Source organism: Apodemus sylvaticus, chromosome 1 (assembly GCF_947179515.1).
Source record: "Apodemus sylvaticus chromosome 1, mApoSyl1.1, whole genome shotgun sequence".
NCBI lineage: Eukaryota > Metazoa > Chordata > Mammalia > Rodentia > Muridae > Apodemus > Apodemus sylvaticus.
The window spans coordinates 170,610,011-170,678,406 of record NC_067472.1 but is presented as its reverse complement, the minus strand read 5'-3'; the positions used below and the strand labels follow the sequence as shown (position 1 = coordinate 170,678,406).

At 50.9% G+C, this 68,396-nt stretch overlaps 5 protein-coding genes and 4 non-coding genes across 16 annotated transcripts; 8 read left to right on the top strand and 1 right to left on the bottom strand.

Moving 5' to 3' along the window:
• The first annotated feature begins 24,851 nt into the window (after positions 1-24,851).
• Klk15 (kallikrein related peptidase 15) lies at positions 24,852-31,465 on the top strand. The gene is made up of 5 exons (XM_052178871.1): positions 24,852-24,891; positions 28,624-28,774; positions 29,461-29,744; positions 29,863-29,999; positions 31,239-31,465. The coding sequence occupies exons 1-5, from the start codon at positions 24,852-24,854 to the stop codon at positions 31,389-31,391; spliced, it is 765 nt and encodes a 254-aa protein (XP_052034831.1). The 3' UTR covers positions 31,392-31,465.
• Positions 31,466-34,040: 2,575 nt separating this feature from the next.
• On the top strand, positions 34,041-37,753 carry LOC127670164 (kallikrein-1-like). The gene is made up of 5 exons (XM_052164490.1): positions 34,041-34,158; positions 35,590-35,749; positions 36,611-36,897; positions 37,036-37,172; positions 37,549-37,753. The coding sequence occupies exons 1-5, from the start codon at positions 34,113-34,115 to the stop codon at positions 37,702-37,704; spliced, it is 786 nt and encodes a 261-aa protein (XP_052020450.1). The 5' UTR covers positions 34,041-34,112; the 3' UTR covers positions 37,705-37,753.
• A 6,647-nt stretch (positions 37,754-44,400) lies between these two features.
• On the top strand, positions 44,401-50,543 carry LOC127682520 (uncharacterized). Of its 2 annotated transcripts, XM_052178843.1 has the most exons (5): positions 44,401-45,131; positions 45,461-45,729; positions 46,756-46,902; positions 50,067-50,198; positions 50,476-50,543. In XM_052178843.1, exons 1-5 carry the CDS (start codon positions 44,401-44,403, stop codon positions 50,541-50,543), a joined length of 1,347 nt encoding a protein of 448 aa, XP_052034803.1. The 2 variants fall into 2 exon arrangements, with proteins under 2 accessions (XP_052034803.1, XP_052034812.1); XM_052178852.1 differs by lacking the exon at positions 50,067-50,198.
• A 3,860-nt stretch (positions 50,544-54,403) lies between these two features.
• Positions 54,404-60,073, top strand: LOC127670123 (Friend virus susceptibility protein 1-like). 7 transcript variants are annotated; one of them, XM_052164441.1, is made up of 7 exons: positions 54,404-54,477; positions 54,881-55,058; positions 55,865-55,908; positions 57,315-57,368; positions 57,797-57,833; positions 58,089-58,120; positions 58,391-60,073. In XM_052164441.1, the coding sequence occupies exon 7, from the start codon at positions 58,451-58,453 to the stop codon at positions 59,303-59,305; it is 855 nt and encodes a 284-aa protein (XP_052020401.1). In that variant the 5' UTR covers positions 54,404-54,477; positions 54,881-55,058; positions 55,865-55,908; positions 57,315-57,368; positions 57,797-57,833; positions 58,089-58,120; positions 58,391-58,450; the 3' UTR covers positions 59,306-60,073. The 7 variants fall into 7 exon arrangements, with proteins under 7 accessions (XP_052020401.1, XP_052020430.1, XP_052020422.1 ...); XM_052164456.1 differs by having other exon boundaries at positions 54,426-54,477; positions 54,894-55,058; XM_052164455.1 differs by having other exon boundaries at positions 54,468-54,557.
• LOC127676601 (small nucleolar RNA SNORD88) lies at positions 55,705-55,795 on the top strand. The gene has a single exon (XR_007976057.1). It is a non-coding gene; the product is annotated as a small nucleolar RNA SNORD88 (small nucleolar RNA).
• LOC127676600 (small nucleolar RNA SNORD88) lies at positions 57,630-57,719 on the top strand. Its single transcript, XR_007976056.1, has one exon. It is a non-coding gene; the product is annotated as a small nucleolar RNA SNORD88 (small nucleolar RNA).
• On the top strand, positions 57,917-58,006 carry LOC127676598 (small nucleolar RNA SNORD88). Its single transcript, XR_007976054.1, has one exon. It is a non-coding gene; the product is annotated as a small nucleolar RNA SNORD88 (small nucleolar RNA).
• LOC127676602 (small nucleolar RNA SNORD88) lies at positions 58,226-58,318 on the top strand. The gene has a single exon (XR_007976058.1). It is a non-coding gene; the product is annotated as a small nucleolar RNA SNORD88 (small nucleolar RNA).
• Positions 60,074-60,894: 821 nt separating the features above from the next.
• On the bottom strand, positions 60,895-64,926 carry Acp4 (acid phosphatase 4). The gene is made up of 11 exons (XM_052164431.1): positions 64,816-64,926; positions 64,634-64,738; positions 64,470-64,556; positions 63,570-63,716; positions 62,920-63,018; positions 62,748-62,843; positions 62,001-62,133; positions 61,835-61,917; positions 61,351-61,478; positions 61,086-61,264; positions 60,895-61,007 (listed from the first exon to the last, which is right to left on the bottom strand). Exons 1-11 carry the CDS (start codon positions 64,924-64,926, stop codon positions 60,895-60,897), a joined length of 1,281 nt encoding a protein of 426 aa, XP_052020391.1.
• Between the last annotated feature and the right edge of the window lie 3,470 nt (positions 64,927-68,396).

The following is a 68,396-nucleotide window of genomic DNA, read 5'->3' as shown; positions in this document are numbered from 1 at the left end:
AACTGTGCCCTAGTCCCCCATCCTCGCCAATCCCCATCCTCTATGCTCAACCTGCTCAGTATTTGAAGTGTTCAGAGGAACTCAAACCAGCACATCCTGATGATCAATGGACCCCACGCTTGTCACCAAGAGTCCCTCTCAGGACTGCAGTAGAGTCCCTGTTCCCACTTCCTCCTCCACCAGGGCTTCCACACCCTTATTCCTTGTGCTCCAGAGGAAACACACTTGAACCTGGCACTAGGGGACATTGAAATGGCATTGACTGAAGCTTGGGCAGTGGTCCTGGACACCCTCTGGAGAAGGCTATGGGGGTCTGTGTCTGTTTCTGCAAAACAAAAGGTGCTCTAGTAGCTAAGTGCTACTAGATACCTAGTATACCTAGTATCTCAGCATTTGGTAGGCAGGCAGGGCTGCTGTGAGTTGAGGCAAACTTGTGCTACGTTTGAAACCTTGAAACCTTGTCTCAAAAGGGGAAAGCCAAAGGCTATAGTGAAGGCAGGGAAAATCCTAAAGTCTTGGGAACACAGCAGACTTTCCCAGATAGACAGACAGATAGACAGACAGATGGACAGACACACACACACACAGACACACAGACACAGACACACACACACACACACACACACACACACACCTGAAACACGGCCTCTTGGCCTCCAGATCTTCCTTCCAAGGATGCAGTAATGCTCAGGTGCCAGACCCACACCCTCCTCACCAAGCCTGACCTCAGCCTCTTCCTCTTTCAGAATCCAGCCTTCCTGCCCTTCCAGTCCCACCCAGGGGCCTCAGCTCAGCCAAGTCCCAAGATTCTAACCCCGCCTTTCTTCTGGACTCACAACAGGCTGCTGTAGACAGTGTCAGGACCTGGACCTGCAGCCTTGGTTGCCAAGGAGACGAAGAATGTAGTAGCTGACAGGTATTTCATGACACACTGAGGTGCCCTGCAGCAGGGAGAGGCCAGAGCCTCTGTTTTGAGGAGTCAGGAGTGGGCTATGTCTCTTCCAGCCAGGCCATCCCCCTGCCCCTTCCCAGGCTGTCCTTCAAGGATGTTTGTCCAGCAGGCAGCCTCGTGAGATGGCATCTCTGAAGATCAGCTTTGCTTGCTGTCCAAGGAGTGAATGTACTATCCTCCTACACCAACTTCTTTACTGCTTAGGACAACAAATATTGTCTGTGAGGAATTTGTTTTCAGCCTAGGCTAATAAAGATAACATGGCCACAGAAGCAAAGACTGACTGTTCTTCCACAGGACCCTATGTACTCAGGAGTATTGTTTTTATTTGAATGCATGGCGTGTGTGTGTGTGTGTGTGTGTGTGTGTGTGTGTGTGTGTGTGTCTTTGCATGTATTTAAATTTTTATTTTGTTAGGGCCATGGATTCCTTTGGTATGGAAGTGTCTTACCACTGATTCACACTCCCAGGCCCTCACTGGGGTATCTAGGCAGATCTTACCTCTGAACCATATCCCTACCTCTCAAAGGGGAATAGGACTCAAATATTCTTATATTGAGCCATTTTCTCAGCTTTCTGAGTCACTTTTGGGGCAGGGCCTCTCACTAAATTTTGGCTTACCAGGGCTTCTGGGCATAGAAAGTTGGTCTTCACATTTTCCTGGCAGGTGCTTTACCAACTAAGCATCTCCCCGGTCTTAGTCTCTCTCTCTCTCTCCCTCTCTCTCTCTCTCTCTCTCTCTCTCTCTCACACACACACACACACACACACACACACACACACACAAATATACACACGTAAACATCCCTTTTGCTTCTTAACATTCCAGTCAGGTAGCTGCAGGTCAGTCTCATCTCAGCATAGTGTCCTGACAAGATGAGGTCTGCTCACCCATGCATACATACTTAGGACCTCGAGTTAATATATTTGTGCACTTGGGTTTGGTTGACATTTGAGTCTCTGATGCTATGACTATGTGTCTGTCATAAGTTAGATTTGAGGCAGCTTAAAAACAGGAAGCAGAAAAGAGACAGGAGCCTGACCTTCCGATGGGACTCTGCTTATTAGCAATACAGCAAGGGGAGGCCTCTTTCTCATGAGAAATTGAGGGGTCTTCATGGGAAAAACCTGGCTGTGATCCTTTGTATGGATGGAGTGAAGGGCTGAGGACTGAGAAAACATTTGACAATACACAACCCCGCAGCCTCTCCTTCCTGAAGTTGTTTGCCCAAGGTGAGCCGGGCTGTTCCAACAGAAAGTCCTATCTAGGATGACAGAACAAGGTCATATGTCATCTTGTAAAAAATAATCCTAATTTACAGAGAACTCATTCTATCATTCAAAGCCTGAAAGGACTTATAAGTGGATATTAGCCATAAAGGAAAACCAGGCTATAATCCACAGACCCAAAGAAGCTAAGTAACACAGAGGGCCCAAGAGGGGATGTGTGAGTCTCACTGAGAAGGGGAATAGACTAGATATCACGGGTGGATGGATGGAGGGAGGGGGATATGGGAGTGATGGGGATAGGAAGATGAGGGATTGGGGGAGGGAGGGTGGAGGGAGAGAATACTGGGAGTAACAACTGGAATGGCGGCATTATCTCTGGGAGGAGCCAGAAACCTAGGACAATGGAAACTCCCACAAATCTATGTGGGTGACCCCAGATAAGACTCATAGTGATGGGATATATGGAGCCTGAACTGGCCATCTCCTGTAACCAGGCAAGGCTTCCCATGGGGGAATTGGGTCACTAACTCAGCCACAGAACCACCAAACTACAATTTGTCCTGCCTACAGGATGTGCAGGTGTTAAGATGGAGCAGAAATTGAGGGAATGGCCAAGCAATGACTGGTCCAGCTTGAGACCCACGCCATGAGAGGAAGCCTCCTCCTGATACTGCTAATGCTATTTTGCTATGTTTGCAGACAGGAGCCCAGCACAACCATCACCAGAGAGGTTTCACCCAGTAATAGGATGGAAAGAAATGTAAAGACCCACAGCCAAACATTAGGCAGAGCTTGGAGAATTCTGTGGAACAGGAGGGAAGAAGGATTTAAAGAGCCAAAGGGGTCAAGGACACCACAAGAAAACCTACAGCATCAACTAACCTGGGCCCCTAAGGGCTCACAGAAACCGAACTGCCAAACAGAAAACATTTGTGGGTCTGACCTAGGCCTTCTACACATATGTAACAGTTGTGTAGCTCAGTCTTCATGTGGGACTCCAAACAGCAGGAGCAGAGGCTGTCTCCTGAGGCTGTTGCCTACCTTTGGGACCCTTTCCCTCTGCTGAGATGTCTTGTCTAGCCTCAGTAGGAGAAGATGCATCTAGTCCCACTGGCATGCCAAGGCTGGTTGATATCCATGGGAAGCCTCTCATTTTCTGAAGAGAAAGGGAGAAGGAGTGGGGGGGAGGGGAAGTGAGGATAAGGACTGGGAGAGGGAGGGGCTGCGGTCAGGATGTAAAGTAAATAATTAAAAACCAAAGCCCTAAAAGGGTATAAAACAGAAGGTAGCAGGTACTGATCCTTTCCTAGGGTTTTCCTCCTGAGAAGGGGTCAACAGGAGGGGGTAGTTCAGGGTCTGTTGAAGAAGGGGGGCAGTTGTCTGGTGAGGAGAATTTTAACTCAATCAGTGACGATGGATCATATGACTACCATCATGCCTTCCTGCAAAGACTTCTGAAAAATAAACTGTTAGAAGGCTGTAAGCAGACTGTTTGGTTACAGAGTAGACCTGAGAAACTGCCCAGGACGGTGGAGCAGAGGCAAGGGAGACAGAGTGGGCCAACAAGAGGATGCTACCGTTGAGCTGAGTCAGGACGGTGGTGAGTAACCCCGCTACCAGGAGTGCTACACCACGTGAGCTAGCAGAAGCGAAAGAGCTCCACAGAGCGTCTGAATACTCATTTAAAGACTCATAGCTGGTCTGGGGCGAAAGGGAGGGAGGTCCCTCACGGCCAAAGTTTCCCCACGGTGTCTGAGAGGTCTTTACAGAAGAATCAGGAACAGATGGAGAGCAAGGGCCATTGGGGGAGCTTATGTAGAACATTTTACCTTGATATAAAGCAAAGATCGTAAGAAAAACATTTCAGAGACAGGGCAAAAACATAAATACGGGGATAACAAGGAGGAAATAAGTGACTAAAGGAGGAGCCAGAGAGGGAGGAACCCATACATAGGAGGCTTGTGGTTGAGGTTCTTCTGGTCCTTGTGTCTTTGGACCCCATCTCAGACCAGCTAGGAGCTATTGGTGTGGAAGCAACAGTATCTGTGGAGGAGGAGGAGGAGGAGGAGGAGGAGGAGGAGGAGGAGGAGAAGGAGGGGGAGGAGAGGACAGGGGAGGAGGAGGACACCTAGAACCTTCTAGGCTGCACGCTTTGTACCTCTTCATCTGGTCGTTCATCAGTGTCCATCAACTCATGACAGTGACAAGAGTGTCCCCAAGCACTCTGAGCTTCTGTGACAAGTTACTGACGCCAGAGTGGGCAGCCACAGGACTTCATGGAAATCTTTCAGAAGGCCAGGACACACCCAAGGGCTGTGATTGACATCTAAAATGGGCTGTTTTAAGTCTTGGGGGTCAGGGCACTCAACCTGTGATTTCTGATACTAACTCCAGACACAAAGAGTCATCGCTGTGTTGAAGGTGAAGTCACTTGGCTGGTGTGTAATGGAGGATTGCTCAGCATGTGGGGAAGTGAGTCTTATACATTTGGTGTCAGAAACGTTGCACTGCTGGGCAGTGGTGGCGCACGCCTGTAATCCCAGCACTCTGGGAGGCAGAGGCAGGCGGATTTCTGAGTTCGAGGCCAGCCTGGTCTACAGAGTGAGTTCCAGGACAGCCAGAGCTACACAGAGAAACCCTGTCTCAGAAAAAAAGAAATGTTGCACTGACGATGTCAGAGTAGGAGAAACATTTTGGTGTTTGTTAGTTCTTATAGTAATGGTCACAAAAAGGTATCTCCAACCTCGTATAGCACATGGTCATAGCATCAGGGTCTGTAGATCTCAGTCAATCACAAGAACACAAATACAGCAGCCCAAGCTCTTAAGAATACAATCACAATGGGGAGGGGGGAACCGGGAAAGGGGAAAGCACTTGGAATGTAAACAAAGAATATAGAAAAAAAACGAATACAATCACAGCTAAGGAGACTCTCCACTCTTGTTGTCAGGGACAGTGTGCTAGAGTCAGGTCTATCTGCGACTACCAGTGGGATTGTCAAGGATCACAGAAGAGATGCTCATGTGTGTGTGTGAACACGAAGAGTTACATGCCAAAGCCAGCCTCGACAGGGCAGGTACACTGAGGAGGGGCATGGGGAGTAAAACTTAATTCTCTGGGGCCAGCGAAAAGAGTCAAAACACACACACGCACACACACACACACACACACACATGGTGGATGAAGAAGGCTTCAACAAGCTCCAACAACTTTATTTTTTCCCCTATAGCTTCTGTATCCCAGCAAAATCTTCCAAGCAATATAAAAATTACAATGTGGCTACAGTCTGTTTTTCAAGTGAATGATAATAAGTATACATAAAAAGCAACTTGTTCCCAATATCGTTTCATAAATAAACATTTTTCATATTATAGGTAAAAAACAAATTATTCTCAAGAATCCACATACACTTGTGTCTAAGCACTTGCTATCAATTAACAAAGTGTAAGTGAGCAAGATATTTTTCTCAGCCAATTTTTTTTACTGGCAAGCTGCAATTTCTGATTACAAGAAGAGATCAATCATTTTTTAATTTATATCCTTATATTTTATTATTATAAGGTTTTTTGTTTTGTTTTGTTTTGTTGAGACAGAGTTTCTCTGTGTAGCCCTAGCTGTCCTGGAACTCACTCTGTAGACCAGGCTGGCCTCGAACTCAGAAATCCACCTACCTCTGCCTCCCAAGTGCTGGGATTAAATGCGTGCGCCACCACTGCTGGGCTATTATAAGGTAAATTTCTTTAAAAGTAATCTTACAAAAAAAAAATCTTAAAAGAATCACAAATTGAAACTTTTATACTAAAAAACAATCAGCCGTTTTTACTTTAACTCCTCGGGGTGCACATCTACTCATGAACTAGTCTGTATTAAATCATATCGGGAAGCTGAGAGCAAAAATGGATGCAAGAAGTTGATCATCATCTTGACCAGTAGCCCAGCTTTGGCAAGAGAGGCTCACCAGCTGGTACCAGCAGGACTGACCTTGTTCTTGCTTCCTGACCTCAAACACCCCTCACTCTATGACCAAGAGTGTGCTTTTCTAAACTTTACATTATTCCCCAAGATTTTCTATGTCAAAGCCACTAGCAAAACCATCTTTAATCTAACTATACCAATAGCTATCTACATTTCTAAATTCTTTCTAAGTTTTTTCTAAGGATGATCGTTTGCCGCTGCTGGTGTCTGCTTTTCTCTCTTGGGGGAGACAGACCCCATGCACACTGAGGCTGGACCAGAGAAGCTTAGCCAGGTACGGGTGGGTGCAGGGTGTTGGCCGGCAGTAAGTGTGGTGAGTGTGTGGCAAAGAACACACACGCGCGCGCGCACACACACACACACACACACACACGCACACGCACATGCATGCGCACACGCACACGCACACACGTTATGCAACTTGGGAGGTGGCCAGGGTCACTGGGACAAGGTTTGTGTGGCTGTGCACCATTGGCCAGGACAGGGATGTTGGAAGATGCTTCATCTGCTACTCGGGGACTGTAGAGTGTGTTTGGTTGTCTTATAATGTTGGACAGGGAGTGAAGTCTGAGAACTGCCAGGGTAATAACATCTTGCTAGGGCTGATGGTGGGGCAGCCAGTTTCATGGCACCAGGTTGGGAGGCAGGGGAGGTGGGGGAGCCAACTCTGCCACCTTCATCTGAGGTATCTGGGGTCAAAGCTCTCCTCTACCCTTCCTCCATAAACCTGGGCCATGACAGTCCCACAGTGTCTGATCATTAATGTGCTCCAGCAGCAATGCTTAAAAAAGATCACTCACTATCGTAAGTGCCAACGACACTGCCCAGTGAGGGCCTGGAAGCCCCCTTAGAGGAATATGGTGACCACGAAGGAGACAAGCGGAGTGGAACTCCACAACAGCATGAAGTTCTCATGATACGCAGTCCTGGGGCTCCGTCTCTCGGAGGCAAGCCATCACGATTGTGCTCACCGCTGGGCCGCACTCCATGAGATCGAAAGCTGTTTTGCAGTTCCTCTTGCACAGTGCCCAACACTTCTGCGGCAGGGGAGATGCTTCGTTGGTAAAGTGCCTGCTATTGCTGTGACAAAACACCAGGACAGAAAAGCAAGCTGGAGGAGTGGTAGTGTTCCGGAAGCTTCTTGATGCTTCTGTGGACTCTGCTGATTGGCAGAGCCTTGTGGTTTCTTCTGGATCAAACTGGCCTTGCTGATTCATAAATGGTGTTTGCAAGTGGATCCAGCTACAGTCGCTGACTCATGTGAACTGGACTGCTGATATCCTGACAACACAGATTGGATTTGCTCCAAAGAACTATTGCTAAACAGGTCCATAGCCTCCTTTGCCCTATTAACCTTTCTTTTCCACGACCTCTGGTGGGTGGTGGGCTAGAAGGGAGGTTAAAGCATTTAAGTACACTTATTAAAGTAGGTTTTAAAAAAATATAAGTCTAGGCTAGGCAGTGGTGGCGCACATCTGTAATCCCAGCACTCTGGGAGGCAGAGGACGGTGGATTTCTGAGTTCGAGGCCAGCCTGGTCTACAGAGTGAGTTCCAGGACAGCAGGACAGCCAGGGCTATACAGAGAAACCCTGTCTCAAAAAACCAAATCTAAAAAACAAAACAAAACAAAAACTATATATATATATGTCTACTTGTTTGGCTTATACTTGCACATCACTGTTCATCACTGAAGGAAGTCAGGACAGGAACAGGAAGGAACGTGGAAGCAGAAGATGCGGAGGCCATGAAGGGGCGCTGTTTGCTGGCTTGCTCAGCAAGCCTTCCTATAGAACCCAGGTGCCACCGATCCAGGGATGGCACCACCCCAGCAGGCTAGGCCCTTCCCTATTGATCACTGAATGAGAAAATGCTCTACAGCTGGGTCTCATGGAGGCGTTTCCTCAGTGGAAGGCCCTTTCTCTGATGACTCCAGCTTGTGTTGAAGTTGACACGTAAAACCAGCCAGGACACTCCCAGCCACAAAGACCTGAGATTTAATTCCTACAACTCATGGAAAAATCTGGTGAGGACCAGGCTCAGTGAGAGGCCCTGTAATTGAAAGCTGTGTGGAGGGCTGGGAGATGGCCCAGTTTTAGAACCCCTACTTAGAATCCTTCAGCGATGGGCTGCAGTCCCAGCTCAGTTTTAGAGGCTTTGTCTAACACCCCTTAGTTAGGGATCGAGAGTATGGCTCAGTGGTAGAGCTCCTGCCTAGAATCCCCAAGTAGAGGATTGTGGTGTGGCTCAGTGGTAGAGTGTCTACCTAGAATCCCTCAGAGAGGGCTTGCTGTGTGGCTCAGTGGTTGAACTTCTACTTAGAATCTTCCAATGAGGAGCTAGAGGTGTGACTCAGGGGTAAAGCACCTGCCTTGAGTCCCCAGTGATGGTCTGGGAAGTGTGGCTCAGTGGTAGAATTATTCCCTACACATGAAAACTCCTAGACTCAATTCCTAACCTTGTAAAAATAAAAATATAAACACATGTGTGAACATGCACACACACACACATACACACAAACACACACAAACAAACACACACACACACACACACACGCCATGCATTCAAATAAAAACAATACTCCTGAGTACATAGTGTCCTGTGGAAGAACAATCAGTCTTTGCTTCTGTGGCCTCTCCCTGCTGCAGGGCACCTCAGTGTGTCATGAAATACCTGTCAGCTACTACATTCCTCGTCTCCAGGTCCTGACACTGTCTACAGCAGCCTGTTGTGAGTCCAGAAGAAAGGCAGGGTTAGAATCTTGGGGCTTGGCTGAGCTGAGGCCCCTGGGTGGGACTGGAAGGGCAGGAAGGCTGGATTCTGAAAGAGGAAGAGGCTGAGGTCAGGCTTGGTGAGGAGGGTGTGGGTCTGGCACCTGAGGCTCCTGAGGGGCAGACTGGAGGGACATCATCTCATCAATACAGAGGTGGGAAGATCATAAGGTGTCCAGGATTCTTGCATCCTTGGAAGAAAGATCTGGAAGCCAAGAGGCCACGTTCCAGTTGTGTGCACGTGCGTGTGCATGCGCGTGAGTGTGCGTGTGGGTGCGTGTGCGTGTGTGTGTGTGTGAGTGTGTGTGTGTGTGTGTGTGTGTGTGTGAGCTCCACATCCCTGAGAGGCAGGAATAAATGGTCCAGGTTCTCAGGGAAGAGCATGGGACCTCCAGGTTTCCAGAGATGGAGAAACAGGTTCTGCCCCTTCCATGGTCTCTTCTTCTTCTTCCCAAGCCTCTGCAGGGGTGCTCCAGAGATAGTCCAGGGAGCCATGTGAGAAACCCTAGGGGTGTGGGGGTTATACCATTTCACCCAGAAACCAGACTGTGAGGTCCACAGCCACTGCCTTGACATGTTTCTGTGAGTAGCCCTCACCCCTTTCCCAGGCCACGGTCACACCATGAGCTCACTTGTCTCCATTTCTAGGGACAGCTTATGTCAGACTCCAACCAGATCTTATCTTCCTCTGGTCTCACCCCACGGCCTTCCTCACAGGCGTTTTCCACACTCTCCCCTTTCGTTGCCTCCAAGCAGCTCCTCCAATGTCAGAGCTGGCCTTGCCCAGCCCCTGCTCGCAGTCCTGCCTCTGAGGTGTCTATCCTAGAAAAAGTTCATGGGAATGTGGCCCTGAGATTACCCCCGGAGAAAGTGTCACCTCTGTTCCCCTGCTGCTGAGCTGGGGAACCTGCCTGCTGTTACCCCCTACTGACACGGGAACACTGCCTTTAGTGTCTCTGTATCTGTTTCCCTTTCCCTAGGGCTCAGGGCTATGTCCTCTTTGAGATGCTATCCTGTCATCTTCTGGAAGGCAAACTGCAAAGTTGCTATCAGTAATCTGTTGGTGGTTACGTGTAAGAGATGGATCTCCCCAGAACAGAAGGTGGGATGTTCTCTCCCTCCATCTCTGGGCCTTCTTCCCTCAAGGTGACTCTGGAGACCCACTCATCTGTGATAGGATCCTCCAAGGGATTACATCACGGGGTGGGGACCCCTGCGCCCATCCTAGGAATCCTAACATATTCACCAAAGTATCAGCATGCATGCACTGGATCAAGGCCAGCATGAAGAACAGCCCATGGGGTCCTGTGCCTTGCCTAGTAAACTGACAACCATCATTTCCCGTTCCGCACTCTTCCCCTTTTCTGGGCTCTAGGCATCTGGGGACCCAGGACTCAGCCGGCAGAAGGCAAAACCTCCTGATTCTCCCAACTCGAGTGCTTAGCAAGAAGAAACAAGTGGAGACATTTGGTTCAGCAGGTCTCAGCAGGTTCCATATGCTTCTCCCATCTCAACAGCATGGCAGGTCTGAAACTACTCAAGCAGAAGGGGGATCACCCAGAAGATGGGACACAGTGACAAGTCCTTGGAGCCCCGAGCAAGATCCAGGGCCCATGCAGCTGGGTACATAGTGGGGTAGTGAGAAGATGGCACCCTCCTTTTTCTGGAGACAACAGGATGCGTAAGGAGATTCTGAGCAGAGGAAGGAGGTGACTCCATGTCACAGGGCTGGGGCATGGGAGGGGGACCACAGAGTGTGGAAGCTTATTCACTTTGTGGGTGTTTGTGACAACAAGCCACAATTGACAGAGGGACTCTCAGTCACAGATGTGGTGCTAGGGTGTGTCATGGGTGGAGACCATGACAGGGAGCAGATAGAGATCCAGAGACACACTCCTGGGTGGACTAAGGGGTGGAGACGCAAACCTTACCACTACCACCACCTGCCCAGGGGCTCCCATGGACAGTGGTGTGTGAGCTCAGAGTGCTTCTCCCACAGCAGCTGAGCAAGCCTGCTGTGCAGGGTGTTCCCTGGGCTCTGTACTCAAAGGGGTCACATGACTGACATGCTGCCCATCTCCCGTGTCTACAGGGCACAGCCCAGAACCCCAGATACCCAAATCCACATTCACACTTACAGTCACACTGTCAGCACAAACTGCTACTCATGTCCAGGGTTCCTGTCAACTGAGACCTCTCAGGCAGGGAAGTCTGAGGCCATCAGCATTGTCCCGGGAGGAACTCAAGTTAGGGTTTTCTCATGGAGAACCAAGGCCTCCTGGGAAATCTACTGTTCAGGGGAGAAGGAAGAAAGACTGAGCAAGAGGAGGAGAGAGGAAAAGGAGGGGTGAGGAAAAAGAGGTAAAATGGAGAAGAGGAGAGAGGATAATATGGGAAGAGGGAAAGGAGGGACAGGTGAAAAAAGGAGTGGGGAAAGAAGAAAAGGGGGAGGGGGAGGAAGACATCAGATCTGGTGACATCCTGTGATCTGTTGACCAGGGAGGAGCATGCGGAAGAAAGTACAGATATGGGACAGAGCTGCACTCGCTGGGGACACGGTGGCCACTCCATTGTTTTTATTTTGCACCCTTGTGCAAGAAAGAATCTCACCCTAGGTCCACAGGGTAGAGGGACACCCAGAATTCCATACTGGACCCAGGAGACCATAGAGTGTGTCATAGGGACATAAAGAGACCACAGCTGGGGGCGAAGGGCATGTCTGGGCACAGGGGACCTCAAGGGATTGTGCACAGGATCAGGCTGAGGAGGGGCACAGCTGAGTGAATGCCAGTTCTCCTGGGGAGAATGGAATCATGGTACCAACATCCTGAAGGCTGGCAGGATATGAGGACTTTGTGAGATATTGCTTATGGTTCCACTGACAGAGAAAGCAGCCAGGTTGGGAGCCTTCCTCAGGGTGGGGCCCTGAGGCCTCTTGGTGACAGACTTTGAGACAGAGGCTGCTGTTGAAGATCCTGGGTGTGGCCAGATCAGTCCCTCAGAGTCAGCAGCCTATGACACCAGTGCCTGGGCTTCAGGACCTCAATTACTGGTGAGGAGGACAGGGTCTGAGTCATAGCTGTGGCCTGGGATAGCATGTGGTGTCCTGAGCTACCCCAGGAGCTGAAACTCAGTGAGATTATACCCTAAGAGGAGGCTGAGAAAGAACATGGATTCTCCACTGCGCCGTCCAACTGGGCCTGTGAGTCACACTGACAGAAGAAAGTCCCTCAGGAGAAACTGCCTGTTCTAGAGGCTTTAGGAACAGGGTGAAGCCTGCCTAGAGTACAAATCAGGACACAGTACTCATCCTGAAGACTCTCTCTCTCTCTCTCTCTCTCTCTCTCTCTCTCTCTCTCTCTCTCTCTCTCTCTCTCTCGGTAATAAAGCCTCATCTTCTACACATTTGTGTGCCTCAAATGAGTTCTTTTTAATGGAGATACAGGAGCTGGGGAGCCAGGAGAAATCCAGCAGGAGGTCTTGGTGACTGTACCATAGGTGTGTGAAGGGTTGTTTGATGACTAAAAATATTTAAGTTGGATTCCACCTTGAGTTAGAATGTCCTAATAAGGGCCCGGAGAGGTGGCTCAGTAGTTAAGAGCACTAGTTACTCTTCAGAGGACCTATTTTTAATTCCCAGCAACTACATGGCAGCTCACAACTATCTGTAATTCCAGTTCCAGGGAATCTGACACACATGCAGAAAAAATACCAATGAACATAAAAAAAAATAAATCATTAAATATGATTTTAAAAAGAAATGTCCTAATAAATATACTGAAGGAGATAAGACAAAATATTAACAATATTGAACATGAAAACATAAAGCAAGGCCAGAAAAAAACCTAGGTAGGAAATTGTTAATATACTTAAAAAAGAAAATTTTCAAAATGTGAGGATCTAGGCTAGGTCGACAATTCAGTCAATAAAATGCTCACTGTGAAAGGCCAATGTCCTAAGTTTGAGTCCTCAGCACCCACATAAAAGCCAGGTAAGGCAATGCCTATCTGCTGGGGAGACAGATTCCTGGAGCTTGTCAGCCAACCAGTCTAGCTGAAAAAGGAGAAGAAGGGGGACTCCTGGGCATATGTCCAGAGGATTCCCCGGCATGCAGTAAGGACACATGCTCCACTATGTTCATGGCAGCCTTATTTATAGTAGCCAGAAGCTGGAAAGAACCCAGATGTCCCTCAATGGAGGAATGAATTCAGAAAATGTGGTATATTTACACAATGGAATACTACTCAGCTATTAAAAACAATGAATTCATGAAATTCTTAGGCAAATGGTTGGAACTGGAAAATATCATACTAACTGAGGTAACTCATTCACAAAAGAACACACATGGAATGCAGTCACAGATAAGTAGATATTAGCCCAGAAGCTCTGAATACCCAAGACACAACTCACATGTCAAATCATTCCAAAAAAGAAGGAAGGAGAGGGCCGTGGTCCTAGAAAGGCTTGATGCAGCATTGGAGGGGGAGTGCCAGGGCAGAGAAGTGGGAGGGGGTTGATCGGGGAGTGGGCCGAGAGAATAGGGCTTATGAGACTTATGGGGGGAGCCGGAAAAGGGAAAATCATTTGGAATGTAAACAAAGAATATAGAAAATAATAAAAAAAAAGAAAAGAAAAAAAGAAAGCAGAGGAAAGGAGGAGGGAGAGGCAGAAAAGAGGGAAGAAATGAAAAGAGAAATACCACACAGTTAGTTACTTGCAGTGGACAGGGTAAGATGACAAATGTCTGATTTCAGGTCAGAAGGCTCCTCAGGCACTCCATGCGTGAGTTGACAGCATCCCTGGAAAATACTTGACGTGTTACACTGACCAAGCACAGACTGTCAGCATCCATTACAGCTCTACACTCAACAGAAACATATTTTCATAAACATCCCTGTGACAAGCGTCATACCTGCAGCAAACCGGAATCCTCCAGAATGATTGTCCCATGAGAACAACACAGTCAAAGTTTCAGTCTTCCCAGCAATGACTACAGTGTGTGTGGAATCAGGACTATAAACCATCCAAGTCAGAGCAGCCTAAACATGGAGAGAGACAGAGACTAGGAGGAAGGGGGAAACAGAAGCTGAGAAGCCATACAAGGTGTCCAGAGTCACAGGAAGACAGGAAGGCAGTCTCCAGGGAAGATGAACATCATGGCGTCTGGGGATGGGGCTTTGTGCTGGTCCTACCACGATCCCACTGAACACAGATTAGCCTCTCTGATCCTCTCTGCCTAGCCCCTTGTCTCCATCAATGTCCACCATCCAAGGTTGCCCTGGGTCACAGTCTCTGAGATTCAATCCTGTGAGTGAGTCTCAGCCTCCACCTGACTCTTGTCTTACCTCCATCTTCACCAGCTTTCGCCTTTCAACCCCAAGAGCTCCTGGAATCTGATCTAGCAGGTTGATAAATGAGTATTGGGTCTGCAATTCTAAATCTCTAAAATGGACTTTTATGGGAGTGGGGAGCAGACAATAGTAGGACCCTTGACTCACTTTTATCTAGTTCTGTGGATGGATGAATAGATAGATAGATAGATAGATAGATAGATAGATGATAGAGAGATAGATAGATAGATAGAGAGAGAGATAGAGAGATAGATAGAGAGATAGATAGATAGATGATAGATAGATAGATAGATAGATAGATAGATAGATAAATGATAGATAGATAGATAGATAGATAGATAGATAGATAGATGATAGATAGATGATAGATAGATAGATAGATGATAGATAGATAGATAGATAGATTGATAGATAGATAAATAGATAGATAGATAGATAGATAGATAGATTGATAGATAGATAGAGGTTACTAACCCAACCCTATGAATCTCCAGTGAATATATCATCGCCCCTGATGAAAATAATCACTGTTTACAGTGGAGATCCTATATTTCAGGCATTATCATTCACACACAAATACAGAACTTCCCTGTACTCTTAAAAACAATGGTCATCTCACAGATTAAGTAGAGCAGTGTGGTCAAAGAAATTCTTCAAGGACTGAGAAATGACATGTTGAATGCCAGGGGTTCAGACTAGGCATGTACTTGATGTGCCACAGACCCACATGCTGAGTATGAGTCGTTCTGTCACTTACCCACAATGCCCCTTGGTGAAGATTTGGAATTGCAGACTCAGCCGCAGAGATACAACATATAAGGACACATTAGATCAGATTCCAGGCAACTCCCACATATAGAGTTGGGGACTCAGTACATGTCAGCATCTCCCCCCATCCCTCATGCAAATATTTTGAGACCACCTCTTTGTATGTCCAGTCCCTGTGTGCAAATACATGCTTATGGAGCATGAAATACATAAAGTCATACCAGAAACTGAATTAGATCTAATTTTACATCCAAAGATGCCTCAACCTGGCATATTAATTTATGTGCAAAAACATACAGGTTGTCACTGAAGTGACACTGTGAGGCACAGCTGACAGTGTCACCCACAGTGGTCCCCTAGCTGTGCAATGGATCCACAACTGATACGGTCACACCCATGCTGTCCTAGCAAGGGTTACTATTGCTGTGATGGAAGACCACCGCCACAAGCAAATGCAGAGAAGGAGGGTTCCCTCTCTCAGATGACTCTAGCTTCTGTCAAGGTGACAGAAAACTCACCAGCACAGAAGGAGGGGCAGAAGCCATAAATGCCTGTAGGACAGACCATGGAGAGGGGAAGTGCTAAGGAGGGCCCTGCTCTCATGGATGGTAACACAGTTCTGAGGACGGTCACCCCTTCCTCCTATGTCCTATGCCCAGTCTAGAAAGCAACCTCGTGGACCTTGGCAGCTTGAACCCCACACACCTCAAACATGTCTCCCTACTGAATGCTCTCTGGAACTGCTGTTCCTGCAGTAGGAAGGCAGGCTCAGCATCCTGGAGTACTGGGGCTCAGAGCAGGAAGCCCTCGCCACTGGAGAAGCATTGGAGAAGACAAGAAAGAGCCCACGGTCCTAGACCCTGGGGAGGCAGGTGCTTCTACCCAGCCTACACCCTCAAATGCTCGTCACATTTTGGACCAAGATTACGCCTCTTTCAGCGACCCTGGGATGCAGACTCCAGCAGCTCTCCTCCTTTAGACAAAGGAGTCCAGACCTCAGCCCTCAATCACTCAGCTGCGGAGCCCCAGACCTAGGATCCTCTCCCTCAATCCCAGGAGTCCACACACAAGCCCTTATCCCTTGGACACAGAGACCTAGACCCTAGCTCTCCTTCTGAGAACCACGGGCCTAGACTTCAGCCTCTTACTTCAGGGACAGGACAATTTCTGACTCTTGTCCCTCAGACACAGGGTCAAGCCAGCTCCCTAATACCTCAGATAGAGGAAAAGAATTCTGCGTACCTGACTTGGTGCCACCTAGTGGCAAATCCCTCTAAGCACAAAACCGACTTTATTTCCACTTTCCACAAAACAATAGACTGGGCAGTGAAGACTTGGGAAACCCCTGTTCTTTGCTCTGTGGTACTGCTTCACCCTGGGGCCTCAAACACTCACCTGCCTCTCCCATGCCTCAAGTTCCTCAGCTGTAAACAGGGTTGTGGTCCAGGGTCTTTAGGGATACAGAAAAGGATGTCATGCCTGGGAGATTAAAAAGAAACAGCCAGGGATGGTGGTGTGCACCTTTAATCCCAGCACTTGGGAGGCAGAGGCAGCAGAGTTCTGAGTTTAAGGCCAGCCTGGTCTACAGAGTGAGTTCCAGGACAGCCAGGGCTACACAGAGAAACCTTGTTCAGATAAACAAAAAGAAAGAAAGAATCAAAAATAAAACGTCTTCTTCCAAGGACTCCCATGAGCTCTGTGCCAGAGACTGTACCTCAGCACTGAATCCCAGACAGCAGGGACCCCAGCCACCAACACTGCTATAGAAAGGACTTTCCTTCCTCCCACATAAATGAGAAAAACCGCACAGACAGACTAAGTCATATGCCTAAAGGCACGAAGCATTATGTTTCTGGGCAGGATTTAAACTCAGCCCACCTTGCCCCAGAGACAGAGCCTGATGCACATGTTAGCAGGTGTTTAGCCATTAGTCTGATTTTATGATTTGCACGCATGCTCCTCAGGCATTGCCTCACCCAGCCCCAGTGAGGCCCTGGACCCTCTCATCAGCCCAACCTAAGACTCTGACAGCCAAGCTGGACTGTGTCGCACCCAAGGACCAACATGACCCCTGGAACCAGTATCTTAGCATTGATCTTCGTCTTGGAGACTGGGCTAGCCTTCTTGTGATTTTGTGTGTGAGGAGTCTGGCCACTGTTACTTGCTATGTGAACTTGAAATTTTAATTTAGTGTTTCAGAAAAAAAATACTTGACATAAGAGCTGGCGGGAGCACTGTCCTGGTGGATGTGTCTTAAAAGAGGAGCAGGTGAACCAGGGTCTTCAAATGATTGACTAACAAAAGTGGAGGTTGTGGCTCAGGTAGTAGACTCTCATCTAGCATGCACAAAGCCCTGTGCAGTCCCCAGTTAGGCGTCAACCAGGCATGGTGAGACACCCTTGTAAGCCCAGCACTTGGGAGACTGGCAGCAAGAGAATGAGGAAAAACCTCAGGGTCATCCTGGGCTGTGTAGGAAGTTAAACTCTAGCCTGGGCTACATGAGACCCTGAGATTAAGTGGGGACTGGGGAGATGAATTAGTTGGTAAAGTATTTGCTGCACAACCATGAGGCCCTGAATTTCATCCCCAGCATCCACATAAAAGTGGGGCACACATGGAATCAACGCACTAAGGAGGTCTAGCAGGTAGAGCCCTGGGGCTCACTGGTCAGTCATTCTAAATGGACAGGTAAACTCTGGGTTCAAGGAAACACCCTGCCTCAGACAATAAGATGGAGAAGGATAAAGGTACCCAAGGCCAACCTCTAGCCTCTGAATGCACACACACACAAACACACACACACACACACACACACACACACGAATGCACACATGCACACAGAGAGACAGAGAGGCATGCACATACACACAGAGAGAGAGAGAGATGCATACAAACACACACACACAGATGCATACACACACATGAGCTCAAATAGATGCAGACACACATGTGCACATGCACACAGAGAGACAGAGAGGCATAAACATACATACATGCATACATACATACACACACACACACACACACACATGCAAATATATGTTTTATTCTCTTGTAATTGTTGTCGTTGACCTAGCCCTAGTCCTAGAAGCTTCTAGCCTCCATATGATCTTATCTAGGTCTAGAATATTTTCAGCCTCTGAGACTTCCTGCTGAAAATGCTCACCCATTTTAGTTCCTTCTGAGCTCTGATTGGCTGGTTCAATGCAGCTGTTCTGGCTCAAAATTCCTCTCCACACTCAACTAATTCAATCTGACCTCCCTCCCCCAACTCCCTCTCCCTCTCCAAACTCCCTCTCCCTCTCCCTCTTCCCCTCTTACCCCCCCTCTCTTTCATACACATATGCTTCCTTCTATAAAGTAAGTAGACCTTCATTTTGGGGGATTAAAAGTTTGTACTAAGGGTGTCTACATTCCAGCCAGAGGGCTGAGCCACACCACAACTAGAAACAGGGCTTTTCAGTAATTAATACAATCTTTGGGTTCACAGTGTGAGCAAATATTATGCAATACACACACACACACACACAAAAAAAAAAAAAAAAAAAAAAAAAAAAAAAAAAAAAAAACACTGATGCTGGAAAATAACTAAGTTAACAGAATGGAGCCTGGGCCAGGATCTGTGGATCCAGTTCAAGTCTCTGAATGCATCCTTGACTGAACAGGTGAAGAACAGGGCTTGGGAGGTCAGGTTCCCTCAAGTCAGACATCTGCTCTCCCTGGGCGCCAGGGCCCAAAGGCACCGTCTCAAGCAAAGGCACCTCAAAAGCCTGCACCTCCAGATTATGGAGGGGCCCTTGTTCAGGGACGATGGAAACATCACAGAAGGGCTGTAGAGACCAAGTGGTGGTGGATGGAGTGTGTGGACGGCAGGGGAGAAGACAGGGAGGTGGGTGTGGTGACAGAGCAGTAAAAGATTAGAATGTAAGCTGAAGCCAGGCGGAGAGGGCAGAAACGTGGGGACCTGGTCGAGGGAGAGGCTAACAGGAACGGCTGGGGAGGGTGAACCGCAAGAGGGAAGAGGTTAGTGAATGAAGGAAAGAAATACAACACTACTGTTCCTAGGTGTGGTGAGGGGAAGGTTTACTGTAGATATGGGGGCGGGGAGAATAAGGATGCAGAGAAGACATGACCTGCAGACTGAGCCGGGTCATGTGAGGAGAGGGGTCTAGGGGAGAGGTGAGAGCCAGGAGCTGAGAGGCCAAGAGAGCAAGAGGCCATGTGAGCCAAAAAGGGGCAGCTGGGATGGCTGAGGTTATACAGAGAAGAACAGTGGGGGAAGGGCAGGGCAGCTGAGATGGCTGAGGTTATACAGGGAAGAACTGTGGGGGAAGGGCAGGGCAGCTGGGATGGCTGAGGTTATACAGGGAAGAACAGTGGGGGAAGGGCAGGGCAGCCCAGCTCTGAGGACCCTGCAATAGGCAGGAACTGAGAGGTCCCTGGCGTACCCGACAACCAGCATCAGCTTGGACATGTTAGTAGGCACACTCCAGGTCTGAGGCCTAACAAACAGCGAGGACAGCAGGGACCCTGGGCAAGCTAGAAGAGAGTTTCAGCCTGAGACATGATGGGGCTCCAGGAGACGTCGGAGAATCGAGGACCAGGAAGCGGGTGGCTGCCGGATGCTGAACGTTAGGTTAGATGGGAGACCTGAGGTTTTCATAAATGAGTCATGGGATTTGATCGAAGACAGCTCCTCAAGGGGTGAAAGGGAAAGAAAGGACGGGAAGAAGGGGAAAGAGGGGACAAGTGGAAGAGTGAGAAGGGGAGGGGACGAGAGGAGCAGAGGAGGGAGAGGAAGACAAGGGGAAGGGTGGAAAAGGAAGATGGAGGCAGGAAAGGAGATGGAGGAGGTGGGGTGGAGAGGAGAAAAGGAGGCAGAGGAGGCAGAGTGGGAGCCAGGGGAGGAGGAAGAAAAACACGCCCAGGCTGAGGCTCAAGGACTTCTGGGTGAGCCAGGATACCCAAGAGGACAGTTGTAACCAGCCTGGGGCAGGCAGGAGGACATGCGGATGAGGTCACCGCTAGGGGGCAGGGCAGGCACTCCCCAAGCCCACACCCCAGACTGTACTTGGCAGTGTGTGAGAGCTCCTCAGGTGTCCCTTTGTGTGTCTTAGAGGCAGTATCTGCCTGGGCCACTCACAACAGCCTGTGTCATGCTGGAAAGCTTAGTTCAAGCTCCTCCCCACCCCACCCCCAGCAGGAGCCCTCAGTATAACCCCAGTTATCACCCCCTTACCCTGGCCACCAGGATGCGCCAGGGAGCTGTCTGGAAGCTGGAAATAGGAGCTCTAGACTCCCTTCCCCTTTCCCTTGGCCTTCTGCATAGCTTTTGCCCCTGTCTGAGCTTCAGTTTCATTCTATGAAGGAAGGAAACCCAGGAACTACGTCACTCGAGGACACAGTGACCTCAGGACAGACAGCAGTGGGCAGCAGCCCAAGTCCCACAGACAAACGACTCAGTGGAAGTTCACCTCGGCCTGAAGCCAGGCAACACTGAGTGTGAACGTGGCAAGGAGACAAGTGGACACAGGAGACTTCTAGAAGGGCTTAGCCTTGGGGGTTGAGAGTGTCTGTAGGTCTAGGATGGAGACCTGAAATGGGGTTCTGGGGGATCTGAAGCTCTGGGGCTCCAGAGTGCCCGTGATTCCAGACAGTACTGATACCTTGGCTTCCCGGGTTTCTGCAGACAGAGATAGATAAGACATCCTAAACTCTGAAAGCCAATGTTGTAAAGATATGTGTGTCCTGTACGTCCAGGGGGGTTGAGCCAGCTGTTCAGGTTTGTCCCATAAAGTCAACAGCTTCCCAGACCTAGGGAGGGACGGAGCTTGTGACTGAGGTCATGCTTGACTGTGTGACCTCAGCGCAGTCCCTCCTGCTCGATGGACCTTCTCATTATCGAGGTTCTAGGCAATTGTTCAGGGCCCTCTGGGGGTTCTGAGGCACCGGGAGCCAGCCACAAATACCAGAAGCCTTGGATCACCTCTGTGCTGACTCCTGGCTCAAATGCACAGTCTAGAGGCCAAGCTCCAGATCCCAGGACTCCCTCAGGATCCAGAACTCAAGACCCTGCGACCTAGTTGCTCAGTGACTGCTCCTCAGTGAGCTGCAGTGGTCCAGGGTCAGAAGCCGAGCTGTCTTGAGTGCAGACACTTTTGTCTGTCTGTTAAGATAGCATTTCACCATCCCTCAGGCTGGACAGGGATTTAGGAAGTGGGGAAAGGAATGTAAACCTTCCATCCCTTCCTGTCCCTACTTCCTAAATGCTGGGATTACAGTATACAGGCTGTGACACTGGGCCCGGATCATGCAGGCTCTGTTCTTTGGAGGTTTTTGGGGGGAGGGTTATTTTGTTTTGCTGTTGTTATTTGAAGCAATCAGATATCCCCGGCTAGCCTCAAACTCACTTGTGTAGGCAAGCACATCACAAACTCCCGATCCTCCTGCCTCACCCCCTCAAGGGCTGGGATTTCGAGCTTGCCCTAACATATCTGGTTTATGTGGTGCTATGATAGAATTGAGAGGAGGAGAAGAAGGAAGGGGGGAGGGGGAGAGGAGGAGGAGGGGACAAGTAGGAAAGGAAGAAGGGAGGAGAGAGAATGAAGAGGAAGAAGAGGAAGACATGGAGATGATATCGGAAAAAGGAAAAAAATGTAGAATACAAGGCTGAGACCTCAAAAGTAATACACAATTCTGAGGCCAGGATGTGGAACTTCAGCCACTGGACCTCAGATTTCAAAAGTAACCTCTATCATAGGTACATGGTTCAGTTAACCAAGTGCTTGTCATGTCAGCCTGGGGACCCTGAGCTCACTACTCAGAACCTACATGAAAAACCAACTAGAGCTTGTAAGCCAGCACTGGGCACATGGGCACAGGTGGGTCTCTGCAGCTGGCTGCACAGCTGGCCTGGGTCTATCAGGAAGCCCCAACCCCCACTGAGAGACTCTGCTCAAAAGACAGGGTGGGAGGGGGACTGGAGAGATGGCTCAGCAGCTGGGAAGACAGGGTGCTGTTCCAGGGACCTAAGCCTGGTCCCCAGCACCCACCCAACACACCCCTCTGTAACTCTAGTTCCTAGGTATTAGATGCTTCTGCCTCCAGGGGCACCTGCACGCAAGCTTACGCGCATAAGCATACACATAAAAAATTTAAAAATTAAAAAAAAATTTTTTTAATTCCCTAAGTCACTTCTGGGAAGCACCCAGAGTTGACATCTGGCCTCGAAATGCACATGTGCATGAGTGTGACTATTTAATATATTTTAATGAATAAAACTAAAATTAATTAACCTGTTAGTGAGCCATGGTGTCACAGGCCTTTAATCCCAGCACTTGGGAGGCAGAGGCAGGCAGATCTCTGAGTCCGAGGCCAGCCTGGTCTACAGAGTGAGTTCCTGGGCAGCCAGGGCTACACAGAGAAATCCTGTCTCCAAAACAAAACAATGCAAAACAAAACAAAAGAAGTAAACTCACACTCTAGATTTCAGGTCATGACAACCAGATCCGAGACCTTCCCAGTCCATAGCTAACATAAATCCACATCCAAGGTGGTACGGTGGCCCACACCTGTCATCCCAGCCTTTGGGAGGCTGAGGCAGAAGGATCTCAAGTCAGACCACCTTGAGCTACTTTAGCAAGACCCTGTCTCAAAACAACAAAAAGGACCAAAGCTCCAAAAGTCACTCCGAGATCCAAGAAGCATGACTTTAAAAATCAGCTTCCACAGCTACCCAGAATTTCAGGCTCTGCACTACACTGCCCTCCTGGTTTCTGCTCTTGCCCTCCCATCCCCTCCCTCAGAGGGAACTGCCCCTGGGTGGAATTTCTCCTTGCAGACTCAGACAATGGCTTCAGACTAATAAACGCTCATTACAGGGACCTCGTCTCATATCCCACCTGTCTGTCACCATGGCGTCCCGCCTGTAAACCTGGCCCTCCAGTGCCTCCCTCTCCACTCTATCCAGCCCCACCCTGAGACCCAGGCTGGGCTAGGAGCTTATAAATACAGGCTTGCTGGTGTCTGCTCCCCTTCTGGCGTCCCAGCTGCCCTGGATGTCACTGGAGGACCCAGAAGGGGTGAGATCTTTGAGAGAGAACTTGGGAAAGTGGGTGGGAGCGGAGAGGGACCCTACAGATGTGTCGGTGTCCAGGAGGCAGATACTACCCTGGATGACCGGTTGTCAAGGGATTTGGGTCTTCTGTGTCCTTTTCCTATAGTTTCAAGTTGAATTTGAACCAAGAAAATGTTTCAAAGCTTCTAGAAAGAGTCTAGGCTGGGGGTGGGGGGAGGGATCGGGTAAATTGGGAGGACATCCCTGAAAACACGTGTCATGGAGCCAAGAACGTGGTCAGCAGTTCTCACAGGTCAAGTCAGCTCAGAACAACCTCCCTAAAGTGTCCCCAGTGCCAGGTCCTATGATGGCCAGAGCTGGGGACAGGAGGATCTGACCTGACTCCATCTTCCTCGAGGTTAAGAAGTGGAGAGCAGCCAGGTCTCTATATGTGCAGTCACTGCTACCATCCAGGGCCAGCATAGGATGGATGCCACAGAATCTTAATGACGTTGTCTCTGGATTACCATGTGTTGGTCTTCCAAGGCTTCCAAGGACTGAAGGAGTGACTAGCAAGAAGAGAAGGACTAGAATTCACTCCCCCAAACTTCCTGAGATCCCTCCATGGGCCAGACTCTAACACCTGGGAATCTAGGGTCAGTCCGGTGGGGTCTGCTTAGAAGGAGTTCTCATCTGATGAGGAAATACCACGGAGAGTGTGGGGAGGGAGGAGGGTCAGAGAAGGTCAAGAGGAGGAACAAGCTGAGCACAGTCTGGGTATAAAATTGCAGGCCAAAGTCCAGTACTGGCTATGCCCGGGGCAAGGTCGCAGAGACCCAGCTGGGCAGGCTGGAAGGGGAGGAGGCATTTCAGCCTTTCTAAGTCCTGCTGCAGATATGGGACTTTACTTAGGGGCTATCAGAAGTCCCTAAGTCCTATCAGGAGGCTGTGAGCAGGAGGAAGGAACCCTCAGCTCTGCTATAGAAAGACCTCATAGAAGCCAGATGTGGTAGTGAAAGGCTGTCATTCAACACCCGGGAGACTAAGATGTGAAGGTGGAGAGTTCAAGGCTAGCCTGGGTAACTTAGTGAGATCCTGTCTCAAAGCAAATAGTAAAGAGAGGGCTTGGGATGTAGCTTGGTGGTAGAAGGCATTTCTAGAATCCATAAGGTGGAAGGGGCGTGGCTCGGTACAGCCATCCAGCTTAGGTCAGCGCCCCACCCTAACCCCTGTGCCCGAGAGGAAGGAGAGAGGAAAGAAAGCAGGAAGGGAAGGAGAGAGGGAAGCTCTCTGGGGCCTTGTGTACAGGACAGACTGCAGAGTGCTAGACTAAAGGGGACCCAGGAGTCTGTCCCCATGGGAAGCTGGATAGAGTCCTGATCCAGGGCCATGGGGATAAGAGAGAGACCCAGGCAGGTATTGAATAACGCTGGGACCTCCAGAGATAGGGACCGGGAGATGACACAGGTGGAGGCTGTGGGAGACAGAAGGCGGTGAAGGTGGGTCTCTTAGTCTATCATCGTCCTGTGCACCTGTCCTCTCAACAGTCAGGAGGCTGAGGCTGGAGGAATATGAGTTTGAGGCCAGCCTGGGACATAAACACTGTCACAAAAGACAAAGCAAAAGTGTGTCCCACACGGGGGATGCACTTCTGTCTACGGAACGGTGACGGGGACAGATGGATCCAGCCTTACCCCAGTTCTTGTCATCCCCACCCCTCAGATCTCTAAGACCTGGACCTTCCTCTCCAATGTGGCTCCTCCTTGCCTTCGTCCTGCTGGTGTCTGCAGGTGAGGGGCACCAGAGTCAGGTACTGGTCTGATCAAATAGGGTGCCCCTTTCCCCAGAGAAGCTACACCCTGGGACCTACCAGCCCATACTGCACCCACAGACCCCTTCTGACCTATCCCCATTTCTACCTAAGCCACCAGCTAAATGTCCCTGGATCCTCAATCCTGAGTCACCAGAAGTTCTGGGCCACCTGAGCCGTTGAACCTGAGTTCCAAGGATGATCTTTCTTGCTGTATAATCTTGGGGAAACTCTTTTACCTCTCTGGGCCTCGAGTGCTTTGTACCAATGACAGTCAGAGTGAAGTCCCAATCACATTATGTAGGTAACACACAGGATACGCAATCAGGATGACAGAGACACCAAGAGCTCAGGATCTAGGATTGGATCCTGTGGCAACCAGTTCCCAACACGGCAAGTCTGGTGTCCCAGCCATAGGATGGAGGCAAGTGTCTTCCCTACGAAGTCAGTGTGGTGCTCTAGGAGGTGTGTGAGCACAATGGGACAATCTGGACACTCCAGGCAGGTGCACAGCATTTCCACATAGCGACCATGTGAGGCAGAGGACTTGGGGAGATGGCCCAGTGGATAAAGAGTGCTTGCTGTGAAGGCGTGAGTGTCTGAATTTAGATCCCCAGTACCCACATGAAAAGCCCAGCAGCATGCCTGTGAAATCCCTGACCCTAGAAGTGGAGACAGGGCAATCTCTGTCCATCCAGTCCAACTAATCTATAAGCTGTATGTTTAGTGAGAAAACCTGTCCCCCAAAATAAGGCTGGACCTTTTGGGATGACACAGATGGTACTTACTGCTAGGCCTGAAGAATGACGTTCAGGACCTACACAGTGGAAGGACAACCACTATTGTCTTTGTTTACTAGGGAGCAGGTTGGAATCGGATGGCCACTAAACCAAGGTCACCCTGGGTGACAGGCCAACTCCAGACCAACCTCTACCACACATCTTGTGGAAAATTTCAATGTAACCTGATGCTTTCTGCCCTGGAGAAAATTGGAGGGGTGTCCATTAACGATCCTCCTGTTCCCCACATGACCTCCGCCCAGGACTCTCCGCCTTCCCCCATGGAGGGCAAGCCTCACCCTGGGCTCTCCCTGGGCTCTGCCTCAGCTGTCTGCTGCACCCAGCCAGAGCCTCCACCCTCCTCCAGCTGGGACTGGCCGGGTGCAGCTCGATGCCCAGCTGTTCAGTCAGGGCCCTCCTCCACAGGGTGACCTCACCCTTCCCCTCTTAAGCCCCTCGACTGCCACATCCGCATTCCCACAGCATCCCAGGTCCTTTGGCCCTATTCCTAACCTTGGAAGGTGGAGGGCAGAGTGTAGGCAGTTGGCTTGGTTGTAACCATCTGGCCCAGGAGTGGGTGTCTGGCATGATGTTGACCTTGGAGGAGCCGGGCAAGCACATTGCTCGGTGTAAGAAACCATGGCCTCAAATTCCTGCTTAAGTTATTCTCTCTCTCTCTCTCTGTTTCTCTGTCTCTGTCTCTCTATCTCTCTGTCTCTGTCTCTGTCTCTCTCTCTCTCTCTCTCTCTCTCTGTGTGTGTGTGTGTGTGTGTGTGTGTGTGTGTGTGTGTGTGTGTGTTGCTGTCCAGAGGCATGAACAAGGTCTTCCCCACACACACTCCTTTGAATTTCAAAGCACACATCCTTAAGCATCAGTGGTTGGTCCTGTCTTCCTTGTCTGTGCTCTCCTGCTAGGTGTCTTTGACCTTGAAATCTCAGTTCTGTTTCCTGTGGGATCTGAATGTGGTCTGGGTTGGTGGAGAACTGTCCATATCTGAGTATTCACCCTATAGATAAGAATCTGGGTCCCTGAGTTCTGCAAAATGGCTTCTGGGTAAAACACAAGTTTTTCATTGTATGTACATGTATGTACATCCAGCATGTGTGCACATGCATGTCAGGCACTCTCTGCCTTGCTTTACTTTATTATTTTATGTGTAGGAGGAGCCTTTTGTCTGCATTCATGTAGGTGTACCATGTGCGTGCCTGGTGCCCTCGGAGGTCAGAAGACGCCATCAGATCCCCAGAACTGGAGTTAGATAGCCCTGAGCCGCCACGTGGGTACTGGGAATTGACACTGGGTCCTCTGCAAGAGCAGCCGCTCACGCTCTTTACCAGGGAGCAGGCTCTCCAGCCCCACCTTAGTTTTCTGACAGAGTTTGTCTGTAGCCCAATGCTCACTGGTCAGGCCAGGCTCTCTGACCAGAGAGCTCCAGGGTTCTGAATGACTGCCGCACCGGAGCTTATGGAGTTATAAGCATGCACCACCATGCCTGACATCTTACTGGGGTGCTTGGGATTGGACATGAGTCCTTGTACCTGCAAGGCAGACTTCACCAACTGAGTTGCTTCTCCAGCCTTTAAGTTGTGGTCGTGATGTTGGCTATTACTGTAACTAGATCTGCAAAGATGTCTGCCATACTTTAGCCATGCCTGCCACCGCCAACCTGAGCATCCACATGGATGCCCCCGTAAATAATCAGCTGTCCTTTGTTTAAAGTAACAAATGTAATCCCAGAACCGGAGAGACAGAATACAGAAGGCTGCCCTGCGTTCAGACTACCCTGGTTACAGGACAAGTTCTAAGTCAGGCCGTGCAACAGAGTGAGACCTTGCCCCAAAACACTGAATGAATAAATCAATTCGTAATGTCACAAGGAGTGACAACGTGCCAGGCACAATTCACCACACTCACAGACCACCCATAGGCCCCTTCTTATTTTCACGACCCTCCCCACCTTTTACAATTGAGAAAACCAAGCATCAAGAGTCCAAAGTCTGGCTGGGGAGACATTTCGGTCCGTAAGCTGCTTACTGCCCAGGTTTGCGGACCTGAGTTTGACCCTCAGGGTGTCTCATAAGCCATACTAATGCCGGATGGTGGGGTAGACACAGTGGGTTCTGAGGCTCAGTGGCCAGCCAGCCTAGCACAGTCAATGAGCCCAGGTTCAGTGCGAGTAATCTAGTCTCAGTACTCAGGCGCATACGCCTGAGGAATAACACTGGAGATTGTCCTCTGACCTCCACGCGCATATGCGCACATGCAAATGCGCATGCGCAATGCGGACATGCAAACACAGGTGTCAAGGCCTCATAGCAAATACAGGCAACAACTGTCAAAACCAGAATACAAAACTTCAAGACAGGAGGGAGTGTGTGTGTGTGTGAGAGAGAGAGAGGGGGGGAGGGAGAGGGAGAGAGAGAGAGAGAGAGAGAGAGAGAGAGAGAGAGAGAGAGAGGGAGGGAGGGAGAGAGAGAGATATGCATGTATACTCACCTGTGCAGTGTGGGTGCAATCCAGGCATTGGTGTCTTCCTTTGTCACTTCTCCTTATTTATTTCTCTTTGTTTTAAAGATTCCTTTTTAATCATGTGTGTGCACAGGAGTGCAGGCACGAATGCATGGGCATGGGCACATGTGTGCTTGTAAGGTGTCGAATCCCCTGGAGCTAGAGTGGCAAGCTGTGAGCCGCCATGTTGATGCTGGGAACTCTAATCAGGCAAAAGCAATTGAGGTCTTAACCCAAGAGCCATCCAAACTGGGGTCTTCAGGCAGCAAGCGCCTTACCCAGGAGCCATCCCCCAAACCTGAGCAGGGATTTCTTAAGTAAGAGGAGGAAGACCCGGGCTAAGACTGCGAAGACAGGGTGAGGAGGGGGCAGGCCTCCTAAAAAGCCAGGCCCCAGGAGAGCCCTTCTATGTGTGTCCCCACAGCCAAGGACGGTGACAAGGTGCTGGAAGGAGAGGAATGTGTGCCTCACTCGCAGCCATGGCAAGTGGCCCTCTTCGAACGTGGCCGCTTCAATTGTGGTGCCTTCCTCATCTCCCCGCACTGGGTGCTGACTGCCGCCCACTGCCAGACCCGGTATAAATGAAGGGGATGGGGGGTCCTGAAGGGGGATGGGGAGCTCGTGTGGGGTGTGGCTGCAACTGGAAACCTCTAGGTTTGGGGTGCATAGACTGTGGGACTTGGGGAAGTGACCGCTGAAGTTTCTGAAGGAAGGGGATGGCTGAAGGTGGAAGCCCTGGGTGGGAAGGGGAGTGGATTCTGCCGCTGTAGGTTCCGAAAGGAGAAGACCGCAAATACCACATCTGTGGGGCCCGTGATGGAGGGTCTAGGTGGCGAGGATTTTCTATTCTGAAGGAAGGAAAGCAGCCAGACCTGGAGGCGAAGGTCCACATGTGTACCTCGTTCGGGACTCCTGGGCTTTCTCCTCTCTCCCTCTCCCTCTCCCTCTCCCTTTTTCTTCCTTCCTCCCTTTCTTTCTCTCTTTCTTTCTGCTTCCTGCCTTCCTATGTATCTTTCTTTCTTTTCATTTTAGTTTGTTTGTTTTATTGAGATGGAGTTTCACTGTATAACCCAGTTTCCTCCAGAACTCACTGTGTAGACCAGGCTAGTCCGCATGAGCCATCCCACCCTGAAACTCCTAGGTTCTGGAGAGGTCATGGTTGGGACCACTGGCTTTAAGGACCGGAGAACAGGAGAAAGTTCTCCGAAGATCCCAGGTTATCCACTCTGACCGCTTTGTCTTCTCCTACTCGCTCACCCAGCTTCATGAGAGTGCGTCTGGGCGAGCACAACCTTCGCAAGTTCGACGGCCCAGAGCAGCTGCGCTCCGTCGCTCGCATCATCCCACATCCGGGCTACGAGGCTCGCACGCACCGCCATGACATCATGCTGTTGCGACTTTTCCGGCCTGCCCGGCTGACACCCCAGGTGCGTCCTGTGTCACTGCCCACACGTTGTCCCATTATCGGCGAGGACTGCGTGGTGTCGGGCTGGGGCCTGTTATCAGACAACAACCCTGGAGCCACAGGGCATCAAAAGTCGCAAGGTGAGTGGAAGGATGGGGCTGGATACAGGAATTCCAGCAAGGGTGGCTTCTGGGACTCTTGAATGCAGGGGACAAAACCAAAGGGACTGCATAGACTCAAAGCATCTGTCCTCCCCAGTGAGACTCCCGGACACACTGCATTGTGCCAACATCAGCATTATCTCTGAGGCATCTTGCAACAAGGACTACCCGGGTCGCGTGTTGCCCACCATGGTGTGTGCCGGTGTCGAGGGCGGTGGCACGGACTCCTGTGAGGTTAGAGACAAGAGGGGACTCTGGGTAAAAGGAGGGGATGGGGGTGCATCCTAGCTTGGTTTGCTGTTGCTGTGATAAAATACTCTGACCAAAAGCAACTTGGGGAGGAAGGAGCTTATTTGGCTTACAGCTTATAGTTCACCATTGAAGGAAGTCAGGGCAGGAACTCAAGTGGGAATCTAAAGCAGAAACCATGGAGGTTCCTGCTCCCCCCCCACCCGCTCTCTCTCTCTCATGATTGCTTTATTTTTTCTGTTTGTATGTCTGTGCATCCCATGTGTGTAATGCACATGAAGACCAGAAGACAGCCTTGGGATTGAAATTACAGATGGTTGTGAACTGCCTTGTGGGTGCTGGGGGTCAAACCTGGGTCCTGTGCAAGGACAGCCAGCACCTGAGTATCTCTCCATGTCCTTACCTCAGTTTCTCATACAGCCAAGGCCCATTGCCTCGGGATGGGGCTGCTTCCGGTGGGCTGGATCCCACTGGCAGCTTCCCACAGACAGGCTCTGGGCAACTGAGACTCCTGGCATGATTCTAGGCTGTGCCATGTTGTCAGCTGAATTTAGACAGAATAGGACAAAGGGGCTTGTCGGATTTTCTCGACTTTGAGCCAGAGACAATGGTATATTTAGGTATGGGATGGAGTTCCAGGATCAGTTAGAATCATGGTGAGGGTGTAAGTAGGCTTAGAGATGTGTCTGGGAAGGCATGGAGGGAGAGAGTTTGGTTTGATTGGATGGGAGGATATTGTGGCTGGCATTGTGGGTCTGTGGGAGGGGTAAAGAAAAAGCAAAGATTGGAGTTGGGTCTGTTTGGAGAGCACAGGTTTAGTTTGGTTTTGGATGAGGAACATATATAGATAGGGATCCTGGAGGGCATCTGACTTGAACCGAGTGGGGCTGGGCCCTGAACGCAGGGGAGTGAGTTCTTTTGGGTTGTGTTGAATCAGACGAGGCTTGGATTGGTTTGGGTGAATGTTGGTGTCTCCTGGGCTGGGATTGGCTTGGGGTTTCAATGAAGTGAAGAGTAGGGGTTAGTTAGAATGAGGGTAACAGTGGGTTGGGGTGTAACTCTGTTGGCAGAGTTACCTAGGTTCCATCTCCAGCACCACAGGACACAGGCACGGCAGTGCACACCTGTTGTCCCAGCACAGCCCTTGGGAGGTTGAGGCAGGAGGAGCATCCTCTAACAATGTGGAATGGGATATTGAGGGAAAACTCCTCCCTATGCCCCCAGGGTGACTCCGGAGGACCCTTGGTCTGCAGAGGTGCCCTGCAGGGCATTGTATCCTGGGGTGATGTCCCCTGTGACACCACCACCAAGCCTGGAGTCTACACCAAAGTCTGCAGCTACTTGGAGTGGATCCGGAAAAATATGGGAAGGAACTGACCCATCGGCCCAGCACCTACACCCTGCACAGACCACCTGGGACTCTGACCAAGAACCCCCCGTAGCTGGCCAGCAGCCCCCTTCCTGCCTGAGACAGAGCTGAGCCCCCCTGCATATCAGCATACACTGTTAGCCAGGGCCTCTCCCCTCCTGATGCCACATGAAGAAAACACTGCTGGTAGAGTGACAGTAGCAGTGGCAGGTCTTTGATCCTAGCCCTCAGGAGTCAGAGGCAGGTAGATCTCTGATTTTGAGGCCAGCTTGGACTACAAAATGTGTCCAGGGTAACCAGGGCTACACAGAGAAACCTCTTTTAAAAGAAAAAGAAAAAGTAGTGTTAAACCATAGAGTCGATCAAACTTTCTCTGTAAGGGTGTGACTTCCTTTCTTTAGGGCATTGTTGTGGTAAATAATATTTGAGGGTTTCTACACCACTTTAGATCATTTAGTTCCCAAATAAAAGATACAAAACCTTTATATTTACAATGTGCCTTCAAGCACTACAGCTGGGCAGATGCCAGGCCTCTGTGCTATTTAGTCTACTTCCTGTCAATAACCCGAGATATGACCCGCCGTGTTCCCCCTGGGCTGCGCGTACTCCAAGGGGCCGCACCTTGTGGCCATGCTCTCACGGTCCACCCGCCCCATGTCCACTTTGTCTTTCTCCTGTCTTCTCATGGTCTCTGCTTCAGACTCCCAAGCCCTGGGAATCGAAGTCTCGCCTGTGTCTCTCTTCCGCCCAGCTCCAGGCTGTAGGCATCTTTATTAACCAATCAGGGATATGGGGGGAGGGGTGGTCTTGGATCATCCAGATCCTGGATTCGGAATTTAGGGCTGAGTATAGGCAGCACTGATCAGCCCTTACAGAAGAGTATGATAGGAAATGGGTGGAGGACTCGGATACAAAGTCTTCTGTTGCACGTCACCCGGGTCCCTTTCCCTGGATAACTCATCCTTGGTTTTCCCATCTGTGAAATAGGTCACCATAATACTTGTCTCCTAGGGTGTCTATGAAGGCTAAATGGGTTGTGCATCTTAGCAGATCACAACTGTGTCTGGCACTTGTCCACACTAGTGAGCTGTACATGTCAGGAAGAGGACCCAATACTAGATTTCCAAGATCCACCATGAGTTCGAGGCCTCCTGACGGCCAAGGCAACAAGACAAACACTCTACGCCTTGGCTGCATTGGTGACATACAGTCCAGGCTTGGACACGGAGAACCGCCTTGCTGGTTGTATCCAGGTCTCAGGTTTGAAGCCTGCAGCGTTACCGTCAAGGATATAGGAGTCCAGTTTCTGATTCTCTTCAGAGACCCTAAAATGTCGTTCTTAGGGTCAGTGAATGTTGAAACCCTTGATTTTGATCATTGAAATCAACAGATTAGATTGAAGGATTATCATGGCAACTTCTGGTAATGTTTTTATTACAGGTTTTTATTGTGTGTTTGTGTGTGGGGTGTGGCTGTCAAAGGGCACATTTTGAGAGTTGGCTTCATTCTACCAGTCAGGATTGAATTTAAAAGTTGTCGGGCTTGGTAGGAAACACCTTACCCGCTGAGCCGTCTCGCCAGACTTGGAATATTTATTTATTTGTTTGTTTATTTATTTATGTATTTATTCTCCCCTGTTACTCAAGGATGACTTTGAACTTCTGATCCTCCTGCCCCCACATCACACATGCTGGTTTTACAGGCATGCACCACCTCACCTGGCTATACACAGTGCTGTGACTCGAACCCAGGTCCTCGACCATTCTGGGCAGTCGGTAAAGCAGTTAGCCTGCCTCCCGTCCCACCCACTCCCACACATGCTTGCTTTGGAAGACAAGGTTTCAGGTACACTAGAATTTGCTATGTAGCTGAGCTGACCTTGAACTCCTGATCCTCCTGCCTCCACTTCCCAAGTGCTGCGGGTGTGCACCATCATGCTGGTTCTGTGGTGATAACCTTGCCCACAGAAGGCAGTTAGTCCAGATCTTTGGGACTTTGAAGGATATGACTTTGAGTACCTTTATCTAGGAAACAAGGATGAGAAAGGTCACTGTGACCCCAACACTGTTCAGGGTGGGTAACCCTCTGCTGGAAAAACCTGAATTCTCTAATCAAAGAGTGATCAGACCATGGTAATGGGCACCATAATTTGCCTCCCAAGTGCTGGCATTAAAGACATGCGCCGCCGCCACCACCCAGCTGAATTTTGACATTCTCAAAAAAGATTTGTATATGCAGGGAGCTCGCAGCCCTCTGGGCTACCACTGGTGCAAACAATTTGTTCTAACTACTGGTTTCTGAGGATAATCTTGGTCTTGGGGTACAGGACCTTCCTTAGAGCTGTGTGTTGGGGTCACTGCTCCCCCACTCTCCTATCACACCCTTCACCATCGCCCCTGACCTTGCCATCTGGCTATGATCCCCGGAACATGAACAGCTCCAGAAGCAGCAGGCCCTGCCCCACCTGATCTCAGCCCTGGGAAGGAATCCAGGGTGACCTGGGCCTACTGGACAGCAGGTGCAACGGAGCCCTCCCCTCCCACAGCCGTGAGGGTGGGAGCAGGGAGTCCACCTCCGTCAGCAAGGGCAGGGCTTTGGCCAGCATCTGGGTGCCAACAGGGCAGGGGTGGGGCTGGCAGAGGGGGGGAAGAATGAGGGTTTTTAAAGGCTCCCTGAGGAGGCCCCTCAGCTCCAAGCTCACCACCTGCTGCTCCCGGACACCTGTGACCATGTGGTTCCAGATCCTGTTCCTCGCCCTGTCCCTAGGAGGGATTGGTGAGATGGGGGAAGTGGGGGGGAGGGGTCAGAGCGCTGACTCCTGCTGCCTTCAGACCTGGGCACCCCTCTCCCCTCTCCCCTCGCCCCAGCTACATCCTGAAGCACCTCCTTGTTCCCATGCCTGTTCCCTCCCCTTTTCCAGAACTTTCTCCTCTTCCTTAGCCACCCCATCTTCTCTGGCCTTTTCCAGTCTTTCTAAGGAATCCAGCCCCTTACCAGCCTCAGAACCTCAGATGTCCCTCTAGTTTGCTGTTTGTCCTAGAGCCAAACAGCCCAACCCCTGAGTCCTGGCTTGACTAAATCCTACACTAGAGCCCCCAGCAGCTGTCGGCCTTCAGCTGTCTTCTCCACATCCTGACAACTGGTCCCCCATCTTCGCAAGCTGCTCGATTTCTACCAAAAGTTTTGCTTCTCAAATTGGCTTGTGACATTGGATGTTCCTGATGGGAATAAGTTCAGAGCTAGTGTCCCATGAGGTAGCCCGGGCTTGTCTTCAGTCCATGGCAATCCTCCTGCCTCAGCCTGCTGTGCCCTCGTTGTTTTTCCCCTTCGCCAGCTCCTGTCCTGTCTCACCGGAGCCCCACTGCACAGCTCTAGTTCCCACTCTGTGCAGGACATCCCAAAGACCCCCATACCTACCCCTAGTGCCCCCACATCAACTGCGTCCTCCTCTCTGCCTCTCAGTGGCTTCAACTCCTTTTCCACTCCTGTCCTGAGACTGCCTCCAAGAGAGCCCTGAGCCCCTCCAGTACCGAGATCCTTTGCCCCACCCCCACAGGAAGCAGAGCCTTTCCCTCACATTGCCTCAGAATTTCCTTGTCTCACTGCTTGTCCTATTTCACACTCCATTCTTAGGGAGCCCACCCCTCTTAGATATCATCTCCACCATAGACCCCAATAGGAGCCCACACCCTAGCCTTGACCCTGCCCCTGTGATCTAGAAACCCCTCATTCTCGGCCATTCCAGCTGGCCACTTCATGCCCAATCCAAGAAACCCCAAATCATCCCCAAGCTCCCTTTCCTGGAGTCATCTATTCACTCAAATCTAGTTTTCTGAGATCTCACCCTTTCCAGAATCCCCAAAACCCAGCCCAGGCCCTGACTTATTCTTAAGCCTTGGAGACTCTAAATGCCAAGGCCTCTGATTTCATTCTCATTGGACTAAGAATGGACTGGCATCCCCGCTCCTCTCTCTCTCTCTGGTTGCCCTGCCACCCCTTAGCCCAAAGCTGTACGTGGCCTGACGCTATACCAGATTCCTGCTTCAGGAGTTGTTTCTGTCCCCACAGCATCCAGAACCATATGTGGGTCCCTTCCCCAGACCCCCTCGCCATGTTCCCTGATCCCAGCCTTGCTTAACTGTGTCCCCCAACGTACACCTCCCCACCTGCGCCAACCCTCCTCTCTCCCTGCATTGCCCATTGCAGACGCTGCACCTCCCGTCCAGTCTCGGATTGTTGGAGGATTTAACTGTGAGAGGAATTCCCAGCCCTGGCATGCGGCTGTGTACCGCTTCACCAAATATCAATGCGGGGGCATCCTGATACACCCCAGCTGGGTCCTCACGGCTGCCCACTGCCGTAACGAGTGAGTCAGGGAGGGGACAGGAAAGCAGGTGGCAGCCAGAGAGCACGACTCCAGCACGGGCTGGGGTCCTGAAGGGCAGGAGTGTGGGACTGGCTGGAAGTCTATCCGTGACCTCCTGGGTCTCTCTTCGCTCGTCCCCCCAGGCTTGTGTTCGGAGTCCCGTTTCTTTTCTGTCTTATTGTCCATATGTCTCCTGTCTGTATTCACATTTGAGGGTCTCTGTGGCCATCTGTCACTGTGTCTCCCCCTCGGGTCTCTGCCCAGCCCCGCCTGGGTCTGGGTCTCACGTGTTCTCTTTTATCGGTACTGACCATAGTGGGGGAACAGGTCTAAAGGGCCCAAGGATAGAAAAGTCCTGCCCCTGAGTGTGAGGTGTGAGAGAAGTCCTCACTCTCCGTGGACCAGCTCGGCCTTTAGGACCTTCTGCCCACTCTGAGGACACACAGAGAAGGGCCGGTCAGAGCTGCAGCGGGGTGAGGTCACTGAATACAGAGAGAGAGCTGGGGGGGGGGGGTGAGGGGAGAGAGCTCAGACCTTGGGCTGTGGGCCAGGCCTTACCTTCTGGGGAAGTTCAGCCCGGTCCCAGCTGCACCTGAGCAGCTCTCAGGCCTGCCCCCTCCTCCCCACCACCTCTTCGTCCCCTCCTCCTTTCCCCCTCGTCCCTGCCCCCTCCTCCTTTCCCCCTCGTCCCTTGTCTTCTGTCCCTGCCTCTGACTCTCTGTCTCTATACATGTGTTTGGTGTGTGTGTGTGTGTGTGTGTGTGTTTGTCTGACTCTCTTCCTCTCTCCCTCTTCCCTGCACTCTGCCCGATCTCCCTGGCTGCCTCCTCTTACTCCCTCCATCTCCTACCCTGCCCCCAGCAAGTACCAGGTTTGGCTTGGCAAAAACAACCTATTTGAGGACGAACCCTCTGCTCAGCACCGGCTTGTCAGCAAAAGCTTCCCTCACCCTGACTTCAACATGAGCCTCTTGAGGAACCACACCCGCCATCCTGAGGACGACTACAGCAATGACCTGATGCTGCTCCGCCTCAGCCAGCCTGCTGAGATCTCGGACGCTGTCAAGGTCATCGACCTGCCCACCGAGGAACCCACGGTGGGGAGCACCTGCCTCGCCTCAGGCTGGGGCAGCACTGAACCCATTGACTGTAAGTCTGGCCCAAGCAACAAGACAGCCGGGTGTGCGGGGGGGGGGGGGGGGGGGAGGGGGGGAGGGGGGAGGAAGGGAGGGTCAAAGAGGGCGTGACTGGGGTCTGCTCACCACTGGCTTGCCTCCTGATCTACAGTCAAATACCCGGATGATCTCCAGTGTGTGAACCTCAAGCTCCTGTCTAATGAGGAGTGCGCCAAAGCCCACATAGAGAAGGTGACAGATAGCATGCTGTGTGCAGGAGAGATGGACGGAGGCAAAGACACTTGCGCGGTGAGACAGCCCCTCCCTGCAGTGAGGCAAAGGGCTGGAGGAGGGAGCTGAGGTTGAAGACCCCGGCTAGGCAGGTGGCTTGCAGCCTTCCCTGTGGAAGGGATGCATGCTGGGAGGGGAGGATCCTGTAGCTGGTACTATTTCTCCTTTTTGACTTGGCTTCAGGGACTGTCCTGTCCACCCCTCACCCCAACCCCAACCCCAGCCCCAGCCCCATGTGCCTGTAAGAGCTGGCCTCCCGAGATCTGATTCCCTTACCTACTGGCCAGAGCTGCCTCTTAAGAGTCCCTGTCTTCCTCCCCCTGAGAGTCAGTTCTATGGTGTCAAGTAGAACCCCACTGCCAGGCCCTTCCTTACTCCTGACATGTCCTTCCAGGGTGACTCAGGAGGCCCACTGATCTGTGATGGTGTTCTCCAAGGGGTCACATCGTGGGGCCCCACCCCATGCGCCGAACCCAATGTGCCAGGCATCTACACCAGACTTATGAACTTCAAGGCCTGGATAAAAGAAATTATAGAGGAAAACTCCTGAGTGTCACATTGTGCCCTGCTCTCAATAAAACCCACCATGCAGCAAATGAGTTCGAGTTGTGACATTCTCTGGCCTTCTGGAGTCAGGTACCAAATTAAGGCCCACTCAGTTAAGGTCAGGACTTCCAAAGTAGATTAGCAAGAGACAGGTGTACACGTACTGTTGGCTAAGGGGGTAAGGACTGAGACAAAGGCAGACAAAAGGCTCAGACCAAGTCAGGGATGCCACATGAGTCTCCTCTGGCAAGGAAAGTGTTCAGATCACAAAGGAAAAGATTAGACACATCAGAAAGGTCGACTCCAGCTGTCTGACACTGAGAATTTAGACTGCTGACCTGGTTTTATTGAGTGGGGGGGAGGGGAGCCAGGAAGGGGGCAGGGCTGTTATGTTAATTAAGCCTTGACTTCCTGGGGAGGGGTCTGTCCACAGAAGAGCAGGGACTGCCCCCCAAGGCTAGGCTGCAGAGTGTCCATCTGGGGCCCCTGGAGGGGATATCTCTGGTAGGGCTGGACCAAAGGATGGAGAGTAGCTTAAGGGCGTGCCCTGTGGGGCAGAACATTGCCCAGCTTGGGAAATGGGTCACACTGCTCCTGCTGCTTGGGACCACAAACCAGTGTCTGCTCAGAGGGACATAGCCGCAGCTGAGAGTATTGGAGGACTTCCAAAGAAGGGTCCCTGCCAAGACTCAGGCAGCAAGGAGTGGGCCACAGCGCGGGGAGCGGGGCTTGCCACCGGTGTCCCGAGGGTGCTACCTGCTCTCAGGGGAAGCATGAGACCTCAAGGGAGGTCTGATGTTAACTAAGCCACAGGGACAGAGGTAGAGGCATCTGGCCGCGGGGACTCATCAGTGTCCTGAGAAGCTGCGGCGTCCCTCTGTTGGGGAACCTCCTGGTAGTTCACAAAGCTGCTCACAGTAGACAGCTTCTCTGCGGCCTCCGAGTTCCTGTCCGAAATGGGCTGCTGCTGCAACTGCAACGAGCGGTGTCGTGAGGCCCAACGGAAGTAGCTGAGCCTCCGCTCCATGAGAGGTGTACTGTAGCTCCACATCCGCACTTGGTTGAGGAAGGACAAAGTTCCTGTGGGAAGGGACCCCCGTGGGCACTCGACTCAGAGCCCCACGCCAAGCCCCAACTCGGCCCTGGAGGCTGACCCCCTTTCCTGGGCTCCGCCCCTGCCCTGCCCAGGCCCCGCCCTACCATCCGAGGCCCCGCCCTCACCGGCCCACAGCATCAAGACGCTGGCGCACCAGCACAGGTAGAAGGCCAGCTGGTAGGATACCTGTGGCCTCGGGCGCAGCCTATTGCAGTTGACGACAAAGAGCGTCAGGCTGAGGAGAATCAGGAGCCCTGCACTGGGGTGGGGCCAGAGAAGGACAGAAGGCTAGACAGGGAACACCACCACCCCCAAAAGGAGAGAGACAGAGACAACCTCCCTGACCTGCCACAAGTAGACACACGTGTGTACAGGACAAATGGGTACATACTCACAGGGGAAAGGGAAATGGAACTAGTGGGCATACGCTTTTAATCCCAGCTCCTTACCTTGCTGAGGCAAGAGAATGGTATATTCGAGGCCAGCATGGACTACAGAGTGAGACCACAGCCAGTGGTCCAGCCAGAAAGCCCAAGAAAGACACACAGACACCCTTCTCCCTCAGAGCAGCACAACTGGAAACCGAGCCACACCTCTGGGCAGGAGGCGGCTCTGGGGTTCAGTGGAGGTTCCCCAGTCACCCCTGTCCTTGCCAACACTTACCGATGCCAATGCTGAGGAAACTGAAGATGAAGTCTATCTTGTTCAGGCGGCGGCAGACTGGTCGGAAGGAGAGGAACATGGTGGGCAGGAGGATGAGGCATAGTGCCAGGGCCAGAAATATGAAGCCCTTGCTCATGTGAATGTACACTGAGGAGGAGAGTCGGAGAGATGACTACAGTTACCCCCGCCTCTCTCTCTCTCTCCCCTTCCTCTCATACCATGAGGACCCCAACCTAAGTACTCCGGCAGCTAGGGAGGAGCCATTTCAAGACCTCCCTGAGCAGTTTAGAGACATATAGATCTTATCTGTCTCCAAATACAAAGTCAAAGCGGTCTGGGGGTCCTGGGGCTGGGGCTTCCTGGCAGAATGCCTGCCTAGCACGTGTGGGGTCCTGCATTTCATCCTCAGCACTGTGCTGAGCTGAAGGTGGCAGCACATGCCGGGGAGCCCCGCATTTGGGAGGAGGATCAGAAACTCGAGGTTCTCCACAGCTACACACTGAGCCAGAGGACAGCCTGGGCTACATGCGACCCTGTGCCGGACAAGGCAGAGGATGGCAATGCAGCTCAGCACCTGTGTAGAATCCCCCCCAATGGGGGGCTGCGGCATGGTTCAGAGGTAGAGCGCCTGCCTAGATCCTCCAATCAGGTTTTTCTAGGGGTGTGGCTCAGCCGTAGAGCCCCTGTGGAGTGTGTGTAAGGCTCTGGGTTCTATCTCCTGCAATCCTCCCACCACCACCCCCCAAAAAAAGAAAGAAAGAAGAAAGAAAAGAAAAAAACATCACCTCCACTCACATTACCAAAATTACTACCTAGAAATTCTAAAATAACTCTACTGCCGCTCAGAGTTACCGACCAACAATGGCCTAACCTACTCCCCCAGAGAGATTCCAGTGGCCCACCCTCAGTCACTTCTAGCACCCAATGGAAGGACCCACAGTCTATGTGTACACTGACCAGTGAATTGGCCTACGTTGGCACACTTATGCCTCCTGCAGTCGATCCAGAGGCCGACGAAGCCAGTATATGGACCATGCACATAAGCCATCCGCCCATCCACCACGCTGAACACCAACAACGTGGCCAGGAAGATGAAGACGAGGGACCAGCCACGCAGGACCAACTTTCGGTCCTCCTCCCAGGAACAGAGCAGGTCAGCTGGGGAGGGAGAAAAAGTTCTGAGGAACCTGGATCTTCTCTCTCTCTCTCTCTCTCTCTCTCTCTCTCTCTCTCTCTCTCTCTCTCTCTCTCTCTCTCTGCATGCCAACCTTCATCCTCTTCCTGTTTCCATTTCCCCCTCTCATCTACAGCCAGTTCCCTGTGGAAACACTTCAACTCTTCCCATTGGCACCGGCCTCGTGGGCTGCAGCACACCTGCCTCAAATCCAGCATGATTATGCATCATGAAGAGACATAAATGAACGAGTCCGTAGATGAACTCAAGAGTGGATGGATGCATGCTTCCTTTCTCGCCCTCTAGAGCAAAGAACAGTGTAGTTTCCAGAAGAACTCGGGCACAGAGGTCTAGGACTCAGAGGAGAACTTGGAGGACAGTTGATCACTGGCTCCTCAGTTAGCCTGGATTCGGGCTAGCCTGGCCTTCTTGGAGCTTACAATGACCACATGCGTACACCCAGGTCAAATGTGAAAATTGCCACGAGAGCTGGAATAGTCTAGATGCTCAACGAGAGGGGATTGATCTGAAATCTGCAGCAGTAAGTAGATGTCAAAGGCTAGGTATTTCTCCTTCTCTGTAACGGAACCCATGCTGAATGCTTGGTGGTTTAACTTTTGAGACAAAGTCTCCCTATGTAGGCTTCACTGGCCCGAGTACACTGTGTGCACCAGTCTGACCTGGAACTCGCAAAGGTCCACCAGTCCCTGCCTCCTAAGTTCCTGGATCAATGGTGTGAACCAAAGTATGCAGCTGCCAAGCTGCACCCTTAATGAGGCCCTGGAGGGGAGTGACACTTTCTGGTTGCTGTTTCTTGAGAAAGGGTCTCACATGAGCCCAGGCTGGGCTAACCTCAAACTGTAGCCCAGGATCACCTTACACTTCTGACCTTCCTGCCTCCACCTCCTGTCATGTGATGACAGGTGTGCACCACTCTGCCTGGTTTGTGCCAGGCTGGGGATTGGAGCCCAGGGTTTTATGCACACTAAGCGACCAGTCTATTGAGCTACAGCCTCGGCCCTGGTTTTGCTTTGAGTGTGTGTGTGTGTGTGTGTGTGTGTGTGTGCGCGCGCGCGCGCGCGCGCGCGCTTACATTTGTTTGTTTCTATGTTTTTGTAGTCAGGAAGGGGGAGCATGAGAGCCACAAAACACATGTAGAAGGCAGAGGAGACCGAGGGAGTCAGTCTGCCTGTCCAGCACGTGGATTCCAATCATCAACCAATCTCAGGCCTCCAGGCTTGGCAGTGAGTGCTTTACCAGTTGAGCCATTGCACCGACCTGGCTTTTGCTTACTTTTTTTTTTTTAGATAGGATTTCAATATTGGCTTGGAACTCACTATGCAGACCAGACAGACTTGAACATTCTGACGGGCCCTGGCCTCAGCATATTGAGTCTTGGTATTACAGAGTTGTGCCATCTAGTCCAGCAAGGTCTGCAATTTAAACCACCGTTGCTTAATTTTGAAATTAAGCAAAGTTGTAGTACCCAAACATATATCTCAACAAGGGGATATATCACATCCTGCTCCACTTTATAATACGGCTTGCTCTTAGATTTCAGTGTGGAGACAGGGTCCTACCTAGAACACACTATGTATATCAGGTTGGCCTTGAACTCAAAGTGATCTGCCTGCCTCTGCCTCCTGAGTGCCAGGCACTACCACACCTTGCTCTGAGACACAGTTTTAGCAACTTTTAAACTAGAATGTATCATATAATCAAGCACAGCTCAAAAATCACCTTTGACCTTTAAAATAAAAAAATTAACAGCATTTACTAAGGCCATGTGTAGTGATACATGCCTTTAATCCCAGCACTCTAGAGGCAGAGGCAGAGAGATCTCAGTGAGTTCAAGACCAGCCTGGTCTACAGAGTGAGTTTCAGACCAGCCAGGGCTGTGCAGAGAAACCCTGTCTCGACACAACAAGCAAACAAAAAATTAACACCTGGATTCTCAATATTACACAGTCACCGAAACCTGACCAAGCTTGGGATGCTGCCACCTGCTCGTGATCTCGGGCACTTGAGAAACTGATGCAGGAGGATTTTCTTGAATTTGAGGCCAACTTGAGCTACATAGTGAGATTAGGCATAGCTAGGCATAGACAGAAAACAATTAATCAATTAGATAATCAATTAATTCATCAGTTAATCAATCAATTAATTAATAAGAGGCCAAAAAGATAAGGCTTAGCAGGTGGAAGCTTTTACCAGAGGCTAATAACCTGACCTCAGAGTCCCTACAACCCACATGGTGGAAGAAAATCCAACTCTCAGAATTTATCCTTTGACTTCCACATATTCCCTGTGGTTCTCAACCACCACCACCACACACACACACACACACACACACAGACACACACACAGACACACACACACACACAGACACACACACACACACACACACACACACACACTACGCAGGAGCTGGAGAGCATGCTCAGAGTCAAGCGCACGGATGGACCTTGCAAAGGGTCAGGGTTCCGCTCTCAGCACCCGCGGCCTAGCAGTCCAGATCCCTCTCCTCTGGCCTCTACGAGCACTTGGTGCACATACGGACACATAAGCATTCCCACATCACACAAGGAAATATAAATGAGGCTGGAGAGAGGACTCAGCAGTTGAGAGCACTGGCCGTTCTTCCACAGGATCTTGGCTCAATTCCCAGCACCCACATGGCAGCTCACAACCGTCTGCAACTCCAGTTCCAGAGTATCTGACACTCTCACACAAACATGCATGCAAGCAAAACGCCAATATCCATAAGATAAAAATAGAAATAACTAAATCTTAAAACAAATAAATGTAAAAATTAAATAAAAATCTAATAATGCAGATATTTATATAACAAACATAACGTTTGTGAGTGATCCTCTAAAGTTCATCAAATGAAAGTTTGGGGAAAGAACAGAATGTTTTCAATTGTTGCTTTTGTTGTTATTAGTTTGGAACAGCCTCTTGTAGCCCAGGATGGGTTCAAACTCAGTGTAATCCTCCTGCCTCTGAGTGCTGGGACTGCAGACATCATACCCTCCTTAGGGAAGGGATTTCGAAACTCCCTCCCCTTGTCTGGGATGCCTGCCTCAGTCCTTACCAAGGTGCGGCTAGGTCCTTCTCCTACCCCACCCCACCCCACAACCCCAGACTGGAAGTCTTCAGAAGCAAGAAGCAGACCTAGTCTTGTGTGAGGCCTCAGCAGAGGGTGAAAGGAAGAGAAAACAGACAGGAAAGAAAAGAAGCAGAGCAAGGCATGGGGGCAAATACTGCAGCGAAAGATAGAAATGGCTCAGAGCAGCCCTGGGAATTGATGGGAAGACATGAGGAGGTAAAAGGAATTATGAGTTCAGATCTCAGGCCTTCCAGACTCTCAGGCCTGCCTCGCCCTGATCCTAGCCAGGCCTAGCTCAGACCTTCAATAACCCAGCATCACCCTGTCCTACCCAATCCATACTCTGTCCTGCCCCACTAGCCCAGCCCTAACAGCAGGGTCACTCACGAAGGGTTATGATGGAGTCTGAGGCCATGGCCAACCGCAGCCTCTTGGAACCCCTCCAACTGTCATAGAACCCACCCCACCCCCAGCTGCTACCTAGCCCAAATCCCTGAGTGTTGTCTAGGGACAGAGAGACAGAAAGCTGGAGCTACAGATAGAGGGACACATAGCCTTGGAGTCAGAGTGACAGGTATCCAGGAGGCCATGGCAGTGCCTGGAAGAGTCTAATGCAAACCGAGTGCATTCAGAGACCAGCCCCATCCTGCTCTTCATCATGGACCAGAACTCGTCTGGCCCCCAGAGCAAAGAGACAGCAGCTCCCAACAGCAGGCAAAATGAAACCCCGGCCTCTCAGAAAATGACCTCAAGCTTCCTAGATGGCACCCAAGGTCAGAAGGCCCCCACACAAGCACCCATCCCTATCATCCACACTCGAAAATTAAGCAGCGCGGACCCGTCAACATCCACACCCATGCCCCGAAGGGTTAGCATCCAGGAACCGCCAGCATCCATCTTTACCCCTCGCAGGGTCAGTGCACAGAGCTCATCAACCCCATCTATCATTCTCCCGCGAAGGTTAAGTACTCAAGAGACCCTTCCTCAGAGTCTCCAGTCCTCTACACAAGACATACAGTCTGTGGCCTACAATCGATGGCTCAGTTCCAGAGAGATGGCCTCCCTTTACCATGACCGCCGGCTGGGCATCCTAAGCTCTCATGCCCTGTCCAGTGCCCAGTCAGAACTCCGCAGCTCACCAATGGAAACTGAAAGCCACCCCTCCACAGCCCAGTCATACAGCCTCAGCAGAAAACAAATGCGGCCCAGTGTGGATGTCCCCCCCTCCATAACCCAGAGCCCACAGGCCAGCGTCAGAAGTTTCGAGTCCTTTGTCTGGGACTCCAAGGAGAGCTCGAGAGAGTTTTCAGACGACTCTATCTCCAATCACAGTACTCTAGACAGCTCCTCGAAACTGTCCAGCATTTCCGTAACAATGACCCCTACTAGGTGAGTACAGGGGAAGGAATGTGGGGGCAGGGTATAGGCAAGCCTGGAGTTCTACAACTGCATTTGAAACTGGGAGGGGGGTGTAGCAGTGGGTAGAGGAATACCTGGGTGTGAACACAAAGATAAGATCTGGTGTTTTGTTTTGTTGAGATGGGGTCTCGGGGTCCCTGTGTAGACCAAGCTGGCCTTGAGCTCAGAGACCCTCCTGCTTCTGTCTTCCGTGCATGTGCCACCACGTCTGGCTTCTCAGGTGGGACCTGAAGAATGGTGGGGTGAGTGGACAGGGTAGATGGGCTTCCTGCTGATGCTAGTCACATGATCTGTCACAGGACTCAGAGCAAATGCTGGACACTGCTTCCCGTAGGGTGGAGGCTGTTGCTGGAAGCCAAGAAGATCAGCAGGCACCTCAGCCTGGTGCTGACTGCGGCCGGCATGGTGATGCTCAGCCTCATCGCATTGTGGAAACCCTGGATCCACTTCCAAGTGCCTCTAGTACCCCCAGGGGACCCTGCTGGCCCCCAAACCATCCCCATCGACACCATCTTCTTCATGCGCTGCCCTGACATCTCCTGCATGAATGAATACGATAAGAATGCGTGTAAGGTTGGCCCTGTCCTCCTCCCTCCAGAGGCCCAGATCTCCTCTTTGTCCCAGAGAACTTCAAGCACAGTTCTCTCCTGAGGTTACTCTGATACCCACCCAATGTCTTCACACCCGAGAGCCTGATGTCACTGATCAAAAAGCGTACCTCACGTGCCAGATCTGATGCGTGCAATACTCATTGTTTTTGTCTTGTTTTTTTTTTCTTTAGAGCAGTTCAGTGTTGGTTTGTGTGTGCACGCCTAAGTGTGCAGATGTGAGTGCACCTGTGTGTGCTTGTGTGTGTGGAAGCCAGAAGACAACTTCAGGTTTCATTCCTCAGGAACAATCTTAGTAGGGGATTTAATTACTGTGATAAAACACTATGACCTAAAGCAACTTGGGGAGAGAAGGGTTCAGCAAAGCAAAGACTTCATTTTCCTGTCTCTTAGTTCAATCCTGGGTGGCTTACAAGGCTGATAGCCACCTGTAACTCCAGTTCCAGGCAATCTGAGGCCCTCCTCTGGCCTCTACCAGTATGTGTGTGTGTGTGCGTCTGTCTGTCTGTCTGTCTGTCTGTCCGTGCCTGTATCTGTCTGTGTCTCTACGTGTGAATGTGCATGTTACATGAGTGGAGGCCAGAGGTTGATGTCAGGCACTCTCCCACCTTTCCATCTTTATTTTTAAGGGTGTATTTATTGGAGACAAGTTGTCAATATACAGTCCAAGCTGACCTCAGACTCACAGAGATCTATCTTCTTCTGCCCCCAAGAGCTGGGGTTAGAGCTATGCGCCATGACCACCTATTTCAAATTTTTCACTTATGCATCTGTGTGTGTCTGTGTGTGGTGTGTACATTAGTGCAGGTCCTCATGGAAGCCAAAGGCAGCATCATAGTCCCTGAAACTAGAGTTACAGGTGATCGTAAGCCACCAGTGTAGGTGACAGGAACTGAACTCAGTCCTGCACAAGAGCAGCAAGCACACTCAACTGCTAAACCATGTCTTGAGCACAGTCCTGGTGATGGATTCTCCTGTTTCCCCAGATTTGTTGGACATGGCCTGGGCCTGCCTCCTCATCTCCGGCGTCATGAGCTTCTGCGTGTGCATGGGTCTCATCAGCACCATATTCTTCCCTAGCACTAACCTGCCCTTGATGGACTTCTCTCTCTTCATCTGCAGTCTCATGACAGGTACGTCCCTGCGATGCTGTCCATGGGTGCCCACCGCAAAGGCTGTCCCCATCCCCTCTATCCCAGCCTACCCCACCTTCATCTTCACCCTCAGCCCCAGCTCTACCTCCTTACAAATCTCCAGCCGTCACGATGACTCCGTCCATGGAAACAGCCTCATCGTCTTAGCTCCCATCTCACTGCCAGCAAATCGGAACCACAAGTCCTCCTCCCGGACACTGGGTCCACCCCCACCCCATCCTGAATACATGTTTTCCCAAACCACCCTCCTTATTCTCCTCAGCCTCTCCGCAAATCTCAACACCCAACTTGGCCTCAAGCCTCATAACCCTCCATGATTGTCTCAAAGTCAACCCAACCCTGTCCTTCTGAGAAGCTCAGCCTTATCCTCAGTCCCGATCCAACCTTAGTTTCACCTCTTTCCCTGTCCACACTCCAGCTTACCAGCTAGGAACTTCCCTCTGAAACTCATCCCAAGCAAGTCAACTCCATCCTCTTCTTCAACCAAAATCCAAGGACACCTTCCACCTATTTTCCTCGCCAACACTTCCTGGACCCCAACCTCTCTACACAGCTCCGTGTGGAGTTCTGTCCCACCTTCCAAATAGTTTTCTTCAAGCTACTTCATCTCTCCAAGGCACATTTTTCTTATCTCTTGAGTGGAGCTTTTCATTTTTCTTAAAAAAAAAAAAAAAAAACAAAAAACAAAAAAACTGGGTCTCGTAGCTGAGGCTGACCTTGATCTTCATATATATGCAGCCAACTGTGTCCCGTATGTCGATGATCTTCTGCTCCTCCTGTGCTGAGATAATAGGTGTGTGCTGGCGTGCCGTGTGTATGTGGTGTCAGGCACGGAACCCGGGGATTTATACATGCTAGGCAAGCGCTCGACCAACAGAGCCACATCTCAGCCCAGTGGAGACAATCGTCTCTGCCATGTGAAAATGTAGAGAACGCTCAACTACAAAATATTAACCCTGTTACCTGACACCACATGGAGCCCCATGGTGGTTTGGCTAATCTGACTAGCTACACAAGCATCCTCTTCCTCCCTCACCCCTCTGTGTGTGTTCCTCTTTACCAAGTAGAGAAGGGTGGTTCTTTGGAAGGGTCCATCCAAAGCACTCAGGGTAGTGACGGGTCTAAGACTCTGAGCGTGTGTAAATGAGGTACTCCATGTGGTCGCCCTTCCAAGAAGTCATGAACGGTGCACAGGTCTGAAATCCCAGCATTCAGGAAGCTGGACATAAGGATAGCTGAGATAACGAGAGGGCAGCACTTCATGCTACTTTGATAACTAACATTCACTGTGAATTTGATCTCCTAGCCTCTCCCAAGTAACTCAAAATTGACATGCTGATTAGAACATCTCATGTCCATAGTCATACCCAGACTGGGACAGGTTGAGGGCATTTTAATTAGGTACAAGTGATGTTGTCCTCCTGGACTTGATAGTAATTGACCACAACTTCCAGTAGTATCACAAAAGGTTTTTGTAAAACAGCAGTGCTGAGACCAGAGCGGTGCTGAGGACAGAGCATGTAGCTCCTGTGTGCTGCTGGCTGGCTTGTGTCTCTTCATCTTGCAGCTCCGGCTATATCATCACTGTGTCTGTCTGTGAGACCAAGTCTTACTTTGTAACCCAGGCTGTCCTGAAATCCAGCCTCCTTGCCTCAGCCTGCCTGCTGCTGGGATTGAAGGCAGCGCTCCCCTGATTGTCTGAATATAATTGTTGGAACCTCAAAGGCAACTGGAGGTTAAGAGCACATACTGCTCTGGAGAGGAGTGGAGCGCTGTTCCCAGCACCCACATAGTAGCTCACCGATGCCTGTGACTGCAGCTCTAGGGGAGCTACTGCCCTCCTCTGGCCTCGATGGGCACTGCAAGCAGTTGTGCACACCAACCCCCTACACACACACACACACACACACACACCACACACAAACACACACACACACACACACCACACACACACACACACATATAATTAAAAAATAAAATAAGCCAGGCGTGGTGGCGCACACCTGTAATCCCAGCACTTGGGAGGCAGAGGCAGGCGGATTTCAGAGTTCGAGGCCAGCCTGGTCTACAGAGTGAGTTCCAGGACAGCCAGGACTACACAGAGAAACCCTGTCTCGAAAAAGCAAAAAACAAACAAAAACAAAAAACAAAAAACTTAATTATTTTAATATAAGTCACAGTTAATAGAAAATGCCTTAGTTTAAAAACGAGGCATTTTCAGTCAGATAATTCTATCATTTTAACTGAACATCTTGTGTTATTTCCAATAACACACAAAAAGGGCACAATTCTGTCCAATTTGAATAAGAGTTTCTTTTTTCCCCCTTTCACAAATTATCTTCAATTCCTCTTGATTCAAATCACCTAAAATGATTTAATTTCCTCTCTGTGTGGTTCCACATTCCCAACATTAAGAAGGCAATAATAATGAGAATCTGTCACAGTCTTTGAGGTTAACCAGGGGTCATATACATACCAATCACCACACACCCTCATGATGGCCCTCAAAGATGAGCTGGTGGTAATACCCACTGTAGAGATGAAAATACTGAGGCTCGGACACACAAGAGGCTGCTCTAAGGTAAGGGGCAGAGGCAGGGTAAGAGGCCTGGCTTTTGAGTCACAAAACCTTCCAGTGTCTCACATCATGGTTACATACTGTCAGGAGTCCAAGGGTGCAAATCAAAGACATTAGAGGCAATGTGGTGGCACACGCTTGCAATCTACCCCTTGGGAGGTTAGAGCAAGGTATCTGCAAGTTCAAGGTCAGCCTGAACTACACAATGAGTCCAGTAGCTAGCTTGGGCTATAAATAAAGCAAAATCTTATCTCCAAATGACCACAACCAAGAGGAAGGTAGGAAATGAAGGAGGGAAGGAGAATGGAGAGAGACACAGACGGAAGACGTTACAGGAAGAGAGAAAAGAAGCCTGCAGATGTAGCTCAGTTCACAAAGCCCTGGGTTCCATCCCCAAACTGTATACGCTGAGCATGGCATGGTGGTGCGTGTCTGAAGCAGGATGAATTCAAGGTCATCCTCAGCTGCACGGGGAGTTTAAAGAAAGCAGCCGCACAGGGAGAAAGCCACAGCCTGTGACTATACCTAGGGTGGGGTGGGCTCACCCCTGTTCTGTGCTGCACAGGGATCAACATCATCCTGGGGGTGCTGTTCTACCTGATGCAAGCCCGGAAGTTCCTCCAGGAAGGCATGACCTACACACTGGGAAGCAGCTTCTACCTTGCCTGGATCAATGTTTTCTTCTTCTTCATGACTGGTCTGCCTGGGCTCTGGCGTGGCCTCAGTGGTGCAGATGGTGTTGTGGGGATTGTTGGGAGTCAGGGTAGGGTTCAAAACAGGGCCAGGGAGGCTGGGACTGGGCTTGGAACCACGGCTGAGGATTCTTGTAGGCTTGGGGTGGGTTGGGGACAAGCTGAGGGTGAAGTTGACTTGGGGTTAAGGATGGGGCAGGGGCTGGGTTAGGACAGTGTGGGGGTACAAGGTGAGGCTAGCCTACGGACCTGTGTTTTCTGCCCTCCCTCTTTCTCTCTCAGGTCTCTTCTCCTATCTGAACTACATCAACTTCTGGTCCATCCTGTCACTCCAGGCCACATGGTCGTAAGGCATGACAATAAACTAACACCAATGGTCTGTCTGCATAGGCCGTCGGCGGCCTGACAATCCACCCCTGTACTCACACTATGCAATGTCTGACTCCCTTCAACCCAGAATACTAATTTATATTTTAAAGAAAAATATCTTTTGCCCAGAATATTTCTTTCTTTGACTCTGTGTGTTGAACGAAGCACTTCATGCAACTGCCATATTTCCTTACCCCTACCTTGTCCATCTCTGTCCTCCTGAGTAGAGGGATAGAAAAGGGACTCGGGGCTAAAACAGGTCAGAAAAAAGACTGGGGTAAGGGTCCTCAGTAAACAAATGGTAGGGTTTTGTTTTGTTTTGGATAGGATTTGGGGGGTGGTTTTCAAGACAGGGTTTCTCTGTGTAGCCATGGCTGTTATGGAACTCGCTCTGTAGACCAGGCTGGCCTCGAACTCATTGAGATCTACCTGCCTCTGCCTCCAGAGTGCTGGGATTACAGGTGTGAGCCACCACCACCTGGCCACGGGTGCTTAATGCTTGTTGAACTGTTGACCTCGCCCTTTATAATTCTTTTGACTTCTGTTGTGGTTTTTTGTTTTTGAGATAGGGTCTCACTATATTGACCAGGCTAGCAGGAACTCACAGAGATGGGCCTGCCCCTGCCTCCTGAATGCTAGGATTAAAGGCGTGCTTCACTGTTCCCTAGCTCCAACCTTTAGTCTTATAATCAATATCCCACTTTTCCTGAGAAAATCCTGCTCATATCCTCAGCTCCCCTCCCATCTTTTCCTGCAGTCCAACCTCCCCACCCCTTTCTCTTCTTCCCAAAGGCCCAAAACACAAGCCTGTTCGGTGTAGGGCTTTGGGAGGGAGGCGTGGGGCCAAGAGTCCTCTGATGAGTGGGGAAGGGTTAAAACTCAGGTGAACACCCCAGTACTGGCCAGGTCCACTGCCGTGTCCCACCCAGGGAAATGAGGGCCTCTTTGCTCATTCTCATAGGTCTAGAAACTGTTACTTACTAGCTCCATGACTCACAGCAAGGACGACCCACCTGGGACTCAGTTTCCTTGTCTGTAGAGTAGAGGCAATGATATACTACACAGATCCAACCTTTGGATATCACCACATAATAGTCTCTACAAAATTCATATCCAATAACTGCATGATCAAAGCGCTGGAGAGACGATGTGGTGGTTGGAATAGGTATAGCCCCCTCCCCAGACTGTGTTTGAATGCTTGGCCCATAGGACTGATGCTATTGATGCCACTGATGACCATGTGGGAATAGGTGTGATCTTGTTGGAGGAAGTGTGTCACTGTGAGGGCAGGTTTTGCGGTGAGGTCTCTCATGCTCAAGCTCTGTGCAGTGTGGAACACAGGCTCCTTCCGCTGCCTGTGAATCAAGATGTAGATCTCAGCTCCTCCAGCACGGTGTCTGCCTGCACACTGCCACGTTCCCCACCATGACGATAATGGACTAAACCACTGAACTGTAAGCAAGCCCCAACTACATGTTTTCCTTTATAAGAGTTGCCTTGGCTACGGTGTCTCTTCACGTTGATAAAGACAGACGGCTCAGCAGTTAAGAGTTCTTGCTTGCTATCCCAGAAGGCTGAGTGCAGTTCCTAGCATCCATGTTGGGTGCTTCACAACTGCCTGTAACTCCAGCTCTGCCCTTTTAGCCTCTGCAGGTACTGCATTCATATGTATGCATCTACACCCCGCCCCCAACATGCACACTGACACAAATGAAAATAAAAATAAATTTGAAAAAAGAACTGCACAATTGAGTTATCAAAAACAAAACAAAACAAAACAAAACAAACAACAACAACAACAACAAAAAAAAAAAACCCACAAAGGTCTGGACAGATGGCTCAGCTGTTAAGAGTTTTGCAGAGAGCCAGGGTTTGATTCCCAAAACTCTCCTGGCAGTTCCCACCTGCCCATAACTCCAGTTTCAACATTTCCATCTGACCTCTGAGGGTACCAAGCACACACACATGCAAGCAAAACACTCACACATATAAATCTAAAATAAGCCAATTTTATTTTCAAAACAAAGAATTTAAATGTGTTCTCATGTATTTCAAGCTAGTCTGGAACTCACCATGTAGCCAAGATGGAATCTAAGTCCTCAGTTTCTTGCTGGCATTGTAGGTGGGCACAACCATGCCTGGTTTAATGCTGGGGATGAACCCAGTGCTTCCTACATGTTGGACAGACAGACTACCAACTGAGCCACATTCCCCAAGCAAATGTGTGCATTTTTAAATAGAGATGAGCAACATGTCTATGTTCCTAGACTAGATCTACAAGTGACCAAATAAACAGTCCCAATACTGTGCAGACGGATGCAAAAATGTGCCCATAGATGAAGGTAAAGGGAACCATGCTATGGGGAAAGAGAAATGTGTCTTGATTATTTTTCTGTTGCTATGATAAACACCGATACAATCCACTTAAGGGGACAGGTTCACAGTTCAAGGTGCAGTCTATCACATGGTGAGGTAGGGTGGGGGTCAAGGAGACAGGAGGTCACATTGCATCTGCAGTCAGAGGGACATTTACACTTGTGCTCAGCTTTCTCCAATTAAGCAGCCCAAGGTCACCCAATCGTGGGTGGGCCTTCCCAGGTCAACTAATCTAATCAAGGTATTCTGTGCACAGGCATGGTCAGAGGCTAACCTAACCTAGATAACTGTCCACAGGGTATGCTCCAAGGCTTGTTTTCTAGGTTATACTAGATTTGGCCAAGTTGACCATATTAACCATCAATGTGGTCATGGAAGCCAAGCATAGAGGCAGACAGGAAGATCTCTGACCTCAACACCAGCCTGTCCTATAGAGAGACTTTGTCTCGTGAAACCATTGACTTTCCTCTGGTGTGAGCCAGCAGCAATAATGGAAACTCATTTCCCTATGAGAATCTTTCCCTTTACTTCAGACCACTAGGTTCCGAGGCCAATCTCCTCAATGGAATGAGAGCCCTAATGACCAGCTAAACAAAGAATAATCAGGTCACAATAAGGAATCGATAGCTTAAAGAGTGTTACATGGAAAGACTATTTGGAGGGCAAATTGAAGAAGAAAAAGAGAAATGGTATGAGGTACAGACTTAAAAAATGTTCTATTAATTTTGTGGTTGAAGACCCGCCTCCAATCCATCCAAGAATTCAGAACCCTGACCCTTATCCCCAAGACCTAGGAGGTCCAGACCTCCGCCTCCTTCCTCAGACCCACTAGTCTAGCCCTCCAGCCTCGCCCCGTCATACGCAAGGGTCAAGACACCATCCACCCTCCCTCACACCCAAGGATCCAGACCCAGCCTGCCCTCCCCCTGGCACAGGGATCCCCGCCTTATGCCCTAGCGTCCCCGCTCGGGGCCCGCACATCACAGAACACAGTCCTCTAACTACACCACACCCATGGTTCCCTAAAAGTCTGCCAGTCTGTGCTGGCCCTGACTCCCCGCCCTGCAGCTGCGACCGCTCCAGGGTAGGCCTGTAAGTGTAACTCTGCAGCACGGATTAACTCCCCTGCCGCGCTGGCTAATCCGGGGCCTTCCGGTTCTGGCCCCACCCCTACCCCAAGGGGACCTTTCTCATCCCGCCCCTCCTTGGGAGCTGTCTAAGAGCTGCCTGACGAAAGTAAAGGGAAAACCTTCCAGATATGTCCGTCATTCGTTTCATCCTCTTTGGAAACAACATACCTTATCACCTGTTCAGGAACGTTCTAGCAGCAACAGACGTTTATTCTTTCTGCCACCATGACAGCGGGATTCCCGGCTCAGGCTTAAGTGTAGGCCACCTCAGGGCGGGGCCTAAGCGCCTCTGGAGGCGGGGCCTTGCGGGAGCGGTGGGTGGGACCAATGGGCGGCGCGCGCTATAAAGTGGGACACGCGGCTGCGGCGCGCGCCTGTGGCGGTCGCGTGCGAGGTGAGGTCTGTCCTGGTGAGTTTTTCACGATGTCGGCCTCGGCGCCTTCCCGTCTGTGGTGCTGCTTTGCGCCTTAGGGAGCGCGTTGTCTCGAGGTACCCATGGCCTGATCACGGGCATACCCGTCGCACGGACGGGCTCAAGGGCGCTGCTTGGGGCCGCGGGCACGCTCGGGTCGGAACCGGGGTGTCTCTGGAAGGGGCGGATGCGGGTACTTTCGGGACGATGCCTTTCGCCAGGTTTGTGGCGCTTGGGATGCCGGGACGGGCTTTCCTTTGTCTTGCCTTAGCCGGGCTACGCCATTTCTGCTGCTCACGTCGCGGGTCTTGTCCGCCATCTTCCCGTTTTTTAGGTGACGGGGAGGGGGGTGTGTGACATAGAATCTTTCCTCCCAATGACAGCCCCGTGCTACCTGCAGGTTCTCTCCGTAGGAGATCTCTACCACTGCCCCTCCCCCGTGTGGGATTTTGGCATTTTTGTGCAACCTAGAACATGGAGGGCTGGAGGAGGATGGGGTGTAGGGGCAGATACACGATACGGAGTTACCAAGGCGGAAGTGAGTGCACGTGGAGGACTGGATTGCATCGGAGCAGCAGGTAGGAGTAGACGAGGCGAAAGGGAGCCAGGGCTTTGTTCACCTGCAAGGATACTAATACTAATGGCTACGAGATAGCTAATGATTTTGTTTTTGGGCCTGATAAGCATTTCGCCCCAGCTACTCAAGTAAATTACATATTTCACCCAAAATACTTTAACCACACGCCTCTAAACCAATCTTTTTCTGCCTACTGGTCAGTGCCATTATCACACTTGATTAGACTCTTTCATCCTGGGATCCTACTGTTCTCTTTGTGTTCCTTGCTAAGTCATCTCCCAGATGGCTTTCACAGGGTGATTCTAATCTGGCTGAGTAAGTCACTGGGCCTTGTTTTTATATATTATATATGTGTGTGTGTGTGTGTTTATATATATATATATATCTTAGCAGGGTTTTGCTTGTTTGTATTATGCTCCGTAGAATCCCCTTAGTTCTCCCATTTGTGTCTTTGAAGGTTTTGTTTTTCAAGCTTACTAGCAGATACAGCCAAGACAGGGGAACATCATGTCCCTAGGGAATCTATGGACCTATTGGACTGGGGAAATTGGAGCATCTAGTGGATTTTGTGTTTATCAAGCTTTTATATTGTGTTAGCTTGGGCACCATCCCTGAAGACAAGTAGCTTTGACATTGCAGAAAGCCTGAGGTTCCTATGATGTTTAGCACTGGGCTCCAAACATCCTTGAGGACACAGTGCGCCTCCAGGACCTTTGACACCTGGAGGTCTGAGGACCTCTAAATTTGATGTTCTGTACCTGTGGGCTGTCCCCACACAACCCTCACCAAGTCCTTTTGGTATTGCAGGTATAACTTGAAGCCAAGTAGCCATCCATCATCATCTTGCTGTGGTGAGAACCTTTCCTTTTTAATCTATCCACACCTAAAATAGTGTACCTTCCTTTTCAGTTACTTTCTATAAGTTGGATTTAATGAACCAGCAATTACAGGGTATTACATATTAAAGCTCTAAGATGGGATCTGTCAGGTGGTAGGAAAGACCCCAGACCTGCTGTTCATAACTCCATGCCCATCAGTAAGCCACCTCAATAAACATGGGTACTGAATGAAGCAGGTACATCAAGGGCAGGCGCCTAGATACAGTTACGTAGAGAGAGTGATAGTATTTTCTGCCTTCTAAGGGTTAAGGACTGGGTAAGGTGCAGAAAGGACCAAATTTTCAAACTCAGTAAAGGGAGCAAAATGTCAGCATTGGCGCCTGCCCAGTGGATTTAGGGAGTGAAGACAATGCACCTTTGAGCATCGTTTATGGCCTAGCAAATAATTTGTACAGTAAAATGATACTTTAAAAAAAAAAGAACCTTGAATTTACATAGGTGCCATTATTAAAATAACAAGATTTATCAGAAAACAGGCACGCACGTTAATCTAAAAAAGAACAAGTTCTCAGCTCTAGAAGAATGTCTCCTTGTTTCTTGGGAGCAGGGAAAACAATAGCTCCGATGTTGACCTCAAGATGTTTTATTATCTGACCATTTGGGCTTAGGCTAGTAACAAAGTGTCCTGCATCGCACTGAACATCTCTGTGCACTGGGCAAAGATGTGAACTGAAAAAGAATACTGAGAGCTGGAGAATAAGACCTGGTGCTCACAGGCTGTGTCCTCAGAATGGAATAGGCAGGATAAAAATTTACCTATTGTCCACTCCACAACCACTGGTTATATGGGTGAAATGGGGTGAGTGTTACTGGGGCTGAATTTTTCAATATTACGTGGCTGCATCTTTAGACAGCTCATTTCTGCACAGAATAGAGGCTTATAGCTCTATTAAATAATTGTGAGCATAGAAGAATAGTATACCTTCCTTTTCGGTTCTATAATTTGGATTTAATCAAGCAACAGTTACAGGGCTCAAGGCCAGCCTGTGCTATATAACCAGACTGTTGGGTGGAGGAGAAGGGGATGGTATTTGAAGGGAATGAATCCACCACATCTCACCAGGGGCTTAGGCAGGTGTCATTTCTTCTCTGCAGAATGCAAAGTCATTACTTCCCCAAGTTGCAGGGTGAAACGGTGGTGCTGGCCTCTAACTCAGGCAGGTTGAAGAGTTGGTTCAGGGGGAAACGGCCTGAGAGAAGGGCAGAAGCCACATAGGGACGTGTTCACTACACCCTGGAAATTCCAAACGGCCCTAGGGCTGACATGAGACCAAGACCAGCCTCAGTCTACAGCTTGCAGGTCAGCGTGGACAGTTGAGGGATAATTGTAGCACCTGCCTATAATTCCAACTTTCCAGGTGGCTGAGGCAGGAGGATCCTGAGTTCACATCCAGAACTACATACAAAACTAAGTGAGTAAGAAGTGGGGGTGTGGTAGAATGTATCAGAAATCTTCTGCCTTGGAAGGTAGAAGCTTCTTGGGAATATAAAGGCCAACTTTGCCCACATAATAAACGGTGAAGTGTTATAGACCCCTAAGTGGCGGCCTGGGTTCTTTGAAACCAAGTGTCACCCATTCTCTTGACTGGATTTCTGAACACTGGGTTACACTGTCCTCCTTGGGACTTTGAGTGGCCCTAGGACCTTAGAAAGGGAGGGTATTAATATTACCAGGACCCCTCTGATGTTCAGCACTGGGCTCTGACCATCCTGAGGACGTGGTGCCCCCAGGGACCTTTGACACCCTGGGGTCTGAGGGGCCCTGGCTACAAAGGGCATGGATGGAGAAGGTGTGGTCTTCATGAATCTCACTAGCCTCTTCTCTCCCTCCTGCTAACAGACTGGCAGTTCCTTCAGACAACCAGGCTTCCCTCCAGGTAAGCAGAAGGGCTGCCTAACATAGGGTAAAGGTATTAATACTGCTAGTACAGACAGCTCAGTTTACACTCTGTGTGCTTGGGGACCCCTCTGATGTCCAGCACTGGGCTCTGACCATCCTGAGGACATAGAGCTCCCCGGGACCTTTGACACCTGTGGGTCTGAGGGGTCCTGACTCAAGGAGGAATGAATAGGGGGTGCCATGATCTTCGTGTCCCTTGCCAACCTCTGTCCCCGCTCCTTCCTGCCTATAGGTGGTTTCTTCAAACAGCCTACTTCTCTTCAGGTAAGAGCAGAACTGTCTGGAGTAGGAGTATAATGGTTTACACAAAAGAGTGGTTGGAGAAGCTGGACCAGATTGCTATGAGACATCTTGTCATACCGCTCTTGGGAACCCCTGTGATGTATACAGCACTGGGCTCTGACCACCATGGTGACATGTTGTGCCTCCAGGACCTTTGACATCCGGGAGTCTGAGGGGTTCCCATTCTCGGGTGATGCTGGGTGGGCGTGTACTCCTTTGTCACCTACCAGCTTGCCCTGTGTCTTTTTGCAGCCTCTGCGACAGCATTGCTTCTAGCCCTCTTGCTGTTCTTACCTTGAGACTGTGAGGGCCATGGCGGAGAGAGTGCTGGTGCCCACCCAGATAGGCCGGGGGGACCGCTACTACACCTACACGGAGCTGTTGGCTATCTCACGGCGTTTCAAGCAAAACCCCAATGAGCTCATGGTCACCTGGATCCTGAGGGTGTATGACCAGGGAGGCCCTGCCCTGTCCCTGAATTCTGGGGAGCTGGGGCTGCTGGGTGACCTCACCCATGATGCCATCTTTAACTACCGCTGCAAGGCCCTGCGGGGGGCTGGCTGCCAGACTCTACTGAGCTGGCTGCTGCAGGCCTGGCGTCAGCGCTGGGAATCCTCCCTGCATTTTGAGGCCACTGAGTTACCCTTCAGGCCCTGGACCACCATGGAGGAAGGCATCCAGCTGGTGCGTGAGCTGGGCATGATTGAGTGGATTTACCTTGACCCAGAAGGGCCTGTGGACCTGGCCCCGGAGGACGTGGCCTTCACTCAAGGCCTGCAGCGGCGCCTGCTCACAGCAGCTCCCTCTGAGCTGCGCCTTTCACTGGTCAGCCTGCTGGTGCGGGGCATGACAGTATTGGAGGCTGTGATGGAGATCCAGACTATTGCTGATGTGGGGCTGCTCTGGCGCCAGAGCCATCCAGGCCGCACCAAGCTCATGTTGGGGCCCAACCCAACTCGCAAGGACCTCCTAGGCTGGCTGCTCAGTCACGGTGTGCCCCGGGAGCAAGTAGACAGGCAGCCCACCAAGGTACTCCTAGAACTGTACATCAAAGAAGCCAAGCGCAGCCGTGGCCACCCCAACTATGGGCTGACCGAGGAGCAGCCCCCACCGCCCCCTTACTCCGACCAGGCCTGTGGGGAAGAGCAACCGGTGCGTCATGACTAGTCCTGCACTGACTTCAAGAGGACACTTGAGGGTGGGAAGAGGAATTGCAGAGAGGCTGCCTGGAACCTGGTGACTGGGAAGCACCTTGGTGATCCCTCCGCCATGTTCCCACCCTACAGCACTTAAAGCCCAACTCCGTGGCCCCAGGGAGGAGTGTGCATGTTCCTAGCTAGCCACAGCCCATGTGGAAAGGGAGCCACGGGGCCGTTTGCTGTGAATCTAGGGTGCTTATTTATGGCCCTGGAATTAGTCCCCTCGCGTTGGAGCTTAAGGCCCTGCTAAGATGTGTAGCCACATCAGGGTTCCCACCCCTCTGCCTCCACACGGGCCCCAAAGCACTACATACAGGCCATCTTGAATTTTTTACTTTTTCAATGCAACACTTACATAGTATTTTAGGTATAGGCCCCACTTCCGTGGACTTTACTGGATGTTTGACACTTTCGGGCTAGTCTCCCTATTGTAAAGGCTTAACATTGCAAACTTTTCTAATGCAGCATTTTTACTTTATATTTTATTTTGAGCTTATGTGACACTTTGGTTTTGGGGAGAGAACCCCCTTTTGTAAAGATTTTTCTTTGGGGACCCTGTCCCCTTTTCCTTTTAACCATGCCCTTCCCTTTTGAAGCACCTTCCAGCTGGGTCTCGTCTCCCTGGCTGCACAGATGGCCCCTGGCCAGTGCAGATCTGGATTTAGTGGAGGTTCGAGGTGGGCAGCCCTGGAACTTCTGCCTTCGTGAGTTCCTATTAAATGGCTGGTTCATTGCCCTCTGTGGGGTGTGCTGTTTGATTCGGTTCCGGCGTGGGTAGAATCGGGGTGATGAGCTGGGTCCAGGGCAGGTGAGGCACAGGCGCACTTGCCCACCTTTGGCCTGTTTCCAGAGGATACTCCAGCGGTCTGGTGAGGAAAGGTGGGCTGGTGGGGGCCAGTCACAGCCACTGGCTGGCCTTATCCCTACCTTAGAGCCTGCATTTGATGCGGGTTTATTTTGGATCTTGGGAATCAGACGCACTAGTTCAAGCTTGGATTCCAGTGTGTGCTCCTTAGCTTCCTTAGGTCTTGATGCACTTCCCCCATAGGAAACCTCTAGACAGGGAACACCTATTGGCTTTCCCAGTGTTGGCTGGGGCCTCTGGGGAATGATTTGAACACAAGACAGTGGGCTCGGGGCTCCGGGTGATGGCAATGACACTGCTCCTTAGTAGGAAGAGTTAAGCCCTCCACTTCAGGGACTTGGGAGGCTTACAGAAGACACTGGTTACCTTAGACTACGCTCTGGGAGATTCCCTATCTCCATCTCTTCTGCCAGTAAGAAGTACTACCTGGGTAGATAGAGTTGCTCAAGGCAGCTCAGTCCTGTGTGCTCTCTGGCCACAGGTTCCCACCTGCACGCATGCTTACTGTGAGCCCTGCCCCCTGTGTGCAGCCCCTGACTGCAGAGTTGGCCGAGCAAGCACAGTGCTTGGAGCCCACCCAGCCTTATCCCACACGCGCATGAGCACAGTAAGTGACAAGCCAGAGCTGCAAGTGAGCACACGTGTTGGGATCCAGTGTCCGCTCGGGGTGCCTTTGTGTCTATTCATCCCCCTCACACAGCCCCTCCCAGGGCCCGCAGGCAGCTGGGCCTCCAGGCCAGAATGCCAAGCCCCAGGCTTAACACAGCCAGCACAGCCACAGCTCCGGCCAGCAGGGGCACCGTGGCTGCAGGAAGAACATGGGGGTTGTGAATCCCGGGCCTTGGGAACTCCCCACTCCCACCCCTGCGCAGAGGGCTGTCACCTGGGGGGCTGGCAGGCTCATAAGAACCATGGCAGGGGGCCCCGTGAGCTGGCGGCCGGGCTGGAGCAGTCAGCTGCTGGAAGCGCCCAAGTGGACAGGGAGCAGGGCACCCAGGGACCCTGAGTGGCAGGGGTGGGCGAGAGGTGTCATTGCGGTAGATAAGAGAGACGGTGACATTCCTGGAGGTGGAAAGGACAGTAGCATCGCTAGTTCCCCTTCCTAAGAAGAGCCCGTCCCCCCAAGGCCAGGCCGTCACCATCCTCACTCTCCATCTTCCTCCTCAGGGTCCCTGGAGCTCCCCCGGAACTCAAATGCCATGCAGGCAGCGTAAGGTGGGGTGTTCCCATCGTAGAGGCCCAGGGCCCCCTGGAGGGCCAGCAGGGTGCTGTCATGCTGAAAAGAATTTCCAGGGATGGAAGCTAAATCAGGACCCCAGCCCCTAGATTGTCTCCAGTTAGAAGTAACCCCAGACCACTCCCATTCACACCACAGGCACATAGCTACTGTCCAGACATGCGAACTGGCTGGGCAGTTCCCATTCAGCAGTCAGTCCTTGCAGCAGGTCTAAAGTCTTGCTCCTCTGACCCCCTCCCTCATCCTTCCTGTGTCTGTAATGATGCAGTTAAATTCTGTAGGAGATAGGGGTGAGCCACGGCAGTGGGCTGAGATTACATAGGCACTGTATGTAGTCCGACCACCACCATAACCCGGCACTCTTGTAGCAATGCCTGCCCTTCCCAAGGACTCACAGCCGAGTACATGACCATCTTGAGGGGCAGCCCCAGGCGCTGGGCCCGTGAGAAATTGCTGAGGATGGCATCCAGCAGAATCCCTGAGGGACAGAAGAGAGTGTTTAGATGCCCCCTCTCCACCTGAAAAATAGTTCCCCCCAAACCCACAGACTCCACACCTTACCCCCTGTCAGCTGGGCCTTTTCTGCTGCTCGGGGTGGGCCCACATGTGCCCTGATATCCAGAGCGGAAATCTGTGACAGAGTCCTCAAGACGTCTGGGGAAGCCCAGGATGGAAGATCAAGACCATGGGCACGCTGAGGGGGGAGAGAGAGGGTCTCAAGAGGGTCCTCAGTCACCATCCCCGAGAGAGAGAGTGTGTGTGTGTGTGTGTGCGTGCGTGCGTGCGCATTAGACTGCAGATGGTCCTCTGGCCTGAAACTCAGCAAGTAGACCAGGTTGGCTGGCCACTGAACCCCAGGGTCTTCCTGTCAAAGCCTCATCAGCAGGATTTAGGTGTCAGCTGCTGCACCCAGCTTTTTCATGTAGGTACTAGCGATCCAAATTCCTCATGCCTGTGTGGCAGGCACCTTACTGACAGCCAACCCTCCAGACCCTGGCCCTCATTCAAACCCCTCAAAGATCAGCTCACCACAGTATGAGCCAGAGCAAGTACCAGACCAGAGTCCTTACCAAGCCCTTTGGGACCAGAGATGCTTTGGAATCTGACATTCGGTTTTCTAGAAAGATCCAATGAAATGGTACCAGGAAAGGAGATATATATGTGCTATGCCACCATCTTACCAGCTGTCACTATGCCCACCATGCAGATGGGGAAACCAGGGTACACAGGGCTAAATACCCTGATAGAACAGCTGAGACAAGTGCGGATTTGAAATCCTCAGATGGGAGAGGTGAGAAAAGGAGTCACCTGGCAGATCAAGGTATCCAGAACTTTCCATGCTCTGCGCAGTGGCTCTCCAACCAGGGACAGCCCAGTGAAGTTGCCCAGGCGGGTCAGGAAGTCCTGAGTGGAGATATAGGGCTGGATGAACCCACCAATCGCTTGGCACCCAGTCACAGCAGCCCACACCAGCACTCACCGTCCAGCCCTCCAGGGCCTCCTGGTAGTCAGCTGCCTCCGTGGACTCCCTCAACAGCTCATGGTACCGAGGACAGCTGCGCATGGGGAACCTCAGCAACTGGGGGAAACTGAGGCTCAGGGAAAGCAGCAGCAAGTCTGGGGTCTCACAGTTGGCCATGGGACCAGGGTCTCTGGCCCTGGCCTCTCTCCCAATTTCCCCTGTAGCCAGCCGTGCTGGGCAGGGGTGGCAGCTTACCGACTCTGGACAGCCAGCTCTACCAGGGTTAACCTTGCTGATCTCAGCTGTTCTGGGCTTCCAGAAATGGATGCACCTGGCTTGGAGCTGCCTCTGCCCCTCTCGCGCTCAGTGTTGAGCTTTATTGTTCTCCATGCTTTTTTGTATATAGAACCCAGAACCTTGGACAGGCTAGGCTATCCCTCTACCTCTAAGCCACACCCCCTGCTCCTCCCTGGGGGATGCTGGATAGCACTGAGCCACACTCTCAGCCCCTCTTCACCAGAGGATTCTAAGATGGGGTCTACCCCTAAACGACATCCCAGTCCTCTTGTTAAACTTTTCTCTCATTTTGAGAAAGTCTCACTAAGGTTATTCGAATGACATTGAACTCAAGACTCTTCTGTCTCTCCCACCAGATCAAGCCCCCTGACCTTGTCCTCAGACACAGGCACTGTGTGCACTGGAATGGGCTTCCAGTCAGTCTCAGGACTCCCAGGGGCAGCCTCCGGGAAGAGCCCAGCCAGGTTGGCTTGTGCACTCTCCAGTGTCCGGTCAAAGTCTGTGCTGCGGATGTACACCTGGGGTGGATGAGGGCAGCAGAGCGGGTGGACAGGCCAAGGGTCAGGTCAGCAGGGTCCCAAATCAAAAGCTCCAGAGTAGGGAAGGTTAAAGGTCAGGAAGAGGGGGTCAAAGGACAGACATTGAGGGTCAAAAGTCAAAGTGAGTTTATGTGTCTAACTTTCAACTTTGGAAGTTGGGATCAAAGGTCAGAGGTCAGAGTTGAGTGATGTGCTGGACTGCTGGGGTCTGCTGAGATCAGATCAAGGGGACAGACTGGGGGGTAAGAGGGCAAGTTGTTGAAGGTGGGAACTGAATGACACAGAGCTAAGGTTGAGTACACAGTCCTCAGAGGAGTCAGGGGCTAGCCAAGGAGGTGAGAAGGCAGAAGAGGAAGGTCCGAATGATGATGGTAAAGAGTAAAGGTTGGAGGTCGGAAGGGGTGTGGTGCTCAGTGATGGAGGGCTTGCCAAGCATGTGCAGGTCCAGAGCCTTACCAAGAACCCCACCCCCGAAGAAACATCAGAGGGCAAAGCAAGGATCAAAGACAGAATCAGGTTCAAAGGTCAGAAGGTCAGGATGGGGTGTTTAGCAATCAAGGCAAAGGTTGAGGTCGGGTGAGTGGTAAGACTGATAGTTTGAGAGAAGGTCAGAGGTCAGTGTGGATTCCCTGCTATGTTCGAAGCCCACGGGGGTGCGGGTCAAGTAGATGGAGATCAAAGACAAGAGGTGAAGACCAAAGGGGGCTCTGGGGTCAAAGGCCAACAAAGTACCTCTTCACGTCTGTACTCAGGGCTCAGGAAGGCCTTGTAACGCCTCCTCAGAAATCGGCCCAGTTCCAGCTGCTGGCGGATCCCCTCCTGGGGACAGAGGGGGCCTCAGCAGACCCTCGTCGCCTGTCCCCTAGCCCCCTTTCTCACCCCCTCTCCCTCCTCACCTTAGTCAGCTGGCCCAAGCCTCGAGGCCACAGGGTGGAGGCGGCTTCCTTGTGTGGGTCTGTGGGGTAGGAGGCCAGCGGGGCCCGGTCGCCATGTCGGAACACCTGGGGACGTCGGAGAACCAGGCTAGGGCCGGCTGGGAAGGTAAAGGGTGGGGCAGGTGGGGTGGGGGGCTTCGTACCAGAGCCACAAATAGCAGGGGCCCCTCTGGCAGCGCCTGGGGCAGCAGCAGCAGCAGCAGCAGCAGCAGCAAGGGTCCGACGGTGTGGCCCTGAGACCCGGGCTCAGCCATTTCCTCAGAGCAGACGCTGAGCTCAGCCTCCGTCTGTGCTGTGGCCTCACCTGCTCATTAGCCTCAGACTCAGCCCCCTGCCAGCCCTGCAGGCCCCAGCACGCTCCCCGGCACTGAAGAGGCCTGGGATTAACCTAGTTCATCTTCCCAGACCCCCCAGGAGATGTCCACTTGGCCACCAGCATCTGTACTGTGCTGACAGGGAAACTGAGGCACAACAGGATTACTGACTTACCTGAGGAAACATCTAGGAAATGGCGAAGCTGAGAGGTAGTGACAGGGACACCCCAGGCTTTCCCCATGTTTCCTGTTCTAAAATGTCAGGATTCTCTGAGGCCTCCTTGGACTTCTTGAAGATTTCACTTTCTCTCCACACTACACACACCTGGTTAAAGCCAACAGGGTCCCGTAGCAAAATACCCAAGGCAGAAGTCAGGTGGACCAGGTTCAATGCTCTCACCATCAGAAGGTGTGTGTATTAGGCAGGTGACTGGACCTCTGTGTGCCTTCATCTCACCAAACACATCAAATTGCACTAAGCACTTAGGGCAACCCATTTGCAGAGAGGATGACCACATAACAAACAACTCTAAGATTTAGTGATTTATGTGTGTGTTCATGTGTGTGGAGGGCAGATGTCGGGTGTCATTTTCAAACACTCTTTTGAGACAGGGTCTCTCACTTAACTTAGAGCTTCCTAATTCAGAATAAGACCAAGCTCCAGGAATCCTCCTGTCTCCACTTCAGCAAGCTCTTCTAAGACTGCAATTACAAGCTGCCATGCCAAGATCTTTGACATGTGTGGGGGAGCTGAACTCAGTCCCCAACTTGCTTGTGGGGCAAACATGCCAATGAGCCGCCTCCCTAGCCCAAGCTGACCATCGTAAGACAGTTGTCACCGCTCATGAGCTCTGTGGGTTAAGAGTTGGGAGGACTTAGCTTACAGGGAATCTAGATTTGAGAGATCTCACTATGTAGCCCTAGCTGTCCTTGAACTCACTGCGTGAACTCACTGTGTAGACCAGGCTGTCCTCAGATTCACAGAGTGAATTCACGGCCTCGCATGTGCTGGGATTAGAGGTGTGCTTCGCTGCCTCCGGCCATGATTTCATCTTTATTGCACATTTGTATGTGCATGAAATGTCCGTGGAGGCCAGAAGAGGGCGTTGGATCCTCCAGAACTGGTGTTATAGACAGTGGGAAGCCACCGTATGAGCTCCAGAAACAACCTGGGTCCTCAGGAAAGGCAGCCGAAGCAGCCGGGTCTTGTTTAATACACTAGCATTTGAACCCATGCTTACAAAATATAAAGTGCTGTATATTACATCTTTAGCTACAACACCCGTTCTCCTTAAATATTGTAGACAGAATTGAACTACATCGCCCAGGCTAGCCCTGAATTCACACTGTAGCCTGAGCTCGCTAGAACGCCCAACTCTTCAACTTCAGCTTCCCAAATGCTCAAACAGCAGCTGTGGGTTACCATGGCGGCAAAGATTCTGTTCATTCGAACCAGGGCTGCCTTTTAATCCTAGCACTCAGGGGACAGAGACTAGGTGGATCTCTGAGTACAGGGTTAGCTTGGTGTATGTAGTGAGTTCCAGGACAGTCAGGGTTACATAGTGTAAGACCCTGTCTCAAACAAAACAAAACAAAACAAAACCTGTTAATCCCAAAGCCATACACAAGACAGCTATAGGTGGCACGAAACCACAGGAACAAAATGGAGTGGGGACCAAAATTCTGTCCCCTACCCCAGATGGTGACATTCTATGTCTCCTGGGATCCTCACTCCCTGTGCTGCTGTAAAAACTGGCCAAGCAGTGGCAGAGGACCTATGACCCCAAGCTGCGCTAGAGGTCCCAGGTTCACAGCTTGTATGACTGGCTAGAAGTCAAGATGTCCTCAAATCACACTTCCACCTCCAGATATAAAGCAGACCCCACTCCCTGCCCTTCCTGTCTCCTGGAGCTGTGTTCCACGACTCCATTTTCAAAGCCAGCTGTGCCACCATCCCTCAGATATCGCATCACCATTGGGTAAAATAATCCTGTGTCCCTGACTTTCTATGAATATGTGTGTGTTCTATTTTATTTGTTTGTTTGTTTGTTTGTTTGTTTGTTTTATATGAGTACACTGTAGCAGTCTTCAGACACACCAGAAGAGGACATCGCATCCCATTATAGATGGTTGTGAGACACCACGTGGTTGCTGGGAATTGAACTCAGGACCTCTGGAAGAGCAGCCAGTGCTCTCAATCCCTGAGCCCTCTCTCCAGCCCCGTGTGTTTATTCTTTTTCTTCATGAAAGATGTATTACACTTGTGAAGCGGGAGCACCAGATGCCACAGTCCACATGCAGAAGTCGGAGAACTTGTCAGTTCTGTTCCTCTACTGTGTGAGTTTGGAGACGTAAACTCAGGTAATCGGGTTTGTCACCAGGCTACCCACTGGACTCTCTCAACAACCCTGCATCTTCACTCTATTTATTGGTTTATTCATTTAGTAACAAGGTCTCATTGTCTCAGGCTGCTTTTGAGCTCTCTATGCACTCTGTAGCTGAAGATGACTTTGAACTCCAACCCAGAAAAAAACAGCAGCGTCGCTGACCCAAGAAACTACTCCATGTCCAGCACGGTGAACCAGTTAGTTTACTGGGGTCACTCACAGGATTGTGACACAAAAGCAGCTCCTGCACCGGAAAGTCCTAGACAGATGATGCAAGGGAGATGGACGTGCCACTGGGGTCCTCTGTGCACCTCAAGGGTGGCTCCACTTAAAAGAATTCTCTCTTGGGGGCCCAGGAGACAGCTCAGGGATTAAGAGCACTGGCTGTTCTTCCAGAGGTCCCGATCAAACCCCAGCAACCACATGGTGGTTCACAACCATCTAGAGAGATAACCATGAGATCTGGTGTCTCATACATTCAGACAGAATGCTGCATGTACAGTAAATCTTTTTCTTGAAGAATCTTCTCACCTACTTCCTCTATAATGGGTGAAACTGGAAAAATGTCTTGAGTTTTCTGAGCCTCCTGGGCATTCTTCCCTGGCCTGGAGAAACACCTGCACCACAAACAGAAGTTCTCCTCTGTGGAGAGGTCAGAGGTCGATGTCAAATGTCTTGTTTGATTGCTTTTCCCTATTCTGACCATTCTCACTGAACTTGGCTTCACCCCTTTGGCCAGAAAGCCCCAGGGATTTTCCTGCGTCTACCTCCTAGCGCCGAGGTGGCTAGCACAAGTGCCACGCCTAGCTTTTTATAGGCTTGCTCGGGAGTCAAGCTCAGGTCCTCGTGCTTAAGTCTCTACCCACTGAGCCATCCCCTAACTCCTTTACCGGAGGGGGGGGCGGTATTTAAAAAAAATGGTGTAGACATCTTTGTGACTCACTGAAGGTCATTCCAATGACAGATGTCAGAACTGGGATTAAGCCCACACAGGCATCATCCCAGGTGGCTTCTCACCATCTA

Excerpts from the sequence above, each read along its gene's own strand:
- Klk15 (XM_052178871.1), top strand. The coding sequence starts at position 24,852 with ATGTGGCTCCTCCTTGCCTTCGTCCTGCTGGTGTCTGCAG. Across the intron at positions 24,892-28,623 it reads CGTCCTGCTGGTGTCTGCAG|CCAAGGACGGTGACAAGGTG; the intron begins GTGAGGGGCACC and ends GTGTCCCCACAG. Across the intron at positions 29,745-29,862 it reads AGGGCATCAAAAGTCGCAAG|TGAGACTCCCGGACACACTG; the intron begins GTGAGTGGAAGG and ends TGTCCTCCCCAG.
- LOC127670164 (XM_052164490.1), top strand. The coding sequence starts at position 34,113 with ATGTGGTTCCAGATCCTGTTCCTCGCCCTGTCCCTAGGAGGGATTG. Across the intron at positions 35,750-36,610 it reads GCTGCCCACTGCCGTAACGA|CAAGTACCAGGTTTGGCTTG; the intron begins GTGAGTCAGGGA and ends CCCTGCCCCCAG. Across the intron at positions 36,898-37,035 it reads CAGCACTGAACCCATTGACT|TCAAATACCCGGATGATCTC; the intron begins GTAAGTCTGGCC and ends CCTGATCTACAG.
- LOC127682520 (XM_052178843.1), top strand. The coding sequence starts at position 44,401 with ATGGACCAGAACTCGTCTGGCCCCCAGAGCAAAGAGACAGCAGCTCCC. Across the intron at positions 46,903-50,066 it reads CATCTGCAGTCTCATGACAG|GGATCAACATCATCCTGGGG; the intron begins GTACGTCCCTGC and ends TGTGCTGCACAG. Across the intron at positions 50,199-50,475 it reads TTTCTTCTTCTTCATGACTG|GTCTCTTCTCCTATCTGAAC; the intron begins GTCTGCCTGGGC and ends TTTCTCTCTCAG.
- LOC127670123 (XM_052164470.1), top strand. The coding sequence starts at position 58,451 with ATGGCGGAGAGAGTGCTGGTGCCCACCCAGATAGGCCGGGGGGACCGC.
- Acp4 (XM_052164431.1), bottom strand. The coding sequence starts at position 64,926 with ATGGCTGAGCCCGGGTCTCAGGGCCACACCGTCGGACCCTTGCTGCTG. Across the intron at positions 62,134-62,747 it reads TGGATACCTTGATCTGCCAG|CGTGCCCATGGTCTTGATCT; the intron begins GTGACTCCTTTT and ends CTCCCCCCTCAG. Across the intron at positions 61,479-61,834 it reads AGATGGTCATGTACTCGGCT|CATGACAGCACCCTGCTGGC; the intron begins GTGAGTCCTTGG and ends AATTCTTTTCAG.